The following is a 72,089-nucleotide window of genomic DNA, read 5'->3' as shown; positions in this document are numbered from 1 at the left end:
GTATCCAGAATCCCAGGGGCAACAGGTGCAGGCCATCTCTGGCAAAGCATCGTGGTCTGTCGACCATGTCATCCCAAGCAGATAGATACTGGATCCCCTTAGAATGACACCAGAAGCTTAGCCAATTGTTGAAGTCAATCATTTTGTCCTTGTACTGTGGTATCATTTTGGGTGATGGCAGAATGCTACTCTGGGCTAGTTGTCAAAATGAACATATTACCTAAGATTCTATACCAGCTGAATGCTACTTTTATGAAGATTCCAGCTACCTTTTTTAATAAAATAAAAGTTTGACTAGCAAAATTCATATCGTACCCAAAAATTACAAGAATTAGTTATGATAAACTAATACTTCCAAAAGAAGTGGAGGTCTAAGCCTTCCAGATTTTAAATTGTACCATGAAATTATTAATGCTAGTCGTATTATGCAAATAGCAAACTATGACCCATTATGTAATGAATGGTACCCATTATGGATTAAATTATTTCACCAAAATATTATGACGTCTAAAGTTAACCCAAAAACTATCCCCTTCTTAAATCAAGAAACTCTTAAGACAATAAAAATTCACCCAGTTTTAATCAATGTGTAAAATTTTCAAGAAATTAGTAATATCAATAAATCTAAAGAATATAATTATTCTTCTAAAACCAATACATAACAACCGGGATATAAAACTAGCAAACTCTATATTAAACCTAGATAAATACCCACTAATAAAAACTTATACAGTATGGGACTTCTACAAATTACAGAACCTTTCAATGGAAAATATCAAGAACTTAGAGCAAGCAATAAATATAATGTGATAATTAAACAAATCCTATACTTAGTTAACAATATAACCAAGAATATCAATGTAATAAGATATCAAATTAGCACAACAAATTCAAAAGTTACTTTTGTACAAAAAGAAAATGCTCTCAAATACATACAAATTAGTAGTAAAAGTTAAATTTCAAAATACAATTCTATTCTCAAAGTATTGGTAAGGAAAAGGTAGTAACATGACAGACAACCAGAAGAAATTAGCCATTGGAAATACTATGAAACTGATGCCATTTAAGAAGATAATTTACACCCAGATTATGATCTTTAACAATGCCTACCATACACCTGTACACCCTAAAAAATGTAACCCATCTAAGTCATCATACTGTTATTTTTGTCCTAATAAAGACGCTGATATCCTTCACATCTTTTGGAGCTGTAAAACAGTATATAAACAATGGTGCTCACTGAGATGCCTCTTAGAAAAAACAGGCTACTCAAAATCTACTTTGTCATGGGAGACAGCAATGCTAAATAATTTCAGAAATAATAATAATAGTCTCAACAAACATATTATAATAACATTATGCACCATATTAAAATTTTACATATTCAAATTATCTTGGTCATAATACAAGAACATGGCAGAAAAGTATAGATTGGCTAAGAAACTTTACACAAAAAGTCAAAAGAACCAAACATATTATCAGAACTATTGCAAAGCTTTAATTGATATTCTATCATAAATGGCAAAACAGATGTAAATACATATGGATAGTAAACACACCTTTTAGTTAAAAGTAGTAATTCCATTAAATAAGGTGAAATTTTTTGTAGATATGTATATATGGCATAGTAGTGTAGATTTTTTGTAGTTCATTTAGGTTGGTGTTATGCTTCAAGTTATACTCACATTTGTTACCATAATGTACAAGTGAATTGTTGTCTTAGAACAATATCCTGACTAAGCCATAACATAAGCATAACTTCATGTTAATTCATTATTGTAAGCTTAGCAAATCTGATTTTATTTGTACAGTGTGTTTATACCTAGTTTAATAACTTTCCCATATCAAGCAATGTGTAACATCAACAGTTTCCTATGGTGTGTTCTGTTTATTCTTTCTTTTTGCATTTATGAGTGAAAAACATTCACTAAAAAGATATTTGAGAAAAAAAAAGCAAATAAGGTCCACTTGTATCTGTGGATGTATTTTCTAGTGACTGATCTGTAGTGCACAGTTGATTAGGTGTCTGCCGTATCAGTGTTTGTACTGCTGTTTGTCAACTATGTAGTATGCCCTTCAGGTCAACATTGGTATTGCATCTGCCTATGACACTTTGGGTGTTTTTGTTATAACACAGTTATAGCCTACATTTACTAAAACTTGTGCAGATAGACATTTCTTTACAGCAGTTCATAATCATCACACCCTGCAGAACATTGGTACAGGATCTGCCTAGACACTTTGGGTGTTTTTTTTTTTTTGCTGAAACACAGTTATAGCCTAAGTTTACTTACACTTGTGTAGACAGACATTTCTTTGCAACAGTTCATAACCAGCAAGCATCACCAGGATGTTTCATTCTGCAGGCTACTGATTGGTACAAATTTTAGACAGATAATGCATGCAGATGTACACATACAATACTGTTAGTCCAATATATATTACATTCTCATATGTCACAGGCTGTGGTGATTGAACATACAAAATATTTGTTACTGTTGTATTTATTATATTGATGTGTGTTCAGCCAATTAGCATGCTGCCTGGATCAGATGTTTGTCATACGGCTTGCCTATTGTCCACAGTATTGTCATATCACTATCTCCTATGTTAACAATGACACTTGGTGGCTGTTCATATGAATCATTACATGCAGACAGTAGAATCTCTTGATTTCAACATTCATACATTTTTGCAACGTTAATGATCCATGCGGGTGTCTTTAAGCCTATAGAGGTTTTCACAAAAGAATAATAACATCATGTTTATGAATAAAACATTAAGGGGCAAGCATAAGGTACTTCTGTCCATGATGAACATGTGTGTGTCTGTCCCTGTGTAAATTTCCATAATTTTCATATTAAGTTCTGCTGTGATCTTCATGGGAATGTTCTGCATGATGGAGATTTGCTTTTCATTTCTGTCATGTTTTGCAATTAATCTTGACAGAGCATGGGACCCGTGGACATTCTCCTATCAGACAATGATGACAAGTGCTTGCCAGTCCACTGCTGGAGTCTTCAGATGATGACAGTGATAATGACGACAATGACTATGATGAGGAAGCTGGACCCACCTCTGCCCATGGAGATGATGCCAGGAAAGGAACATAAATTATTATCAGGAGGAGATCTTGGAGGTTGAGGCTGATGTGTTCCAAATAGAGATGAGGGAGATGATGGGGACTTTCTTCCAGGATATGGGATGGACTATGTGTTATTTGTTCAGAGAGGTAGCCTGTGAGGACATTCTTGAATCTCAGCCCATCAGCCTGGTTCCTCCAGTCCGTTAGTATTGTCTGCATGCTCCATTTGTATTATGTTGCCAACATGCTGATTGCCATATAATTGATTGGACTGTATATGCACTCTTGTGCATGCATACCTTGTAGCTGTCATGCTTATGTGTCGTCATCATGTGACACTTACTTCTTTTTCAGTGTGCGCATAACACTCATTAACACATTACATTCTCCTCCTACATTCAGTTATCTACTCATTGTGGCAGTTAACCTGTAGCTGGAACTGCAAGATGTAGCCTGTAACATGTATTTTACTGAGGACAAATGATAAACAACATACATTGCTCATAGTCCAGCACTAACACTGTGGTATGGCTTGGAACTGTGTATTGACCTATCATGTATGCGCAATGGAAGGGTTTGTCATTCCCCATGTGCTTGGGATGACAGTTGTCATAATGTCCCACTGTCTTGATATGGTGTTGGGTGCTGTGCATTGGCAATACTGATGCCATGTGGGATCATATGCTGGTATATCATAGTTATGTGCAGTCTTCCTTTTCCTGACTGTAGCATACAGCAATGCAGCATTAATCTATACCCAGTGGCACTTATAAATTATTCTTTAACTTTACCCTGTGTTTGCTGTATCTTAAAACTCCACATATATTATTTATTCATATATGTTCACAACATCTGCAAACAATTGAACACATTAACTGATTGTACATGTGTCTGCACATAGTCAGATTCATACTGGCTTAAAATTATACCTTTGACATGTAAGCATTCACTGACTTATCAGTGATGTGCTGTAATCATCCTCACAGGATTGTCCTCTGCTCAGTACTGAGCAGGGTGGGTGACATATACCTGCATCTGTTTGTTCAACATTTGCATGATAGTATATGTCTATGTGTTTGAAATTCTTAGCATGCTTACCTATGAATGTTGATGTTACATGATTGTACAATACTCTGTATGTGTGTTTTACACATGGCCAGTTTTGAGGACATCCACAATCTTTCTGCCCATGTGACATACATTTTTCATTTGGTTAAATGTATTTCTATTTGGCTTCTACAACACCCTGTCTGCTGCGCGCATGCATTTGAAGTGTGTCAACTTACCTTGTCCTGCTTTTCCTTGACGAGGACCAAGATTGTCCACCTTCCTTCCACCTTCGTATTTCCCTATTACATTTTTCAGGTATGTTTGCCTTTGTTGCAGCTACTGACCATTGTCGTGTATTAGTTTGTTGACACAGTGAACATGTGCCAAATGTTTGGCCATTTTCTGATGTAGGACATTTGCACAGTGCAATGGGTCCTTTTTCTCATTATACTTGTGTGTTAAACATTGTACTTTTTTGACATCCATGTGCACAACCTTATAAATATTTTAAGCTGTAGTGTTACATTTTGAAGGTTTTCCTACATGTCATTGTGTGCATGTATATTGACTTTGATTTCATGTACATTCCATTTAGACTACTGACAGTCATACATACACATGCACACCTGTGTTTTGCCTTTGACATGGCGTGTGAGTGTAAGATATACATTTCATTATGTGCTTGTTTGGGTTGTGTACACCTACTTGTGTGTATAACAGACATCTTTTAGCTTTTCTGCATTACTTCTGTTTTGCACTGTGCTTGGTTGTTTGCCTTTTATATGCATGGCTTTAGGTTTGGTTCTGTCCTTTATTGGAGTTATCTGGCATTGTTAGACCTACATTTGCTCATCTGTGATGCTTCTTGGTTTACACCTGTACTGCTAACAGTCTACTTGGATATTTATTTATCCATTTTGTACTGTGATCCTAATTTATTACGTTGAGTCTGGCACCTTAGACCACTTACCCATCCTCTAACACACATCTAGCATTGGTGATACACGTTGAGGTATAACTGTCGCACAATTTGCAACACATCATTACATGATAGTGCATTGGTAGATATTTTTCTACATTTTGCCATGTCTGGTATGCATCACCATCCTGTTTGACAACTTTCCGTTGCCTATTTTGTGCAGTGTGCCATCTGTGTATCTTACCTATCCTTAATGCTTTTTCCAACCTCTGTCTGTCATGTGTTATGATATTTGGTCTAAATGTATTCCTGCTGTGATGGCCTTGTCCTCCTCTTTCCTGACCATTTCCCTCTGACTTCCCCTCAGATTTTACTGTTCTAGCATCCCTCATTGTGTCCCAGTTCCTCACCCATGCCTCACATCGTTTTACCTCCCACTTTCCTTGGATGTGCGCAGTACTTATCTCCTCCACACAAGTCCTGAACCCACTGTTAGCGAGTATTAACTAGGATGACATGGCCATGATTGCCCTTTGCTTGTAGAAATTTTAAAGATTCTCTTGGAATCCATAAGTGCAAGCAAGCATATTTTATTAGTATACATCTTACGGAGATATCTGTAGTTGTCTCTGAGCTTACTGCAGATATTGCTGATAATATATATTACAAACACTGTGGAGCTTTGAAGCATGTATATTCTGCTAGTGAATGAATTATGGAAATATCATTAATTGCCTGTAACTTTTCTGGGCAAATTTCTGAAAATATGTATTATGAATGCCATCCAGATTACATTGGGAGAGTTGGCATTTTTTTTGTATTATAATCAAGTTTACATTCCATAATTGTCTTTAACCTTACTGGACAGATGATGCTTGAATTGTGATAATAATTCTGTAACTATGTTAGTGTACAATGCACTTTGACAATGTTTCTTATTGCTTACAGATTACTTGCAGGTTTGTTTAGTGCTCCACTGCTACTGCGATACCCCCTTGTGTGCTGAGCTATTCTGGGTTTATTATGGTACATTTACAACGTTATCTGCAAGCTCAGTGCTGATATTGGCATAATATGCAAAATTCACAAACTTTTGCAGATTCTGGCTCAATGTCAATGACCCTAATTGACCTGTCAGTAAATCAAGGTGTTCTGTACTGGAACTGAAGAAAGCTCCACCTTCAAGTACCTGGGAATGTTTTGTGACAACAATATTTAAATAAGAGCAGATTTAAGCCACTCTTAATATATCCAGTAAGAAATTTGTTAGGCTCAGCTTCATAATAGACAATGTCTGAAACAGCTGTCATCAAAATTACTGTTGCCGTTGCATTCATGTATCCTGTTTTGGGCTGTTACTTCATTAGCTTGCCCAAGTAATTTATTGCCTAAACTAGAAATGACTTACCCATAATTGTAAAACCTACAACTTAAGGAGCAATAGGGGTGGGAAAATCAATGCATATCCTGTAGGAGGAAAAAACAGTTTCACTCAACCTAAACCATTAAGTCAAGTGACCAAACATATTATTTCCTCCTGTTACTTTGTATCTGAGTCTATCCCCCATTATTCTGTGCACTTATGTGTTCTACACATAAATGAGCTTAAAAGTAATATTCTATTATGCCATTTTCAAAGCCAATGACATTATGGTTTAGCATTACTGCTTCTTCTCATTTGTAACCTGCTCTTAACAAAAGAGAGAGGAAGACTTAAATGTTTTGAATAGGGGAAACCTGGTGACTACAGGGAAATTACTAATTTAAGGTCAAGTATGAGCTTTGTTCTCTTCATCTTTATCACCTTAATCTTCTAGAGATTGTTTAAGAAATGTGGACTATAAAACCGGGTCTATATTAGAACACCGAACATTTGAAATGTCGAGTGTTCTAATATCGACCCGTTTTCAGCGAACGCTCAAAATATCGAAGTAACAGGAAACCAAATTCTTTCCTAGGGAAAGAATTTGGTTGTCCATTTCTGTTGCTTTGGTATTTTCAGCAGTCTGGTGGAAAGTTACGGGTTGGGTTCAGGTAAGTGGGCGATTGTGTGGACGTGTGGGTTAGGGCGGGTTAGGTAAGTTAGGGTTAGGGCATGGGTTAGGTAAGTGTGTGATTGTGTGGATGTGTGGGTTAGGGTGGGTTAGGTGAGTTAGGGTCAGGGCACTGGTGAGGTGACTGTGCGATAGTGATGGACCTTATGGTTAGGGTTTTGGTTAAGGTAAGTGGATAGTTAGTGGTGTATGTATAATTTAGTGTAGGGTTAGGTGTAAGAGTTTAGGTGTATGTGTGTGGATTGCGGTTTGTTTGGTGTGCTTGTCTTGTGTGTATGTGTTTTGGAACAGCAAATTTTTTCCCTAGGGAAAAAATTTGCTATTCCGAATGTTCGATTTTTTCTTTTTCGAATGCTAGCATTCGATATTAGAACACTCGATATTTTGAATGTTCGGTGTTCTAATATAGACCCATAAAACCTAACTGCCTAAGCCTCTCCCTGAGTTATGTTTAGCTTTTCTTACATCCTTTATTTACATATTCACCTTTTCCTATTCTTACCTCTCTTATTTACCCCATTTCATTGCTAATATTCTACACCCATATTCCCTTTCATATGTCCTTAATCTGCCTTCGGTACGTATAGCCATATCTTTCATTACTCGATTCTCCTAGTTTTTATTCCTCATTTCTATCTCTATCATTCACTAACCACTCTGTGGAGTTGTGCCTATCAGTTTGTAAATAATACGACTGACATATAAGGCTGTATCTGTTTTTTCCTCTAATGCAGTGAAGTTTTATTATATTTCTTTCATTCCTGGATTTATTTTGGTATAATTTGCAACTACTTTTCAATAATTGCAGAGAAATCAAAGCCCACCTGTTTTGATATTGTTTTCAGTGCTGAAATGTTTACTACTGCACATTAATTATTTGCCATTTTGTAGTAATGGCTTCTTGAATCAACATTATTACTTATATATTGTAAAATATAATGCTGTTATTCACTGTAAGGCTATGTTCTTTAATAGCTTATATGTTGCTTTCTCTAGTAGCTATACAGCTGAGAAGCTATCTGTCAGTATCAGACTAGATTTGCTAAGCTGGTTTACTGTTATCATTTCTTTGCATGATGTGTACAAGTTAAATACATCACTGCAAGATATCCGTGGGTGTCTGACTGTAACCACCTACAAATAAGTTGCTGAATGTTCATCTAGTTACCTACCTCAGCCAACAACTGTTTAGAGCTTTCTTCCCATGTCCAACAACATTCTATTCCATTTGCCTACCCTTTCCCAACTAACCTTTGAGTCTTTCCTACTCATAATGCTACCACTGAAAATAGACTCGACCAAACAACATCCTCATTAAAGAACTTAAAATACATGTCATGAAACGCATCACTTACTCTGCCAGTATGCATTATATATCTGGTTTTCTTTTTAATGTTTTCATAAATTTCATAAAAAGATAAATACATTGACAATTTACATGTAATCTAAGATGGGTTCCTATTACCTTATCGAAATTATAAAACTTCAAATAGCACAGGATTGAACTTGTGTGCTCGAAGTTTTATAATTTTGAACACGCACAAAAAAAAAAAAAAAACTGTTGTAAAAAGGAGGGCGAGTCCCCCTGCACCCCCCACACTCCCACTCTTTAAATATACCAACTCTGAGATCACACTACAGTGTGGAAAGGGAATATTTCCCTTTACTGCACTGTAGTGCGATCTCAGAGTTTGTATATTTAAAGAGCGGTGGGTGTGGGAGGTGCATGGGGGTTTGCCCTCCTGCTTACAACAGTTATACACACAAGTTTTTTTTCTTTTTTTTTTGTATTCGAATTGCTGAAACTTTGAGCATTTCTTTTCGATGTTTTCAGGTTCGAAGTTTCAGAATTCGATAAGGTAATAGGAACCCATATAAGATAGCTCAATACATGGAAATTAGTGTGCTGATACAATGCATTCAAACTACTGTATTTTTATATTGTCATGGTGTTCATAAATACACCTACATTGTGATTTTGTACTTTTTTTCCCACACAGAAAACACCATATCTGCTGCATTCATCAATGTATAGCACAAAAGTACAATTAAGATATTCTAGATTATTAAATGACCCATTATTTTTGATTTACTACCATGCCATCACTAAATATTTTCTTTTTTCCTTTCAGCTTTTATACATTTCATATTGCTGATGGATGAGGGAATGCAAGAGAACTACCTTAATGGTGTACAAGGTCAGACAGGTGACCACATGTACATAGAAGATGGGAACAAGGTATCGGTTATTAAAGTAACTATTTTACCTAACCAGTAACTAGAATCATTTTCTTAGTCCTTTTTAAACAATGCACCCTCACAAAAAGATGCATGACAGTCATGGAAACTATTGTGATATATAAATATACAACACCCAGTGCATTGTATTGATACAATTATGGTTGTAGTACTTTTATTTTTTATGTAATGGAATTTGAAACTGAAAATATTCAAGACAGTGATAAGGTAAACAAACGTAGATAAAAATAAACTTACAAGCAAATTATTTTTCAAGCAGCACATTTATTAGGGTTATTTTTTAGTTTTAATATGTTTGATGTATAAATATTTAAAATGTTTAATGGTATGCTATTTATAAGCATATGATACATTTGCATTTAATAACCATGCCTACCCAAGATTCTTAAAAGAGTTTAATGAACTATATAGGTTGATTGACTCATTATGATGAAAGTGGTACTTACTGTTTCATTAAAAGAGTTTTATGAAAAGGTCTCCATTCCCTTTGTCTTAGAAATACTTTTATTTATTTATTTTGGCAGTTTATTAGTCGAGTTATATTGTTGTATCCATTGTAAAAAAATACTACGAAAAGTGTCTGGTTCTCCTCCAAACTTGAAGCACTTGCATTTGATTACAATCTCCACATGAGATGTTACTTTTTTGTTGAATTGCATCACATCACTGGTTTGTTTAATTTCTTTGGGAATAGGACTACAGAAAGCTTATGCTACATTTTTCAGTAGTAGTTAGTATTTTCAGTAGCAGACAGTACGCATGGGGTATAGAGGTCTATCTAGTGTTAAGATATTGGATAGATTTACCATTTTGGATTGGGACAGTTTGAATCTCCCTCTGCTGAAGATTTTTAAGTTTTTAAGTATGCTTCCCACATGTTGTCATTTGGAACACAGGTCAGCTAAGTCACTTCTTTCTTGCTTGGATATCTTTGGTTAGTTCATCATTAGGACAACTGCAAATACTCCTGTGATGAATGTTGCAATTGTACACCAGATAGGACTGTGTTGACAAATACTGGAATAAGTGCCATGTATCACATGCATGCTACACATTGATGTAAGCTATGACAATTTTTCTGTAACATACCTGGTCAGTCTGTATTTTAACCTGCAGCACTTGGGCTCCCACCAGATGTATTTGTAGTGTAAAATGTTAGGGAAATTATAATATAATAGTAAACAACAGTGCCACGAAATTCAGCTGAGGCACTAGTAAGGTAGTGTTTACATTAACAGTATAGTGACACTCACTTGCCAATCCCTGGTTTAATCCTGAAGTAGATGGACCTGTGAATTTTAATATAGACAACATTTACAAATTTTGTTTGGACCATTCAAACTGTACTTCAGTTGTATCAATACAGTTATCAGACTTAGGTTCATCATCCTCACCCTACGTGGATTTGTGTGCATGGCTCAACTCTGTTGCTTTAAATCAAAAACAATACATGAATATGCATACTACATCAAAATGCAGTTATTGTCACAATACACATCCATGTTCATAGGTTCATAGGAGGTTACTAGGCTAATGGCCCTATGCCCTTTACAAGCATAGCCATGTTATACCCATGTTCCCCACTTGACCTTGTTTAGATGGTCATTATTCTCAGAGTGAGTCTATGATCGGCACCGACTGCCCCTGTGCATGAGGGACATAGGTGCCACCCTGGGGTGAATTTATGGTCTCCTATCCAATTGTCTAGGTTGTGCTTGAAAAGGTCATTGAGGAGCTCTGCTTCACAGGAATTGGGAGTTTATTCCTGAAGAGCAGCAATCTCTGGGAGTTATAGCTGTCTCTCCAGTATGTTCTGTTAATGCCACAGGCTAGATTGAGACTCTTGTCTCATTTGATTTGCAGATGTACAGCAGGGTGAAAGACTGCTCTGTAGGCCAGGCACAAGTCACCTCTCAGCAGATTGTAAGATACAGAGTACAGTCTCGGAGCTTTCAGTCTTTCTATGTAGGTCATGTTTCTGAGGCCCTGTAGTTTCTTGGTGAGAAACCTCTGTGGTCTCTCCAGCTGCTGCAGGTATCTGGTGAAGTGCATGCAAAAGGGAACACTGTACTCTATTAGTGGTCTGAAGATGGTCAAGTACAGAGAAGTTATAACATCCCTTACTTATGAGATGTGCAATGTAGAAGGCTTTCCTCACCACTGTAGGCACATGGTGATCGAAGTTTAGATTGCTATCAACCTGTGTTCCCAAATCTCGGACTTCTGGGTTTGAGCTTAGGGGGTTGCTGTCAATATTGTAATTTGCAGGGACTTTCACATTGCCAAAGTGGATCATAAAGCATTTTTTTGCATTTAGTTCTAGTCCCTGACCTTAGCACCAATCATTTGTGTGTGTTAGCCTCTTTTGTAATATGTTAACATTGTTTGGGAACTCAATGATTGCACCCAGTTTACAATCATCAGCAAACTTGGTAAGCTACAGTCCATCTACTTTCACCTGGTCTTCCAGGAAATAGATTCCAAACAGGAGACGGCCTAGCATAGATCCTTGTGGTATGTCACCTATAACTGGTCTACTGGTAGATGTGGAGCTGCCAACATTAACAGTATGCTTTCTGTTGGTGAGCCAGTTGGCTACCCATCTAATGATGTATGAGTTAATCCCCAGCTGGGAGAGTTTCTCAATAATACCTGAGTGGGAGAGTGCATAAAAAGCCTTGGCTAAGTTGAGAAATGCAGTATCTACTGTTTGCCTTCATCTGGGGTTTTGGTGACATTCTTGAAGAAATCCACCAGGTTCAATAAGTATGATCAACCCTTACTGAAGCCAGACTGGATCTGGTAAAGAGTTTGAAGGTCACCTATGTCCTTGATAAGGTCCATGATGATTCTTTCCATGATCTTGCAGATGAGGATGGTTAGGATTATGGGTCTATAGTTTCTAGGGTCAGTTGATGGACCCCTTTTGTGCGAGGGGATTACTGTCACTGTTCTCCATTCTGCTGGAACTAAGCCACTGTTCAGGCTAAGATTATACAGAGTGCCAAGTGGCTCCAGTAGATCTTGATTAGATTGTTTAGTACACAGTGTGGCATGTAATCTGGTCCCATAGAGGCATATTTTTTGGCCTTGGAGAGCACAGATATGACCTGTTCTTTGGAGATACTAGGTAGAGGATTGGTGTCAGCTATGCTTTGGGGTATGGATGGTGGGGACAGAGAGGTGAGGTTTGCACCATATCTGTCAGCTAGTAGGTTGGTAGCTTCCTCAGGTTCAGTATGAGAGGTACTATCCGCCATAAGTTCAGTACATAGTTGGGTGTTCCCTTTTAGATTTTGGATGTAGCTAAAGAATGCCTTATGATTATCCTTAGCAAGGGGTGCTAATTTAGCTTTATAACTAGCTTTAGAGAACTTTATAAGATATTTGATTTACTTGTTCAAGCAGTGGAGGGTATTCTTTTTCTGCTGAGTAAGTTCACTGTTGTTCCATTCCTTTTGGTATATAACCTGTTCATACTTAAGGTCCACCAGGGTGGCCTGTTTTTTCAGGAAGACCTGATTTTGATCCAGTCAGGTACAGTTGAGTTTAGACAAGTCTATACAGTTGTTTAGATTGTTATGCGAAGCATTTGTGTACTTTTCTGCATAGGAATTATTGTTGGCTGCATTAGCAGGGGGTTAAAACTTTTTGTACCACTGCCTAGTAGGCTGTAGTTTGCTTTGGAGAAATGTTTCACTTTTTTTGCTTCTGTCAGGTGTGATCATTACTTCAAACTAGACAGATCTGTGATCTAACCTTACTAGGGAGGGTAACACACAGTGGGTAGAGCAGTGTAATGGAAAGAAAGATATACATGTTTGGTCAGGAAATTCAGCTTCAGTCCCACCACTGGGGATGCATTACTCCACTCTTGCTGTATGCAGTGAGGCTAGAAATACCGTGATGTCATGGGGGGGGGGGGGCAATGGTGGTACACCAGTGGTTGCATCCCTTGATCTCCCATAATGTCTCACTCTGTTGGCTGCTCAAATGTTTGTGTCAGAGCAGCAGCATCTACAGGCATCACCGTATTGGTTGTGGCCTCCAACTGTATTGATCATGTTGGTGGTTGATCCACATTTCATGTCTCTAAACTGCATTGCCTGAACAGCCTAGGAGTCTCCAACCATGTTGCTGGTGAGCATAAGTTATGATGTCATTTTCCTGGTGGGAGAAGCTGTCATCCCTAGGATGGTCAGCCATCTTGAAGACAGTGACATGCACATGATTATATTCCTGTGTGAGCACACTTATGTATTTGATTTTATGAATAGCATAAACATCATCCAATCCTGTGCAGTGAAAGCTCTGTATAACACTGTCTGTGATAAATATTAACATGACATATAAAAAATAGAAACAATACCTTCATAGATGACATTTTGTAAAATGAACATAACTTGTAATATCTTTACAGTTCATGAGCAGGATTAGAACCCCTGACACTACATATATGTTGTATGGATACTTGAAGAAAACAGCATCATGCCACAGTTATCTGTTTGTGCTTTGCATTAAAACACTACAGAAAGTAACAACTTAACAACTTACGAAAAGTGTCGGAAAACCTCAGGATCCATAGGCAGGCCATAGACAGTATGGATCATTAGTATATTAAGCCAGTAGTTGTACCACCCTTGTTAAGAAGCATAATTGAAGAAATATTCTGTAATATCAACAGCACATGTTTTTAACAGTTTAGTTAGGAAACATGAATTAAAAATATCTGTAATATCAAGATCACATGCTACTGATATGGATAGAGTTGAAATCCATAGGTTTCAGTAGTTAAACCACAGAGTTCAATGAATTACTAGTAGGAATTTGGGACGATCCATAAATCAGCCTTCATATACTGTTAATATTTTCAATATAAGTCTGCATATGGGACTGCAATAACTTATTTAAAATAGCAGCACCTGTATGCATAAAGTTCCAAACGACATCACTCCAGTAACTTATAACAACTTTTGTTAAAGATAACATTTTGATTAATAATTAATGATTAATTTAACCAGGTACATTTGAAAATGACTGACTTGAAGAAATATACTAATCACTAAAACAGAAATGCTGCCAATTGGTCCTAATGTGCTACCACCTTTAAGTATCATGTGTGCCAAAGTAATTAATGAGGTTCATTAAAATTCAAGTTTTTGTAATCCAATTAGCAGTTCTCCACTAAAAATTGGCTTCATGCACCATAAAACCCAGATGTTCTGCGGAAACACCCAATAGGCATTGATAAACTATACCATGTGTGACGTGCCAGTTATTTTCCAATGATCTGACAACATGACATCAGTGCCACTCTCAAATATTGATCTGATGCATTTACAGATGAAAAAACCATTGCTATCTGTGAACTGAGTCTGAGTAGGACCTCAGTGAGTATTTCTCTGTTTTTGCATTCTTCAGGCATTTTCCATTGGAGGATCATAATGGCTACTTTGGAAGGCTGAGATGTGTCTATGTGCCCAATTGGACTGATGAGAAAATAACAATGATGTTGACTGTGTATGCCAGATTGGAGCAGAGATTCAGAGTTAGACCCAGGAACTCCACCATGATAGATGTATGGAACTGGATCACAAGGAAGCACTGAATGAGGCTATGGACCTACTGTACTGGAGTGCAGGTTCACCACCTCTCCGGCATCCTGCACCAGAATGATGCGGAAGATCTAAGATGGATGGTCGCCAAGGTGTGGAGGCTGCCCATATATCCCTACAGTGTCAGTATCCTACACATTCCTGAGCATCTCTATGGATTTTACAGACATTTCTCTGTCTCATATATATCAGAAAGATGTTTCTGTAACCATTTAGTAGCTGCTTTGGGAATTAGCTCATGGGGATAATTAAGTGGACTTGGTAAATAATGTTCTATTAGCTGTGGGTTTGATTCCCATGTTATAAATTTATTTAATAATGTGTATAATATCCATAATTATGACCAGTGTGGGTGTATATATGTTTTACAGCATCTAATAACATAATTTAAATAGCTACTTTCATCAAGCATCAGTGATGCCTATAGCACCTAGGCCGTGGATGACTGCAAACTTCTTAGTTTTCTGTTACAGTACTACAGTATCACCTACTGCACTGTTATACGGTGAAATAAAACCACACGCATAACTTCATTAATTGATTCATTCCTCCTAAGAAAGTACACAGACGTGTTGCCTATCTGACTGCTTACCCGTTATGTTTTCAGTTATGTGTTGATAGCTGTCACTTCTGTGCAGTAAAATGTCCAATGTGTTTTTGCAGTTCCCGTATTTATCCATTCTCCACAGAATTTCTAATAAACACCTGCAGTACCTGTTTTCAAAAATGAATCCCCTAATGAGTATTTGCTCAGCCTGTAAGGCAACCGACCAGCATCTCTAGATCTTGTTATGCTGTGTGTTCCAGTCTACAAAGGGGAAGCATATATCTGTAACTGTTATCTTGGTTTAATTCCCCCAACGCATATTCCAAAACTTGATATTAGTGTTTCTATCGTCATGTCTGCAAACAACTCATTTAGTTGTTGAAATCCTATAACTATGTCAATAATCTGTAATGCTCTGATAACATTAACTTTCTAACAACAAGGTTTGTAGTGCAGTAACTGTTTGTTTGGAAATAACCTGTGCTTACTATTAGCTTGGCTTGAAAGGAACAAAGCCAGCATGCCTACATTTTGACATACTGGGTGCTCTAATCCAGAGATGGGACACATCTGAACTCTTGTCTTGCTTTAATTTACCTGTATCATTTATTTAGAGAAGTATATTCCACTTATTGATATTAACATATTTTGAGCATGGTTATGAAGAACTTGGTTATTCTTCAAATTACTACAAAGATATGGGTGATGCAGTAGTACACTGGCGAACATTGTTGATTAACAGCAAGATGTTTTCTGGTTCAATTCTCAGCTGGTGTGCCTTCTGTGCAGAGTCTGCATGTCCTCCCTGCCTTTGTGTGTGTTTCCTCTGGGTACTCTGGTTTCCTCCCATGTTCCAAAGACATGTGTCTGGAGTATTTCTCCTGGGCCTCCACTGACAATAGGCTCTGTTCTAGTTGGAATTTCCTGGTCAACAAATGTTAAATAAAATAAATATCTGTGATCTATAATGTTCCATTAGCATGGGTTATTTTACAGCAGGATTTGTAAAGGTTGCTAAAGATTGTTATACGTCTGAGCAATTCTTTGGTTAATATTGTATACTTTGTAAAAGCGCTATCAAGGTCTGTTTTATCATAAAATATTACATTCAGTTCATTAACAACATCATCCTTATCTTTTGAGGGAGTGGGTTAGCCAGAATAATAGTCAAAATGTATAACAGGGAAGATGTATGTAGTTTTTTAGTGATGTCTAATTTGGGAAGGAATATCATGATCCTCACACATACCTTACTGTATCCCTTATGTACAGCGACTTGTATGTTTTTGTTCACAGGAACTCTGTGCTGCATGACATTGTCATGCTGTCTGAGGACTGGATGCTCTCCATTACTGTTGTTTCTTTTAAATCCTAAGAAAAAGGCAGGTAGCTTTCACAGATAGAGTCTGGATGTATACTGTGATTGCAGGTTTGAAAATCATGTCCACAAATTTGTATTGAAAGATGTTAACACCTGTATGTAACATTAACAAATGTACATTGTGATTATCTATTGTTCTTCAGAAATAAACATTTAGAAACTGTGCTAAGAAATATTTATCATTGTTATTTGAGGAATACATCATTTAAACGTTCTCTTTTCTGTTTTCAGGCGAGGATGTTCACAGCAGGAACTGAGCCATGTGCATAGAGCAGAAGATGAAGGGAGGTATGTGCATTATTTTTCCTGTTGTATGAAATTAAATGCATCTTACCCATATATAGGACTGTATTTTTTACAATAAAATGTATGTTGATTGGAATGAAGGAATACTCATCATGAATAAGTAAGTTGAAGGAAATCATCACATGACAGCTGTGCTTACAACCATGACTGAAATCTAGAACTGTTGAATGTTCATGTAGCATTTAGCTATTGTTTCAGCATACAGTTTTTGAATTCTGCTCCACAACCTAAATAACAGTTGGACTGGAGTATCTGTTACACATATGTTGAACTGGATATTTTGCAGAGAGCTCTATATGGTTTGACTGCTACTTATGATTTGGTGTACTAATATGTATGGCTGTGTTTCCTAGTGATTGATCTGTTGTGCTTTGTTTATCTTTTCACAGAATGAATGTGTGTCTACTATGTCAAAGTTCCACTGCTGTTTGTAGACTATGTGACATGCCCTTTAGTTAAACATTGGTATTGCACCTGTCTCCAATACCTTGGGGGTTTTAGAACGAAAATGGTTATAGCCTATGTTTACTGACACCTGTGCAGATAGACATTTGATTGCAGTACTTCATATTCAACACAAACTGCAGGTCAACACTTATATTGCTTCTGCCTGCAACACCTTGGGTGTTTTGGTCGAAACACAGTTACAGTCTGGGTTTACTGACACTTGTGCAGATATATATTTGAGGGTAGTATTTCTTACTCATCAAGCATATTCCCAATGCTTTGATTTTCTAGGCTACTGATTGCTAATACATTTTGGTAGATAATGTGCACAGTTGTACACATACAATACTGTAAGTACCAGGTATATTAGATTCTTTCACGTCACCAGTTGTGGTGTTTGAACATATAACATTGTTTTACTTTTGTATTCATTATATTTCACTGTTATTTTTTGCAGATATGTTTGTCTTTATTACAACTACTGATCATTGGTGTGTATTAATCTGACCCATTGGACATCTGCCACATGTATGGCCATTTTACAATGTGGGTGGGACATGGGCACACATGTGCTGGCTAATTCTTGCAGCATGTCCTTGTTCTCATTATACCTGTGTGTTACCCAATGTAGTTTTTCACATCCCTGTGCACAACCTGGTATATTTATTATGCTGTACTGTTAGGGTCTATATTAGAAGACCGAAAGTATAAAATCGCGAACGCTCTAAAGAGCGAAAATACCAGACCTCTAAATCATTATTACAACCCTTGCTAAATATATATTCTAACTCCGAGATCGCACTACAGTGAGGAAAGGGTAAATATTCTGATCTTCACTGTACTGTGATCTCAAAAAAAGCACTTCAATGTGCGGTATTTTCACTCTTTAGAGCATTTGCGATTTTAAACATTCCTTCTTCTAGTATATAACCCGTACTGTTATATTATTGAAGATATTATTACATCTCATTGGTGTGTGTATCTGTATCAACCTCGCTTTATGTACATTCCATTCATACCACTGACATACATACATACATACATACACATCTACATCTGTGTGTTGTCTGTTACATGGCATATGTGTGTGTAACACATACACATTCCATTACATATTTGTTTGGATTGTGTACACCTACTTGTGTATGTAGCAGTCTTTAATGTTGCTCTTCTACAGTACCTCTGTTTGGTGTGGGCTTAGCTGTTTGTCTTTCACATGTATGGTCGTAGGTTTGGATCTGTCCTCTGTTGGAGTTATCTAGCATTGTTAGACATACATTTGCTCATCAGTGATGTTGATTTGCTTACACCTGCACTGCTGACAAACTGATTAGATATGTGTATGTTTATCCAAAATGTACTGTGATCTTGCTTTATTACTGTAGAACACACATCTACTATATGTCATACATATCCAGATATGACTGCCACACAGTTTAGACATGTCCTATGGTGATACCGCATAAGTACATATGTTTTTCTGTATTTCACCATTATTGGTATGCATCTTTACTCTGTCAGCTTTCCATTCTCCGTGTGGTGCAGAGTGCCATCTGTGTAACTTACATGCCCTTATTGTTTTCCCACCTTTTGTCTGTCTTGTGTTGTGCCATTTATTCTACGGATGTATCCATTCTCCATGTTGTGCTGTGTGCCATCTGTGTAACTTACATGCCCTTATTGTTTCCCACCTTTTGTCTGTCTTGTGTTGTGCCATTTATTCTACGGATGCACCTGCTGTGATATTCTTCTCCTCCTCTTTCCCCACATTTACCTTTATTTCTATTCTTTACAAAGTAAAAGGGGGCTGCTCCTGCTCAAAATAATTTGCCATGCCCCTCTGACTTTCCCTCAGATTTTCCTATTCAGACATCCATCTTGTGTGTCCTTCATCTTCACTCATACCCCGCATCTTCTTTTCTATCTCCCATTTTCCTTATGTGTGTACATTTCTTATGGTCCCCACACCAGTCCCAAACCCATTGAATGCAAATATTAGCTATGGTGATGTGGCCATGAATGCCCTTCACCTTTAGTTTTTTATTATAAAATGTATAGATTCCATTGGAATTCATAAGTCCAAGCCACCATCATTTATTAATACATGTGTTACAGAGATATCTCCACTTGCCTCTGAGCTTACTGGAAAGAGAAGTGTCAATATATATCTATATTACAAATGGCATTGCAGCTTTGAAATACGTATGTTATGTTATTGGATAAATTATGGAAATAAGGTCTATTCCTGAAAATGTATGTCACAAATACCATGCAGGTTACATTGGAATAGTTGGCATTTTGTTTTTTTTTTGGGGGGAGTTACTATCATATAAGAGTCAGTTATATTCCATAGTTGTCTTTAATCTTACTGGACAAATTCTTATATATATATATATATATATATATATATATATATATATATATATATATATGTGTGTGTGTGTGTGTGTGTGTGTGTGTGTGTGTGTGTGTGTGTGTGTGTGTGTGTGTGTGTGTGTGTGCGTGTGTGTGCATGTGTGTGTGCGTGTGTGTGCGTGTGTGTGTGTGTGTGTGTGTGTGTCTGTCTTTATAATTATTCAGGATGCTTGAATTGTGATCTTCTTTACGTACTTTGTTACTGTACAATGTGACTGACAACCATTTTTCATTACTCATGGATTGCTTACATTTTTCTTTAATGCGCCATTCATACTGCAGTACTCCATTGTGCTTTGAACTATTCTGAGTTTCCCATCATACATTTACATATTATAACATTATCCACAAGTTTTGCGCTGATATCAGAGTAATGCACTGGGTTCTGCAAGTTTTACAGAATCTGGCATATAGTCTGCAGTCACCAGCAGTTATCTAGCTTTTCCAAAACCTACTTTTTTATCCACAGTCATATCATTAATGCTGTATTCTGCCTTGGTAAATGTCTCTCTCCCATCCCTTATAGTTAACTATCACTGTGACTTATTTTCAGGATGGTGGAATCTCTCTGACTGCATTCACTTTTTTAATTTGTTTACATATATCATTAATTGGTTGCACCCTAACTTTTCATACATTTTTTTCAGGAAAGCTGTCTGGACTTCATATTTAAGCAATTTGAATCCTCCAGGAATGGTAATAGTTTTTGCACTACCTAGTTCTCTGTCCAACATTCCCAGTTGCCATGTTGTCCTAAGTTCTGATTGCCTGCCATAAAATATGACAATAGTCCAAAATTCATCTCTCACTTTCATGCATTGTGAACAAGACATTCAGTATGTTTCTTATTATAATCTCCATAATCTCATCTATTCTTTTTTCTCCATTCCAGCTTTTATCTTACTTATGTTATCCATCTTTCCTGTTACTCCTGTTCTATAATCCGTTGTCTGTGATTTAGCTTCATAAGGTATCTTAACCAAACATATTGGCGTGCTTCTTCTTAACTGTGTCCCTAACCAAACATATTGGCATGCTTCTTCTTAACTCTGCCTCTCCATGAAAAGTCCCCTTATCCTCATCTGGACTTTTATTCTTTCTAATTTTATATCCCACATTCCATACCCAACAGCTGATAAGATTCCTCTTTTTCATTCTCTGTTAAAGCTGTCTGCCTATGCCTGTTCCTGTAATGTGTTTCTGTTTTTTCCTGATTCCTGTTATCTTCCTGTTTTTCATTTCACTTCCATTCTGGACAGCTCTCATCACATCCCACCTTACCTGCATGGATCCAAGCCCCAGTTCTCATCTGCAACATTGCAGCCAGTATAAATAAATGCTCAGCTTTTCTTCACTTCAGTAGGTTTACATTTCATATTTCTTGACTATTCTTTCCTCTCTCCATGTGAAATTCTATGTGAGCATAGTCTGAATGGCAACTCTCTTTTACTTTTGCCTACATCTTCCAAGTTGTACTATCCATCTCCATTATAAAGCCATTTGATAAACTGGTTTGATCTCTCTTTTCTCTAAGGAAATGCATATTTCTGTGTAGCAGTCCATTGTTACCCACATATCTATTAAACCTATACCTCGTACATTCTTCCCTTAAGGACCATCTCTCGTTCTCTCTCTCTCTCTCTTTCTCTCTCTCTCTCTCTCATTTTTTCTCTGTGAAATTCCACCATTCCAAATAACTAAGACTTCTCAGTTTCTAATACAGTCCCAAAATCCCACTAGTATCATCTTTTTGCTTATTTTTCGATTTTTTTCAGGATTTCCGGAATGCACCACACAATCTTTCATTTTTCATGCTTGACCCAACAAATGATAATTAAATCATAGTTTTTCTCTACCTCCTTTTTACATTAAAACTCAAATCTTGTTTTGAGAGCACAGCCTCATTTTGCTTCTATATTACGACTTCAAAACATCATATTATCAAACAACTAAAGATTGACAAGTATTCATTGAAATGCATTTTCACAAATCGATGAATACTTAATAGGGCAAACAAACAATTGCCCTGCAATACAACAGAACAAACTAAGCCTAAAACAAACCCACCCATGTGGCGGGCTGCACCCCACACAGCCCCAAACTAAATATACCAACTCCGAGATTGCACTACGGTAGAGGAAAGGGCAACATTGTTGTAGTTGGCCAACTACATCTTTGCCCTGTAAGTATTCATTGAATCACACAAATGCATTTCGATTAATACTTGTCGATCATTAGGTGTTCGATATTATGAGATTTCAACATCATGATATAGACCCCTTGTTATTTTCTAACTTTTGACTTCGCCCAACCTATATCATGCCTGGAAAATTCTCTTTAACATTGTAATATCCCTCAGAGATTCCTTTACCTCAGATATGCTTATGCGCTGAGTATCTGCCCACTTCCTTCTTAATTCTTCTTTGCTGAATTGTTAAGATCACTTGTATTCCAGTTCACTAAGGTCAAATCATTCTTTGCTTACTCATATTGTATTAACAACATGGGCCACTCATAATGAGCTGGGCCATACAGAGACTTGCAAGTTCCAGTGGCAACAATACTTCACGATGGTCATATGATGGCTTTGGCTCTTGCCAGCACCAGCAACTGAGTGAGTCACTTCTATTCCCCAACCTGGAATTTTTCATTCCTTCGCTCCCTGCATAGAGTATCTTCCTTTCCTGTCTTTACTGCTATAACTATTTCTGCTTCAACTCCCTCTTGGCATTTGAATCCCGTCTGAACCCTCTTTTAGGATATCATTTCATGCCCTAATAACCATGTCTTCTTTTATTTCCTATCCATTATACTATTCTCGTTTTCAGTCCTAACTCATCTGATAAAACACAACTTTCCTTTTTCTTAACCACTTTTGTCTTCATCCAGCTTCTCCTTGAAACCCCTCTTCAGATATTCAAACCAACATTCTCCAGACCTCTTATCATTGTAGCCTTTCTCTCTTATTGATGCAATATATGTCGTCACAATACTCTACCCCAACCTCACCTTCTTACACCAGCATGCAATGTAAGTCGTCACAGTACACAACCCCAACCTCACCTTCTTACACCAACATGCAATGTAAGTCGTCACAGTACACAAACCCAACCTCACCTTCTTACACCAACATGCAATGTAAGTCATCACAGTACACAACCCCAACCTCACCTTCTTACTCCAGCATGCAATGTAAGTCATCACAGCACACAACCCCAACCTCACCTTCTTACACCAACATGCAATGTAAGTCGTCACAGTACACAACCCCAACCTCACCTTCTTACACCAACATGCAATGTAAGTCATCACAGTACACAAACCCAACCTCACCTTCTTACTCCAGCATGCAATGTAAGTCATCACAGTACACAACCCCAACCTCACCTTCTTACTCCAGCATGCAATGTAAGTCATCACAGCACACAACCCCAACCTCACCTTCTTACACCAACATGCAATGTAAGTCATCACAGCACACAACCCCAACCTCACCTTCTTACACCAACATGCAATGTAAGTCATCACAGCACACAACCCCAACCTCACCTTCTTACACCAACATGCAATGTAAGTCATCACAGCACACAACCCCAACCTCACCTTCTTACACCAACATGCAATGTAAGTCATCACAGCACACAACCCCAACCTCACCTTCTTACACCAACATGCAATGTAAGTCATCACAGCACACAACCCCAACCTCACCTTCTTACACCAACATGCAATGTAAGTCATCACAGCACACAACCCCAACCTCACCTTCTTACACCAGCATGCAATGTAAGTCATCACAGCACACAACCCCAACCTCACCTTCTTACTCCAGCATGCAATGTAAGTCATCACAGTACACAACCCCAACCTCACCTTCTTACTCCAGCATGCAATGTAAGTCATCACAGTACACAACCCCGACCTCACCTTCTTACTCCAGCATGCAATGTAAGTCATCACAGTACACAACCCCAACCTCACCTTCTTACTCCAGCATGCAATGTAAGTCGTCACAGTACACAACCCCAACCTCACCTTCTTACTCCAGCATGCAATGTAAGTCGTCACAGTACACAACCCCAACCTCACCTTCTTACTCCAGCATGCAATGTAAGTCGTCACAGTACACAACCCCAACCTCACCTTCTTACTCCAGCATGCAATGTAAGTCATCACAGTACACAACCCCAACCTCACCTTCTTACTCCAGCATGCAATGTAAGTCATCACAGTACACAACCCCAACCTCACCTTCTTACTCCAGCATGCAATGTAAGTCGTCACAGTACACAAACCCAACCTCACCTTCTTACACCAACATGCAATGTAAGTCATCACAGTACACAAACCCAACCTCACCTTCTTACACCAACATGCAATGTAAGTCATCACAGTACACAAACCCAACCTCACCTTCTTACACCAGCATGCAATGTAAGTCATCACAGTACACAAACCCAACCTCACCTTCTTACTCCAACATGCAATGTAAGTCATCACAGTACACAACCCCGACCTCACCTTCTTACACCAGCATGCAATGTAAGTCATCACAGTACACAACCCCGACCTCACCTTCTTACACCAGCATGCAATGTAAGTCGTCACAGTACACAAACCCAACCTCACCTTCTTACACCAACATGCAATGTAAGTCATCACAGTACACAAACCCAACCTCACCTTCTTACACCAGCATGCAATGTATGTCATCACAGTACACAACCCCAACCTCACCTTCTTACTCCAGCATGCAATGTAAGTCATCACAGTACACAACCCCAACCTCACCTTCTTACTCCAACATGCAATGTAAGTCGTCACAGTACACAAACCCAACCTCACCTTCTTACACCAGCATGCAATGTAAGTCATCACAGTACACAAACCCAACCTCACCTTCTTACACCAGCATGCAATGTATGTCATCACAGTACACAACCCCGACCTCACCTTCTTACTCCAGCATGCAATGTAAGTCATCACAGTACACAAACCCAACCTCACCTTCTTACACCAACATGCAATGTAAGTCATCACAGTACACAAACCCAACCTCACCTTCTTACACCAGCATGCAATGTAAGTCATCACAGTACACAACCCCAACCTCACCTTCTTACTCCAGCATGCAATGTAAGTCATCACAGTACACAAACCCAACCTCACCTTCTTACACCAACATGCAGTGTAAGTCATCACAGTACACAAACCCAACCTCACCTTCTTACTCTAGCATGCAATGTAAGTCATCACAGTACACAAACCCAACCTCACCTTCTTACACCAGCATGCAATGTATGTCATCACAGTACACAACCCCGACCTCACCTTCTTACTCCAGCATGCAATGTAAGTCATCACAGTACACAAACCCAACCTCACCTTCTTACTCCAGCATGCAATGTAAGTCGTCACAGTACACAAACCCAACCTCACCTTCTTACACCAGCATGCAATGTAAGTCATCACAGTACACAAACCCAACCTCACCTTCTTACACCAGCATGCAATGTATGTCATCACAGTACACAACCCCGACCTCACCTTCTTACTCCAGCATGCAATGTAAGTCATCACAGTACACAAACCCAACCTCACCTTCTTACACCAACATGCAATGTAAGTCATCACAGTACACAAACCCAACCTCACCTTCTTACACCAGCATGCAATGTAAGTCATCACAGTACACAACCCCAACCTCACCTTCTTACTCCAGCATGCAATGTAAGTCATCACAGTACACAAACCCAACCTCACCTTCTTACACCAACATGCAGTGTAAGTCATCACAGTACACAAACCCAACCTCACCTTCTTACTCTAGCATGCAATGTAAGTCATCACAGTACACAAACCCAACCTCACCTTCTTACTCCAACATGCAATGTAAGTCATCACAGTACACAACCCCGACCTCACCTTCTTACTCCAGCATGCAATGTAAGTCATCACAGTACACAACCCCAACCTCACCTTCTTACTCTAGCATGCAATGTAAGTCATCACAGTACACAAACCCAACCTTACCTTCTTACACCAACATGCAATGTAAGTCATCACAGTACACAACCCCGACCTCACCTTCTTACTCCAGCATGCAATGTAAGTCATCACAGTACACAAACCCAACCTCACGTTCTTACACCAGCATGCAATGTAAGTCATCACAGTACACAAACCCAACCTCACGTTCTTACACCAGCATGCAATGTAAGTCATCACAGTACACAACCCCAACCTCACCTTCTTACTCCAGCATGCAATGTAAGTCATCACAGTACACAAACCCAACCTCACCTTCTTACACCAACATGCAATGTAAGTCATCACAGTACACAAACCCAACCTCACCTTCTTACTCCAGCATGCAATGTAAGTCATCACAGTACACAAACCCAACCTCACCTTCTTACTCCAACATGCAATGTAAGTCATCACAGTACACAACCCCGACCTCACCTTCTTACTCCAGCATGCAATGTAAGTCATCACAGTACACAACCCCAACCTCACCTTCTTACTCCAGCATGCAATGTAAGTCATCACAGTACACAAACCCAACCTTACATTCTTACACCAACATGCAATGTAAGTCATCACAGTACATAACCCCGACCTCACCTTCTTACTCCAGCATGCAATGTCTGTCATCACAATACATAACCCCAGCCTCATCTTCCTACACCAGCATGCAATGTATTTCATCACAATACATAACCCCAACCTCACCTTCTTAATCCAGCATGCAATGTATGTCATCACAGTACACATCCCCAACCTCACCTTCTTACTCCAGCATGCAATGTATGTCATCACAATACACAAGGCCGACCTCACCTTCTTACTCCAGCATCCAATGTATGTCATCACAATACACAAGGCTGACCTCACCTTCTTACTCCAGCATGCAATGTATATCATCACAGTACACAACCCCGACCTCACCTTCTTACTCCAGCATGCAAATATGTTATCACAATACACAACCCTGACCTCACCTTCTTACTACAACTCCATACACATTCTCCACTTCCAATTCTCCAACTACTCTTTTATTTCTTGGCCTCAGCCCACCCAAGCAGTCTAGCTTTTAATGTCAACCTGTTCTTCAGCAAAGTGTTTCCTCACAACTTACTTCCATGCTAGCCATGAATACACTTTCCTTCCTTCCCCTGTCAGCTGCATGAAACCTCCACCTTCGGTCTTTTAGAATAAGTTAAGTCTATCTCCCATTTAGTCCTCTAAACTACTTTTAACTACATTTGCAGATAAATGCCAGAATTAATACTGTCGTAACACCATCATCTGACTCTCATTTAATTTCTTCATTAGTAAGAGCCAGAAAATTATTTGTTTCTACACCATAAGTGTTACTATCTACATGAAAGGAATAAATGAGTACCCAAACATTGGTGATTTTTAGACAAACATGGAAATATAAATAATTATTTCTGTGGTTAACCTGCAACTATAATACCCAGATATAAAGTATTATTATGTATTAGTAATCCTAGCATAGAAACAGCAGAATATATCAACAACTTACTCTTCCCCTATCTCACTCAAGCTTAATTTATATTTATAAATGTACCTGAAAATCATAGCAATTCCAATCAAGATGCGGAAGCAATATCTTGTAACAGTCAAATATGGAAGTGGTAAGCAACCAACTGAAGTACATCCCCTCGTAGTGTAGACAAAACTGGTAGCAGTAATTTAAGCATGGGATAGAGACAAAAATCTAACATTTTACAACTTGTGAACTTGATTAATTAGTTTGTAAAAAAAGAGCATACTTATATATTCCTTTTGCGGGACAATCCATTCAGAATGATATATCTGTATCTCTTTCCCTCCATCTATCTTTGTATATATGCGTTAGTTAAAATGTAAATTTATCTATATGTATGTAAGCATATAGATATATATACATATATATATATATATATATATATGTATAAAGATGTATGAGCGAGTGTGTGCATGTGTGTTTCTGTGTGTGTATATGTACATGTACATGCATGTATTAAAATCAAAACTATCAATGAGCCCGAAGCAAATGCATGATCTAAGTCCCCTAAATGGTATCCAATCAAAGCACCCACTCTCTCACTTCCTCTATTTTCTCTGCAACTGTGTGGTATCAATACATAAATGAGCTAATCAAATACAGTGCTATTTTGGATGGCTGGTTGAGGACAATGCACATGTGGCTCTTTCCTTCCTAAAAGACAAATAAATGAAAGAGGACAAGAGGTGTGACAATGCATAAATATCGATGCTAAATGCATGCATAAGAAGAGAGGATCCATCTACAACCCCTTTTTCCCATTTTTGCACATGGTGTCAGGGTGTTTCTTCAACAGTGACAATCATTTAGAGTCAATGTTTTACACCACCCGGTGGTTAACCCTACCACTGTAGTTCTTCCACACCACACAGTGTACCTATGGCCATTTTAAAGCATCCAGGCCACCTACTACATGTTTTTGGAATGTGAGAGGAAACCAGACCACCTGGAGGGAACCCACAAAAACACAGGATGACATGCAGACTCCACACAAAATGCTCCCCAGCTGAGAATCAAACCAGGAAACCTCTTGCTGTAAGGTGACAGCACTATCCACTGCACCACTATTATGTCCCTAGAAAATAAAATCATTATGGAATAAATTGGAAAAACAATGTGAGGAAATACATAGGTTGAAAATACCTGCAAAATTATTGTTTTTTATTATAATGGAAAGGATGGTTACAAGTGAAAGAATAGAAATCTTGTTATGAAGAGATTCATTGACAATCACTGGTTGAGGACAATGCACATGTGGCTCTTTCCTTCCTAAAAGACAAATAAATGAAAGAGGACAAGAGGTGTGACAATGCATAAATATCGATGCTAAATGCATGCATAAGAAGAGAGGATCCATCTACAACCCCTTTTTCCCATTTTTGCACATGGTGTCAGGGTGTTACTTCAACAGTGACAATCATTTAGAGTCAATGTTTTACACCACCCGGTGGTTAACCCTACCACTGTAGTTCTTCCACACCACACAGTGTACCTATGGCCATTTTAAAGCATCCAGGCCACCTACTACATGTTTTTGGAATGTGAGAGGAAACCAGACCACCTGGAGGGAACCCACAAAAACACAGGATGACATGCAGACTCCACACAAAATGCTCCCCAGCTGAGAATCAAACCAGGAAACCTCTTGCTGTAAGGTGACAGCACTATCCACTGCACCACTATTATGTCCCTAGAAAATAAAATCATTATGGAATAAATTGGAAAAACAATGTGAGGAAATACATAGGTTGAAAATACCTGCAAAATGATTGTTTTTTATTATAATGGAAAGGATGGTTACAAGTAAAAGAATAGAAATCTTGTTATGAAGAGATTCATTGACAATCACTGGAACATGACCTTGCCTGTGAGAGATGCTATGGATAAATGTGGCAAAAAAGTATTTAATGTAAAAAGGAGAACAACACTCAGAAAAGAGAAGGCAGATGAAGGCTTTGGCTCTTGCCAGCACCAGTAACTGAATGAGTCAGACTGGGTGGAAATAGAAGGCGGTAGAAGGAATGTTGAGGAATATTGAAGTAAGGCATGTAGCACAGTGCAGATTATAAAGTAGATCTGAAAATGAAGATATGATGGGTTTGTTATATGTTTCAAGTATAGCAGAGTAAATAAAGGAGTCTGACCATTTATTGTGGGGTATAAAGCAGGTAGTTGTAATCTAACTGTGTGAAGGTATGCGGTATATATACCAGGAGATCACTCCATTTAATCGGACATATGTAATCAGAAGCCACTTAATTGCTTCTGCTGATGTTAAGTTTGTGGAAGATTGTGCACAGTGAGGATTGGGGAATTTGCCTTTTTCCCAATGTAGGATGATCCTGGAGTTGATATATGTAATTAGCAGGGGTGTGTGTGGGGGGGCTCCTATTTCTTTTCTGCTTGATGGACAATAATGTTTCAATCTGCTTAACAGGGAGAGCTCATTCCAAAAACAGAATGGATACATTTCTCCAGCATGTTCCATAAGTGGTTTGTTGTTTCATTGTTTTTGCTTTCAGTGTTTCAGGATCAATCATTAGCCAGATGACATTTATGTACTTCAGTGTTTTGAAGTACACTCATATACCACAGTAACTAAACAAGTGTAGTAATAAGATGGACGATGAAAGCCCTTTAACTTTTTTCCTCACTAAATACTCAAGAGTTATAAGGAAAGTGATTTTGTCGAGAGTACACATAGACTAAATAATCTTGTCAGATTATGTGATTTTGATAGTAAAACACAACTCATCATTGTCATGCAAAGTTATACAATGTTATAAATACATTAGCAGTCTAGTCTGTGCTGATCTGCCATCGACAAATGACTGCAAGTCATCCATTCTTCAAAGTTTGTTCAGTGACCTAGCTGCTGCTGAATCATTAGTACCCTCTGAATCCTCTTATCCGTTTTACATGTTTCCCTTATCATCTGGAGGAAATCAGTTAGAGTATTTATAGGATTCATATGAGATTCAAGACAATGTAGTCTCCTGACCATCAACACTCTGATAATACCCACACTCAGGCCATACTCCCTTTCTCAAGGAGGGCAAGGTCAGGTAGTGCTGGAGTATACTTCAAGGAACCTATCCAGTCATCCAGGTTCTGTCTGAAGGACGATAATGTTTCTATCTGCTTAACTAACAGGCAGACCTTAGTCCACAGATAGACAGGATCCACTACTCCAGCATGTTCCATTTGTCTGCTGTTGAGAATACGTATTTAGGTCCCTGGTTCTTGTATTTGCTAAGCTATTAGACTTGTGGACATATCACAGCTCAAAGACACCAGGGTCTCTAATGGTGTACTAGGCCAAGCACAATTATCCCCTAAGAGTATGTAATACTGTGTAAAGGTATAATGTTTCTAGCCTCTCTTGGTGACTCAAGGTCTTTAAGCCTGAAATCTTCTTATTTAGGAATCTATGTGGATTGTTTAGCTGTATATCTAAAGAAGAACATCCCAATGGGGATATTGTACTTGTCTAGTTAGTGATGAAGCTAAGGGAATTATGTCATCTTTAGATATGGATGACATAATAGTTGTGTTAAGTATGTTGATTTTCTGACCACAGATGTCACACAATGATCACAGGAGTAAAAGCTGGAAAAGTACTCAGGTCTTCGACTACATTTTTGTTTTATAATAAAGCATTAGGGTCTATATTACCAGATGGAAATTTTAGTTAGTTGAATAACTAAAGACGATCTGGTAATATTGAAAGCCAAAAACCGCAAATGGACGATTTCACGCAGAGAAAGAATTCCCTTGGCCATTATGCGGATTATTCCCTTTTCTCCAATGTAAAGTGATCTCGGAGTTGGTATATTTAGTTGGGGGGCACAGCTCTCCACATCAGCGTTTAAAAGTTTTTTTTTTTCATGTGGCCAAGGGAATTCTTTCCCTGCGAGAAATCAGCCTTTTACGGTTTTTAGCTTTCGATATTACCAGATCGATCTTTAGTTGTTCAACTAAATAAAGTTTCTATCTGGTAATACAGACCCAAGCATTATTTATGCTATATGTTAGGGGGTGTTTGCCAAATGAAATAATGCTGCACTTTTTGTGTTTAGTTTGACCCCATTTTCAGTACACAAGGCATTAACTAGAATACATGTGTCAAAGCTGGTATTGACAATAACATTCAGTTTGCAGTCATGTCTAAACTTGTTTAACCAGAGATCCTGACTCTCAGTTTAGAGCTCAGGGAACTGAATATCAAAAATGATTGTTCTCAATACAGAGCCCAAACAAACTTGGTCAACATCAAATAAATGAAACAAAATAAAACTGTGGAGTACTCCACTGGTCATCTTTGTACTTTCAGATGAGGGCTATCACATGAACTATATGGGTTCTATCTTTTAGCTAGTGTTTTATTCATCTTATCACATAAGGATCTATATTTCTGATATGTAACTTACAATGCCTGAATGGGATATGATGTCAAAAGATTTGCTTAGGTCAAAATATCCTGTTCGAGCAGCATGTCCACTGTCAGCATCCTGTGAGACTCTTAAGTCATGTGGACTTAACAGGCAAGATTTGCCTTAAATGAAGGCAGACTATTGAGTGGTTGTGTGTCTAGCCTAGTGAGATTTTTTGATATCATAATCAATGTGATCAGTTATGATATTCCCCATAGCTTTTAATATCAGACCTATAAGACTGAGGGGCATATAATTACTAGGGTGTATAGTAAGGTCCCCCTTGTGGAGGGGCATGAGTGCTGTACTATATCATAATTCAAAAACAGGTCTTGTGTCTCAGCTTAGGTAAATCAATCAGAGATGGTAGCAAAGGCATGCTTAGGATTATGTATCTTACATCCAGGTGCATCATCAGGTTCCATGAAAGAAATGTTTTTGGTCTTTGATAGCACCTTCAGAACATATTCTCTGGTGCTAATAGGGGGTATAAATGATTAAGGCATATGTTTTGTTTAACAGACATTTGAGAGAGTTGAGGCTTGCACTAAGCTCATTTGATAGTATATTAGCAATGTCTATTGGGTCAAAGTGTGTGGTTCCATTTAGGATAAGTTTGGAGCATTGTTGCATATTGTTCCTTAGTTTTCTAATGTAAGTAAAGAAGGGCCCACACTTATTCTTAGCTTTTGAAACTACCACAAGTTTAAGGGTTGCTTTGCTAGAACTAAGTAGTTTGTATTTCCCTGAATTGTTTTATATTATCCTTATAATGAAGGGGTTAGGATTTACTGCATAATTTAAGCAGATATGTTTCTCTTTTTATAAAGTTTATTTATCATTGTCAATCACAAGCATCTTTTTTTATTTTCCATTGCATTTTGCTCTGGTTGAGACTGCTAATTCAATGCATTTGTCTAAATTTGAGGCTGACTGCTGTGTCAGTATCCTAGTTGGTGCTGTCTTGTGTGAATTTTGAGATTTCTGTCATGTAATCTCATGAGGTTTGCCCACTTGAAATGCTTAAACTCAAGTGGTGCAAATGCTACGTGTTTATGACCCAGCTTAATTGGGGAAGGAGATTCCATGGAAATAGCACATGCAGAGGTTATATTTGTGAGGATTGCATCTAGGACATTCCACCCTCTGTTAGGTTTATAAACTATCTTTTTTAATTAGGTTTTGATAATTAATCCTAGAACATCTGGGCATACCCTGTGTTGAACTGCAGGTTAGTCAAAGTCTCCCAAATACAGGAGTTCTTGTTAATATGGAGTTATTTAAATGCTTTCAAAGATTTAGCATGATCATCTGAGGAAATGTGTCCTGAACACATCAATATTTTATATATTTCTAGCAAGTCCAGATTCTCTCTTAGTACTTCTGAAATTTATAGCTACTCATCTAGCTTGGTCTGTTGTAAAGATACATTCTTCATAAGCCAATATATCACCCTTTGGTGTCTGTGGACTTCCAGTATCATGTTTTGATCTGTCTGAGTCTACATAACTTCAGCAACCTTCTGATTCACATCACTGAAAACATCTTTCATATTCGCGTTCTTAATGGATAGAGAGCATGTCTGTTTTAGTTTCTTAGACAACTGCCATTCAATTTTTCAGTTTTCATCTGCAACAAAGGGAAATATTAACATTTTCTTATTTATGGAGCTCATGTACCCTGCAAATAACAACATTCATTTTATGATAAAAATGAGGGCTCCCTTTACTCAGCACAAAACAAAAGAGACAGGTTGCCATATTTAATTGGTGTAATAAGGCCCCACTCTTGCTCCCTGATTAATTTTCAGCATCCATTTCTCCATGACCCTTTTCATTCACAGTCCTTGGCTGTTTTGATCTCCATACTCTTATGTAAAAGTACCTTCATTTCCAAATGTTAAGTGAACATTAATATTCATACCAGAATGTCCTTATCTTGATAAAGGGGATCATTTTTATTGTAACAGTTGCCTGTACTCATTGTACAGCTTGACATACAACGTATTATAATTTTTGTGTTATCTGTACTTCTACATATGGGCTCCCACTGTGTTTCTCCAAGGGAAGATCAAACATATTTGCTTAGGCTTTTGCACGGGGAGTCTCAGACATGAAAAAGTCCATACCCACCCCTGGATAAAGGACAGCTATATAATGTTTCTCAGTCCTCTGCTCTCCCAGCCATCCCTCCAGGGTTAAGCTTGCTAGCAAAGGTATCTGGTAATGCCTACAGGAATGTTCCACCTGCAGAAATAGTGCAACTATCACATTGTACCATAGATATAAAATATAAAAAAATGGCTTCTAAAAGTACCAAAACAGTCAGGTTATCAAAACAGATTATTCTGACAAAAAGGAATTGCATCACTTATTTAGCAGATGTCTTACGATAGAATAAAACACTTCAGTAAAATACCTAAATACAAATAGCAAAAAAGAAACTGGGTGATCAAATGCAAATTTCGAAAGAGACGATGCTGCTAAGCTGTAGTAGGAGAACTTGAATGTCAGGACAGAAAATGCCTTATTAAATTTAATTCTATTAACAGCAAAAAAAACAGTGATAACCAGAAAATGACCTTGAAAATGTATTTGGTGTTATAAAGGAAACAAATAAGATGGGGATAGACTTATTAGACAGAAGAAAGAACAAAATCCGTACCTTTTAAAGGAATGTGTGGGCCATTACATTCACAGTGGGGACTGAAGTGATGGGTAAGAAAGGAATAGTGGAGGGAAGTGAAAATGACATAAGAATAATAGAGTATTGAATAGCATGCAAGCTTATTGGTTTATTGGTAAAATGCCTACAGTTTAAAACATTAAAAAGGTTTATGAAAAATGAATGATGATTATATAAATTCAGTAAGCATATCATTGTAGTAAGATGCTGATGATAATTTTGAATGCGTGTTGTCTAATAAACTTGGAGTTTAATAAAGCTGTGTTGGAAAAAAAATGCTTGTAGGAATTGTAAGGGGGTTTTATAAAAAAAATAAGGTGCAATTATTATATAACAGCTTGGATGTCCTGCCTAAGGTACTCTTTTGGGGAAAAAAACTTGCCAGTTATTTCATTTTTATTATTTGTCCATTAGGCATAAGTCTAACTTTTGATCCTTGCGCTGTTAGAGCCTTTAAGGTCTGTTTTTCTTTTCTTTGGTTCCATTCAAGTTCCAGTACTCACTTGTAATATTCTTACAAGTTTTACAAAGTGGGAAGTGCTCTAATGTTAGAATGTCTTGCTTCCTTTGTTAATGCCATTGTTCTATGGTCTTACATTAATTGACTACAATATGCACTATCACCACTCTTATTTCTACAGGTTCATGTTACAAAAGAGTACACATTTGAAAACACCAAGATAAAACCATAATTTATGAAAAGTGTGACCTCTGATCATTTCAACCATGACACACATATATAGATATACAGAATGCCACACCCTGGTAAAAATGTTAATTTCCTGCTATTTGGGTTCCGGATTCCAAATGCTTTGAATGATATATACATAAACTAATTCAAGCAAATAAATCAAAGGTGTCACCTTAAACGTAAACACAAACACATTGTTTAGTTTAAGACACCTCAGGCAGATATCAATAACTGATGCATATGATTTAGGTTTGACAATAGTCATAACACTTTCAAAGCAAATTTTCAGCAAGACAACCATGAAGTAGTAATGGCTGTTATTTACGTACTTGTCAGAAGTAAGTTTTTCTACAAAGCTATAACGTTTTCTGGAATATCTGTGAACATGTGGTAGTAATCATTGCAGGCAAACTTCCATAAAAAGAAAATTAATATTTTTTTATCTTTTTATCTGTGTACTAGGCACAAGCTCTATGTCACTATATGGATTTTTATTGAAAAGTTCAACTGCAAGAATGTCTTCCTGCTGCGAAACCTGAAATAAAACAGTTAAAACAGCTTCAAATGCAAACCTGTATGTGATGCATTAACTTTGTACTACAGCAGTACCTGGTGGAAGACTGCGAGTCAATTCTTCAGCTGTAGAATTTAATTCTTTGAAAGATTAGGGGGCAATAATCAGTATGAACCTGCTATGATATTCAGTCATGAAACATTGACTCATGCTGCATACTGTTTTAGAGCATAGCTTAAAATTATAGAATGCAATTTAAATTTAAATATGTTTGTGCATCTTCATTTGGAATAAAATGTATCTGTATCATCCATGAAACAAGTAATCATAACAAGTATTTCTTTTTTTTTTTTTCACTTTTTTGTCTATTACACAACTAATATAGAACAATTGCTCTGAAAAATGACTACTTCTCAAGCTGGCAATGTCTCTTAGCCACTGATGAATTATGCTGAATATCATTTTGCTTATTTTGTTCTTTTGGCATGCATTCATTCAATTCTAAGGGTTCTACAGACTTGAAGTACAATGCAAATGATTGAGTGATGTTTTGATGAAAACAACATATTAAAGCTAATATTGCCACAACTTAGAAGCACTTTTTATTCCCTGAGATATAAGCTGGCATTTATAGAAATGCTTTGAGGGTGTTGCTATGAAAAGTTAAAGAAAGCTTGAGAGAAACGTAGTAGGCAGGAGATAGCATCTGCGTGCTAAACAGTTGACCACAAAAGGAAACAGAGCCAAAGTGGAGACAAGATGAAAAGTGCTGTGTTACTATACGGAAGGTAAAGTGTTACAGCTGTGCAGATGGCTGCCAAGAAGGACATCAGAACTAAGGGTTGTTAGTGCATCTAAGCCAGTAACAAATGCCTGCACTTAATGGTTGGTCAGCATAAGCAGGGCAACAAAGCTAAGCAGAGTAGCCAGCAAGCAGGCCAAGTGGGTATACAGAGCAAAGTGGCAATCCTGATTGACATATGAATGGGGAGGAAATGGGGTAGACAGAAAAGTAGGAAGGGGAAATAGACAGGTGAGAAGGCAGTGAGGGATGACAATAAAGTAAAAAGATGACGGACAGACAAACATGGAACACAGAGATTGACAGTCATGGGTGGTATGCATACAAAAAGTGGGGGAATGGGCAGTGCATAGGTAATGACACATAAGGGATGATCACACAAGGCAGGGAATAAAGTGGCATGCTTGGATGTTAGTGTTAATCACATCCAGGCATCCTTCACCATGGTGGCTGGTTTTATGGGCCAATTCTGCCGCTAGACAGCTGCAAAACCCCACCACTCCTGACATGACAGAAGTCTTATCATACTGCAGTGGCAATCATCCATTTACTGGCACCATAACAACTTTGCAATGGATTCAGTGATACCACTGGGGACCTCTCATGCCCATCATAAGGTGGTGGACCTTTACTCTCCTCCTGAGACAGATACTATTGGAACCAGTGGCCCCTCTACCTCAACTTCTGTGGGGAGACCATCATACCCCTCTTGAGAGTCAGACCAAGTGGGCACTTGCATTTCAGTAACAGAAGCCTGGATAGAAAAGACTGTTGTGAGCACAGCTTCTCCTCTTCCATCACTAGTAGACCCACAAAAGGATACTGCAGTGGGGAAAATTAGGAGACACACATATGATGCAAACACAAATGCTCATCATATTGCTCACTGTTGCAGTAGCCTTAGCTATATGAGTTATCTCCTACAATGGATCTAACACTTAGCCAGTTTCTAAAGCATCAGGACCCCTTCCATGTGCACCTCAAGCTGAGCTGACTAAAAGACAAGTTTAGGAACCAGGTCCTTCAAATCTTTGCTGCCATCAAAGAGTACGCTCCCCTGAGGCTTTTGAGGATCAACAGTGAGCTTGTGCTGTTCCTTTCCTGGCCTGATAAGCTCCCTTTGGGGGAAAAACATCCATTTAATTATTTTTGGTGATTATTAATACTTTCTTCTTCGTATTCCACGGTAGTACAGCAGTAACATTGTTAGCTCAGAGCAAGAGGGTCTCCCGTTCGATTCTCTGCTTGGCTTGGGAGTGCCTTCTGTGTGGAGTCTGCATGTCCTCCCTGCGGTTGGTTAGCATTCGAAAGACATGCGTGCGTAAATGGGCGTGCCTTCGTTAAAGTTGGGCGTCGAGCTGGCACCTCAGCGTTTCGTAAAAAATCTACTGCCAATCATTAGCAGACCGGAGTTCTGCTGCGGTGACCCCTTACCGGGAAAAAACGAAAGACAAAACATTAATACTTTCTTCTTCAAGAAAGCTATTTTAAAGCTAGGAGTTTGTGTTTTAATGCACTCTAATGAGACAGTATTGTACTTGCAAGTAAGAGTGCTCTTTTCAGTTTAAAAATAGTTTAAAGCATTTAAAAAACATTTTTACAGGCTAGCAATTTGCCTCAGCTGCAGACAGATTACTCTCCTGTGGATTTTTTTGTAACTCAAACTATTCAACTTTTACCCTGGACCCCTTTGATGTTATGCTTACAGCCACTATTGAGTGGGTCTAGCTATGTCCTCTGTGGCTGTCAGGGTCACCTCAGTGGGCAAGGGTTAGCCCTTTTGGTGGTCCTGGGAGATGAAACAGTGGAGGCTTCCCTGTTTTTCCCATCCCTGTGGAATTTATTGCTGTCATTTATGACACTAATTTGCCCCATTTTATTTTCTGCCAAAAAGGCATAAAGAAAATTTAATATGTATATACTCCTTCTCAAATGTCCTTATATAGGAGTACCCTAGTGGGTCTGGCTCAGGGCTTTTTCAGGTTTTTGATCTTTCCTATTTATTTCTTTCTTGCAAGAGAAAGAAGGATACCTCCTTTCCTTAAAAGATTCAAGATTGTGTATCTAGACAGGAAGATCTAGTAACAGATGTAGGCTTTTTGCCGTGTTTTCTGATTCATCCTTAGCGAAGAGCTCAGTTTCTGATTCTCCCTTTGGGATTTCTCTCCCTTTGGCTTTATTTCAAGGAATTTCCTGAAGGTTCACCATTTGATTTCATTCTGTCAGCTTTAATAGATGTGTGTCTTTGCCTGTATTTTTCATGATAGCCAGCTTGCTGCCCAAAAATGACAGATGTAATGTATAAAGTTCCTCCTTCTTTTTAAGTTTGTATACACTCTTCACAGCCCTGATTCAGCAGCTACACCTTTAGTTATTCCTTGTGCTGCTGAACAGTTAGTTCCTTCCTGTCCTACTCTTTCTGACAAGAATGGGAAGGTTATTGATGTGTACAGGAAAACAATGGATACTTCTGCAGCTTTGATTTTCAGAATTTTTAAATTACTAGGCTCACATTTTTATGATTATTCTGAGTAATTGTCAAAGTATGTGGAATGTTTGGTCTGAAGTTTTAATCTTTCTTATTTAATTTATTCTATTGTACTAGTTACCGCTCTCTGTTTGCAATGTATGTACAACAAGGTTGAAAATTCTTCCAGGGCTATGGCCTCTGGTACTGTTTTGAAGTGGTTTGCTTGACTCCATTCTCAGAACCACCCAATAGGATATGAATAATGAGATTTTATTTTCTCTAATGGATAGATTCATTTTTAGTTCCTTTGTTGCAGAGGTGATGAAAAAGTGTGATGGTAGGGGTAAGTTAAATCATGGAATCTGTAAGATTTTCTGCCATCCTTTTTTTTAATTTTCTATGGGATTTTCTAACCCCTCATCCAATATTTGAATAATGGCAAGGGAGTTCCAAAATTTATGTACGACCTCCCAAAACCAACAACAATCCAACTAGTCAATTTGACTATTTAAGGGCCTTTCTTTCCCCCTCCAACCCTGGAAGTCCCTTTTCCTTCCATAAAGTATAAATATCCATTTTCCATTTTGCAACAGATAGTTTCAGAAAAACGGGTTTCAAAAATCATTCATCAAGTTTATAGATGGCAGTGGGAAGATATGTTTCCTTGCCAGAAGATCATTCCCCATCCAGCAGACCAGACCTTTATTTCCACCTGTCCTTCATTATATGTTATTGTAGGCAGTGATAGAACCAGTTCCTCCTTCCTAAGTTGGGAAAGGTTTTTGTTCAAGGATGTTTTTAGTGCCACAGAAAGAAAATGCTTGAAGACCAGTTCTGGGTCTTTCTTCTTACACCTGTTTGTGATAGTGCCTAACTTTAAAATGAGAAGTAACAGACACCAGTAAGGCAGCCACGATAAAAAAGCACTTTAATAAAAGGAATAAATAAAATAAAATAACAAATGGATGAGCGCTTTTGTGTTGTGCATGCTTCTTCAGATCCTGACATAGTGCTACTACAGCATCCTTTTGTAAAACAAGTCATCCTATCACAAGACAGTGTTTAAAACAGAGGCTGTCTCACCTTATTTTGTTAAGTTTAATCTCACTCAAAACAGGTGTTATACTCACATTGGCATTATTGTCTGGATATCTATGGGCTTGTGGTTTCGAAATCCAATGTATCTCAGCTTGCTCTAAACAATTGTTGGTATCACCCCCCTCCCCTCCCCCCAATGGTGCTATGGACACATTGCAATAGCCTAAAACTTAAACTATGAGCAGGTTGCTCAATAATGTGCTTGTCAGAGCATTCTTGACATTCTTGGTTCTGATGTCATATAGGTACCTAGTTACCCTGTTCCTTAACCTTTTGATGGTTTTACCCACACAGAAACAAGGGCAGAAATTACAGGTAGCTAAATAAGCCACCTGTGTAGTGGTACAATTAGCATAAAACCTTGGTGTAAACCTAAATACCCATGTCCATAAGGGGCATACACACTACCCTACGTGTAAATTTGTGATTCCCCATCCATTGATCCAAATTGTATTTGAAGAGAGCCAGGGAAGGGCTCTGCTTATTGTAAACTGGATGCCTGTTCCAAAGAAAGGCAATCTCTGAGAGACATTTCTGTCTATCCAGCATTTTCTGTTTGAGTCGCTGACTAAGTTTTGATCCCTAGATCAGATAACCCTCATGTTCTTTGACTTGCAGATGTGTAGCAGCTCGAACAGGTCCGGATTTGTGAGTGGCTTGTAAGTCAGGCATAGGCCACTCCTTAATAGTCAGTAGGAGACAGAGTAAAGGGATAGGGCTACCTATGTAGATCATGTTGTTTACACCCTGTATTTTGTTTGTGAGGAATCTCTGAGATCACACCAGCTGCTGTAAGTGCCTAGTCAAGTACTCCTTTGCTAACTATCTTACATTAGTGATATAAAGTACTACTGTCATCCTGTGTAACACTGTTTGCAATCTTTCTTTTACTATACAAGAAATTTGAATAAAATGCTGTACATACAGGATATTATACAGTTAAGAATTGAACCCTGTCTGGTATAGTATTTGGTCCACAATTACAAACCCTGTGATAGCTGTCAGGGTGAATGAGGCATATGTCTTGTTGTATGCATAAGTGGGAACTCAAAACACTGGCATAGCACAGTACTGTCTGGCTATCTGTATATGCTGAGGATCAGGCTGTGAACATATGATATTGTGGATTTTATATATTATAATTTGATAGGATATCAGAGTAGTACATACAGCCATGGAAACAGTAACACATAGAAGGCTGTGGATAGCAGTAAGTACAACTACTTCCAACATCTATAAATGATATGGGGAAAGGCTGTGACTATACTGATCTGCAAGCCCAAGCAGGGCATGTACATCACTTGAATGACATGGTTTGCACTCTGTTTAATTTTCCCAAGTCTTTTGGGTTTCTAATACCATAACGGGAATGGATACTATTCCTAAGTCAAAGTACGATTAAAGTTCATGAAATTGGTATTGTTTCAATCTTTGATGTTAGCCAGAAGTGCTCTTCACAGCACCCACAATATGCCCAGTAATAACTCCTTCTGCAGTTCTTATGGGGTGACATGGATTGGTAACATATCTAAATATGATTGTAAATTCTTTTTTATAAGACCTGTTTCTCCTACTACTATTGGAACTGTCTGGGTATCTTTCTTCCACATTGCTCTCATTTCTGCCTACAGATCCTAGTATTTTATGACTTTATGTCTCTCTGTACGCAAGACACTATAGTCACTGGGTGTGGCAATTTCGATGATCAATGCTACTTTTGTCATCTTTTCATGGACCACTATATCCAGTTTTCTAGCATCTGTCTTTTGAACTGTTAGTAATGGGCGATCCCATGTGGTATAAACTTCATAATTTTATATGATGCTTTGTGGCTCGTGTTTCCAGTGTTTTTCAGCGACTTTGATACCATAATGATGCACAATCCCAGTGCAACAGTCTTGCCACATTGTTATGCCCTTTATTAGATAGTCCTTCTGCCATTAGTATGTTAAAACCAGCAACAAGGTGTGCAACTGTTTCCAATTTGGTTTTACAAAACCTGCATTTGTCTGTTTCTCCCACATGTTCAATGGAGTTTATAAAAAAATTGTGTGTGCAGCCCACTCTCTTGGGCTGCCAGTATTAACATTTCATTTCTTGGATTCAATTTGCCTCACGTTAATCATTCCTGTATTCATTCCTGATCAACATGAGGTTCTTCCAGAAGTTTTCTACACTTGCAACTATATTTATGCTTTTTCCACATTTCTTGCCTTCTCATCTATTCTTTCACCTTATATTCTTTCTTTTGTTTTTTGGCACATTCAGTTTCTGCCTGACTTTTAGCTACTTCTGGTTTGATTTCCATTCCTGATTGACGATGATATGCTTCTGCTAAATTAAGCAGAGAAGTCATCTTAGATTTATTCTCCTCATGTTTAAAAACTTTCACTACATTTGGGTCTTGTGAAGTCAGCAGATATGTGTGGAGTCCCACAATTGCAGATCTATACATGTAATCAGTTTCAAGGAGGCCCATCCCTCCTTTGGAACGTGAAATATATAATCTTGGTATACACTGATTTTTGTAAATCGTTTGGTGAGTATGAAGCATCCTTTTTGTTTTCCTATCTAATCTATCTGACATATTTTGGGGCTAGTCAATACCTCAAAAACTGTAAGTTAGGACAGGAAGAGAAAATTGGTTTATGGCTTGGATTTTGTTCCTAGATGTCACATTCTTGTCCCAAACTGATGTTTTCCTGGTGCTGCAGTTTTCCTGATTTTAAATGTTGATTTTCCACACTTATCCAGACCAAATGACATTCTTATATCATCTGAAAAAGTTTTGACAACCTGTAGCTGTGCTTTCAGTTCCTCATCTGATGAGCTATACAGTTTCAAATCATCGACAAAATGAAGATAAGTCTTTGTACTTTGTTGTTTTCTAGGAGCCAAATTGTAGCCATGGTCTAAGCTGTTAAGTAAACAGCTTAATGGGTTAATGGCAAGGCAGAATAGCAACAGTGACAGAGAGTTACCCTGAAATATCCACCTTTGAATTTTTATCCCTGAGATAATAATCTGTCCTTTATCAAGGCTTAATTGCAAAGTGGTCTGCCACCGTTTTATGGTCACTGTAATGTAGTCGATCAGTGTAGGGTATATCTTATACATTTTAAGCACTCTTTTATCCATAAATGTGGGATAATATCAAATGCTTTTTTACAGTCAGTCCATGCAATACTTAAAGTCTTCCCCTTTTTACAGTTCTCCAGTATGACTAAATGATCCTTTGTTCTGTGTGACTTTCTTTTATTCCCCTTTCGTTCTACTGCCATAATTGAATTTTCTTCTAAATAACTATAAACTCTGTCAGCGTCATTTCCCGTGTATAGTTTATACATCATCGGAAGGCAAGTTATTGGTCTCTAATTTTAAGGGTAGCTTACAGGTTCACTCTTAAGTAGGAGCATTGTTTTGCCTGTTGTTAGCCAGGTAGGTATCTGTTCAAGGTGTGCATATAAATAGTTCTTGCTCATGACTAAATCTTCATGCAAAGATGTCAATACTTTTAGCTAAACGTTAGGTACTGCATCTGGTCCTGGGGTTTTCCAATTAGGGGCTTTTCTTAACTTTGTTTCAATCTCTCTGGCTGTTACTTCATCCCATTTCATATCCTGTACATTTGACCTTCTTATTCTTTCTTTTACTTCTTCTGTCCATTTAGCATCCTTGTTATGTTCCACATGATTTTGATAGATACTTCCCCAAAATGTATCTATTTCCTCTTATTTGGGTGGTCTTTCAATTCCTTTTACTTTATTTCCCAGTTCTCTATAAAACCTTGTTGGGTCATCAATAAATGGCTTATTTTGTACTTCTCCTTGTTATTTATCTGTGTATCTTCTAAGTTTTTCTGCCTGTGCTCAAATTTTTAGTGTGTTATTTGCGATATTGCACGATAGATCCTCGTCTGTAGTAATACTGCACATTGCTTTCATTACATTTATCTTTCTTTGTATTTTTGTTGATTTATTCCCTCTTCTGTAGTCTTCTAACAGTGACACCTCTTGCCTTAATTGCTTTATAGTTTTCAGTATTCGATACTTCCATGATGGTATTCGATTTCTCCCCTTCCTTTCCTTCGCTACCCTGTGTTCTTGTGGTAGAACTTTTATCAGTTATTAATCAGTTAATCAATTATTAATTAATTTAGCAGCACAGTAATATATCTTATTTACTTCTATTATATTGCATGGATCTCTATGGACAGTCCTAATTACTGCATTCATTTGATTTATCAGACTTCTGACTTTTTTGGGTTTTATTGACCATCTGCAATCTCTTTCTGTCATTGATCTTAATATATCTATCTGATTCCCCTTTATAATCTCGTAATACTGAAATCACGAATTTCAGTATCCTAAGACCATAAAGGCAAATTTTTAAAACAACAAAAGTGCACAATCATGAATTCAAATATCTCGAATTAGCGGTTATGGCTTTACGCTTCGTTACGTCCAGTGTTTTCTGTGGATGGTGTACGGTGTCGTGCATGGATTTAGGTGCGATTTAAGGTAAGTGAATGTTTTGTAAGGGTTTTGGGTGGGAGTTTGAATGTATGTGAGTGTGTTTGTAAGTTGTACGTGTGGGTTAGGGTAGGCAGGTGAAAGTATGAGTGTGTAAGTGTTGGATGTGTTGGTGTTTGTATATGTGTGATGTGTGTGTCTGTGTGCGAGGGACTGTGGAATGTCTGGGTGTGAGTTTGTTGTCTTTCCCTGTTTGTGCAATCTATAAGTCGGGGAGTGTGGGGGGCGCAGCCTGACAAATAGGGGGTGCAGGGGGGGTGCAGCCCCCTGCTTATATATAGTGTAGGTGTGTTGACTTGTGTTTTTGTGTTTGTGTTGTGTGGTGTGTGGTGTATATATGTTTGTGATTTTGTATTTTTTGGTTTTGGGGTTTCGGGATTTTGAACATTCACCTTTATGGTCTCAGGATACTGAAATTTGAGATTTCAGTATTTTGAGATTATAAAGGGGACCCATCTATCCATGTCTATTAAATCAAGCAACACTTCTCTTAGGTCATTTTCTTCCAAACTGGGGGACATCCCTTGTTTTCCATTTCCTGCAGGCATTCTATAGAAAGTTCTATAGCTTCTTCCTGTGAGACCTTCTCTTCAATTTCATCCTGTGCCATCTGTTGTGCTGTCATATGGGAAATCACTGGCCTATCACTCCTCAGCATTGAGAGCGTCAGAGTTTCCACAGTTTCCTGTTTCTTTCCTTGCTGTCTAGCTTCAAGTCAAAGTTTATATTGGTTTCCTTTAGAAAGCTCCAAAATATCTTGCTCTGGCATCTGACAAACTGCTTCCTGTTCCACTGGTTTCCCCTTAATTTGGATATCTATTGCTCTATCCTGTTGTGGTGCTTTTTGCATTCGATTTTCTACACTGAATCCTTCACTTTGCAGGTACTCCATAACCTCAGTTTCTATTTCTTTAACTTCTCCATTACTAATCTCCTTTTCTGCTTTTCTTCTTTGACTTCTTATTTTTTGTATTGTAAAGTTTTCTATGTCCGGATTCCTTTACTTGTATTTCTCTTCAAATATCTTTGGTGCTGCTATTTTTGTACTGGCTAGTTTTGGTTTCTCCTTTGCATAAATATTCCACCATATTACATCTCTTTTTCTTTCAGATGTCCATATTTCTTCTGCAGATGTCTCCTGATATTCCTGTTTCTCCTTATTTTTCCATCATGCTGTGATGTATCCTGTGTTAGACCTTCAACACCAAATCCTTCACTTTGCCGGCACTCCATAACTTCAACTTCTTCTGGTCATCATAACTGCAGCCATGCATTATCAGGACCAGATCTGTGCAGGAACTGATACAGGATGTGAATGCTGTGATCTGCTTTAATAGGTCACAACAACGTGTGCGACTAAGTGCCAATATTATGTTTCAGGTAACAAATAAGGCACTGGCTATTCCTGCAGACAAGTCCAGCTCATGGTGGTGGACCACCACCACAGAAGTTGCTGATAGATACTGAGAACTCTTTAGTTTTGGTCACCAACCATGGGTATTGGCCACTCATATCAGACTGGCTTGGATGTTGAACCAGGTCTGGCATTAACCATGCTAATGCCAGTGGGGGGGGGGGGTGCACACAAATTTAGTTAGGTCAGTTACAGTTCACTACAACACACACCACTGCATGAGTGAAGATAGGGGGTGATCAAGGCACATATGCATGTTTACTCTTCCAGGCACCTCTAGTAAGTAAATACAACATCCTACATGACACAATACATTATCTGATATATTGCTTGGCACTGTTTCCATGTGTACCAGTATCCATGCCACAGAAGAAATTTAGAAGCATATTTCTTAGGGTTGATAGTGATGTCATGTATTTACATGCTTTCACAAGATCCGCTGGTGGATGGGCCAGCACAACAGTACCACATACGTCTAACTGTTTCCATGTGTACCAGTACACATACCAGGGAAGTGGATATAAAAAGATATGTGTTGCCTGACAATGGTGTCATGTGCATTCATGTTTTCACAGATTCCTTCAGTGGAGAGTTAACACATCAGGAAGTGGGTGAAAGCGCTCAACCATTTGTGTGTTTTTATTATTTGTGAGTTTTTTTGTCAGTGGAATAAATCTCCTTTCTCAACCAGAGGTGGTCGTGCACTTATTGGCGAGTCCATGACAGGGAGACTCTCGGTTATCATTTCGTGTTTACATCAGGAAGATATAAGCCTATTATTAGCAGGGTATTTATGTCTAATTATGTCTGCATGCAAGGCATGTGATCCAATGATGCAGTAGCATTGTCTGCAACACCACAGAAGGAGAGGTCCCCTACAGTTCATAAAAGAGCAGCTTCCATAAACGTAGTGACTGACCTGATGACATTACCAGAGCATGACAGACATCCTGAATCTGAGAGGCTTTACTTTTGTCCCCAGCCAACAAAACTTCTTAAATGGACATTACCTCTAAGGTGAGCATTGCTATCTCAGGGTAAAAACAAACGGAGCTGCGCTACTAACATGAATACATGACTGGACTGCCTCTGATATGTCTATGAGACTCATAATCAGTCATATTATGTGCAGGACAGTGGTCATTGTACTGATAGCTTCTGTGTGCAGCACTGTAGAGATGGCGAATGTGCTCTGTGGCTGGTAAGAAGACAAGCAGCAATTACCAGTAAGCTGTAGTACAGCTGAAAGCAGCACGCAATCTGCTACAGAAGTTACTGGTGGTAAATGCTGCTTTCAGTTGGTTATTCCTGAGACACATGGTGTTTGTTCTCTCTGCTACTGCAGTGGGAAGCAGACATACGTCTTCACATTTTGTAGCATAATATCAAGGAACGGGTGTAGTATTCAACACTTCTATCTACTATAACACTATGCCACTTAGACATACTTTCATACCCCTCACACTCCTGTTACCTTTAACCTTCCTACTACAACTTACTACTCCAAATTATAGACATCTACCAAAAACCCACTTCCACAACCTCTACCCATAGTTTACCCTTCAGTACCTACCATGACATCTCACCTAACCTATACCTAACAGACAGCATTCTTTACTTTAAACCAAAACTACTCCCCCTAAACTGTAAACTCAACTCACACCCTCCTACCCACCCATACCACAACCTAAGAAAAAAGCTAGAACTCTCTACTCTCCTACATAAGCTCTCTAAACTAACCTTATGTGGAGATATCCATCCCAATTCTGGCCTCCAACTTCACCCACAGACCCACACAGCTCCCTCAAATCATTAAATATAATAACAATCAACCTTCAACATATTCAAAATAAAGTCTCTCAATTCCATGCCTGGATAGCACATAACAAACTTGACATTATCGCTGCCATAGAAACCTGGTTCAAACCTTACATCAAAAACTCTGAATTCCTTCACCATGGTTTTGCATGCCTATGCTTAGATAGGCCCCGCACAAAAGGTGGTGGAGTAGCTCTGATCTATCCAAATAGCTTCAATATAGTTCCATACAATTCACCTATACAAAACTTCTCTACTGCCGAACTCTTAATAACCTTCCTAAAAATAAATGATACAAAAATCTCTGTATCATTGCCCTGTACATTCCCTCTGGCAATAACATTCTCATAGTAGAGGATTTCCTACCTTGGACTTCCAGCAATATAAACACAGAAGCTTTGGGATGTTAATATTACTTGGTTAGACTTATCACAACATCACTCCCCCTCTAGCATAAACCTATTTAACTACAGCCAGCTGCAGCTAATCACTGATGTTACTAGACCCAATAAAAATTGTAACCATGGAACAGTCTTAGACTGGATCATGGTCTCTGAGCCCAACAAAATCTCCACCACAGGAACTCTCCCAAACAGTATCAGTGACCACTTACCGGCCAATATTATACATAGCACCTTAACACCATTAAACAGGCATCTAGACAAACATGTTAGAAATCCATCCAACTTCTGCCCTTCACCCTTTAACAACACTCTAAACAGCTATAATTGGGCTCCCCTAAAATCTCTTCCCCTAGACGAAGCAGTTGAATTTTTTAACTCTACATACCTAAGTATCCTAAACAGGCTAGCACCCCCCCCCCCCGACAAAAAAAGAGTAAAACCTAAACATGCCCCAAGGCTTTCTAGAACTACTAAACAGAATATGGTCACCAGAGTCAAAGCTTGGAAGCACTGGAAAAAACACAAAAGTAACTCTAATCTTATATATATTATAAACAACTTCACAACCAAATAAAGCACCTAATTATTAAGGACAAAAAAGAATACTACCACACTCTATAAAACCAATACAAACTAAACCCAAAGCAGTTCTGGAGCTCAATAAACAACCTTCTCCACCCAGGATCCAACAGTAATCCCTGTCCCAGTCCAGAAAAAACTCCCAATGAAATAGCCACCCTCTTCAACTCATATTTTATAAACACCATATCTAACCTCACCACCAATTTCCCTCATAATCATCCTACCCCATCTGACCAGACTAATAATGCTCCCCCACTTACATAACTTCTCACTTGCACCTAATCTCCACTACCACAGTAAAGAAACTGCTTCTGAAATTAAAGCCATGCACCAATGACCCTGATGGCCTGCTCCCAGAATTCTTTCAAATAGCAGCAAACTCCATAGCATGCCCTGTTAGCCTACTTCTTAATCGGTCCATTCAAGAGTCCTACGTTCCCACCATTTGGAAAAAAGTACATAAAGGCGAAAACAACACTGATATCTCCAACTTCCGATCCATTTCAATTCTATCCCCTGTTTCAAAGATCTTCGAAAAATGCATCCACACCCAATTCCTTAAATATCTTCTAGACAATAACCTACTATCAGTAACTTAGCATGACTTCAGACCCAGCCATAGCACCACTACAGCTCTAATATCCTTCTGTGAATCTGTAAATCAAGCCCGGGATGTCAGGAAGCTAGTCTCCTCTCTATTTCTAGACCTTTCCAAAGCCTCTGATACTATATCTCACCCACTTCTTTTTAATAAACTCACCAACTTAGGAATGTTCCCTTCCACCTTTCTCTGGTTTTCCAACTACCTCACAGGCAGACAGCAAGCTACAAAATGGCTACTCTCTCTCTCTCTCTCTCTCTCCATTCCACAATACTACTACTGGTGTTCCCCAGCGGTCCATCCTAGGGTCTCGGTTATTCAGCATTTTCATCAACAATTTTCACTCTACTCTCTCTCAAGGCACAGTCATTCAGTATGCAGATGACTCTACGATCATCTGCAGTGCCAGCTCTCCTCCTGAGCTACTAAAATTCACCCAGTCAACACTCATCTCCACTGAAGTATGGATGACTAACAATCATCTTGCCCTAAACCCTAAAAAAAAACTTATGCTATTCACTCACAAGAAAACCACTACAATAATTAAAGACTCTTTCCCATATTCTCCCAGGATAACACTATTAGTGCGGTTGTCACACATACCAAGCTATTAGGAGTCACTATAGATGAACATCTATCCTTCGACTTTCATATTCATAACAATATAAAAAAAGCTCACCAAAAATTGGGCATGCTATACAGCCATAAAACAGTCCTCACCTTCCCCTCAAAACTGTCACTTGCCTCCTCCTTCCTGCTCCCATCTCTACTCTATGGTGCTCCACTCTTTAATAACATACACATCAGTCTAAAATCTAAGCTAAATACTTGCTATAACAACATTGCGAAATTTGTCACAAACAAAAAAAAAAAATCATCCCACCACTGTGCCTCACTCCACATACTAAACTGGCTATAACTTCCCCATCATCTCACATACATACAACTAACAACAGCCCATAAACTAATATTCAGCCCTACCAGCTGCCCTGCCCTTTCATCTCTATTTAAACCCTATCACCCTAACAGACCCCTTCACTCAGAGAATCAAATGCTTTTGCAAATTAGCAAACCAACCCTCTCTGTTGGCCAAATGCTCTACTCCTTCTCCACTTCCAAATTATGGAACTCTCTCCCACAAACTCTAAGATCCATCAACAGCACACCTCTCTTCAAAAAATCCTTAAAACAACACCTATCCTCACAGTGGCTATGCTCATGTGCCAGTTCTTCACACTCCATAACTTGAACTCTTTCTTTCTCCCACTCCTCAACTTGACCTCTTCTTCTTCTCCCACTACCACCTCCACTTCACTCCTTCTCCATCCTACATACCTCCTTAATCCTTCCTATTTCCTGAGTAATAATCTTTTGCTAGTATTACTTATACTGGTAGTATAAGTAGGGAGTCTTATTTGTGGCTGTATTGCCTCATTGCCTATGTTTATATTGTCAGTAACCTATTTTATTGTCATCTCTTGTTGTACATGATATATTTGTTGTTGTTTGTATAAATCACTGTGGAATTAAATTGGATTTTATTTAGGACAAACAAAGAGCTTCAGACAATTATGGGTACCAATCCTAGTTTTGTGTTTAAGACCAATGCAAATCTAAATTTTTTTTTGAACATTGCATTATGATGAAAAGTATGTTGGACAAAGTTACAACTTATTGTGGACATTGTAACTACTGTAAATACATATTAAAAGAACCAATATTATATATTGGTGAATTTGGTATAAAAGTGAGGACAATATTGTGCAATTGTGGAACAAAAGGTTGTGTTTACATGGCAGTATGTCAGAATTGTTTTAATTTTTGTATAGGGAAAACAGAAAGGACTCTCCGCAGGAGAATTTATGAACATATATATGCCATTAGACAAAAAAATACCAACAATGCCCTATTTAGACATCTAGATAGTAATGAGGGTTGTTAACGGTTCTTATTTGGGATTTTAGATATTGTTGAAATGAATTCTGGGGAGGTTGGGCTAACACACTTGAGAGAGCAGAAATGAAATGGCAAATAAGGTTAAATGCTACCCATACCCCTGGGATGAATGAATACATTTCAATTATGCCATTTTTAAAGCATAGAGCCCTTGTATTATAATCTTATAAAGTGTTAAAATGTTTATGTATGTATACATTGTTTTTATGTGTTTTTAAATAGTTAATTAATAAGTATTTTATATGCAATGTCTTCATTGGTTGTTTTAGTGTATTTAAACGGTATGTTTTAATTGTTTAATTGATTCTGATGAAGTCCAGATTCTGATGAAGTCCAGGGTTTCCTGGACGAAAGCGCTTGACTATGTTTTACATTTTATTTTAATAAACTGACTTTTGGATATTTCAAGTCTACAATTCCCAAATATTTCTACACTACCTCTTGCTCAAGTTCTTTTATATCACATTCTTGTCCCAAACTGATGTTTTACTGGTGCTACAGTTTTTTTTTTCTTTAAAGGCTGCTTAGGCACATTTATCAAGACCAAATTGCATTCTTATATCATCTGAACAGTTTTCACAACTTCCAGCTGTGCTTTCAGATCCTCATCTGATGAGCTGTACAGTTTTAAATCATCGACAAAGAGAAGATGAGAAGTCTTTACACTTTCTTGTGTTATAGGAGCCAAATTATAGCCATGACCTAAGCTGTTAAGTAGACAAGTTAATGGGATAAGGGCAATCCAGAATAGCAGTGGTGACAGATAGTTACCCTGGAATATCCCCCTTTGAATTTTTATCCATGGAATAATAATGTGTCCTTTATCATGGCTTAATTGCAAAGAGGTCTGCCATTTCTTCTTGGTCACTGTAATGTAGTTGATCAGTGTAGGGTGTATCTTATAAATTTTAAAGCACTCTTTAATCCATGAATGCGGGATACTATAAAATGCTTTTTTGTAGTCAGTCCATGTGAACCCTTTTTACAGTTCTCCACTATGACTTTATTTAACAACAAATGATCCTTTGTTCCATATAATTTTCTTTTTTTGTCCTTTTGATCTACTGCTAGAATTGAGTTTTCTTCTAAATGACTATAAACTCTGTCGGCATTAATTACCACATATAGTTTATAAATCATTGGAAGGCAAGTTATTGGTCTATAATTTTTAGTGTAGCTTGCAAGTTCACTCTTAAGTAGGAGCATTGTTTTTCCTGTTTTTAGCCAGGTCGATGTCTGTTCAGGGTGTGCATATAAATAGTTCTTACTCATGGCTAAATCTTTGTGCAAAGATTTTAATACTCTTAGCCAAAAGTTAGGTACTGCATCCAAGCCTGGGATTTGCTAATTAGAGGCTTTTCTTAATTTTATTTCAGTCTCTCTGGCTGTTACTTTATCCCATTTCATATCTTGTACTTTTAAACTTCTTATTCTTTCTTTTATTTCTTCTATCCATTTAGCGTCTATGTTATGTTCCACAGGATCATCATAGATACTTCTCCAATATGTTTCTATTTCTTCTTTATTTGGCAGGTTTTCAGTTGCTTTTACCTTGTTTCCCAATTCTTTATAAAACTTTTTTGGGTCATCAATGAATTTCTTATTTTGTAATTTTCCTTTATATTTTTCTGCATACCTTCTAAGTTTTATTTGCGATAATAGATCCTAATCTATTCTAATACTGCACACTGCTTTTATTGCATCTTTCTTATTATTTTTCTTGACCTGTTCCCTCTTTTATATTCCTCTAACAGTGCACTTCTTGTCTTAATTGCTTTATAGTTTTCTCTATTAGATATTTCCATGATGGTATTCGATTTCTCCCCTTCCTTTCCCTCACTATCCTGTGTTCGTTATCAGTTAATAATTTAACAGCACAGTAATATATCCTGTTCACTTCTGTTATATCACATGGATATCTATGGTCAGCTCTAATTACTGTGTTTATTTGTTTTATCAAACTTCTGACTTTTTGAGTTTTATTGACCTTCTGCAGTCATTTCTTCTATTGTTCTTAATATGTCTATCTATGTCTATTAAATCAAGCAACGCTTCTCTTAACTCATTTTCTTCTAAACTGAGGACACATTTTTTTGTTTTCCATTTCCTACAAGCATTCTATAGAAAGTTCTGTAGCATCTTCCTGTGGCATATTCTCTTCAATTTCATCCTGGGCCATCTGTTTCTCTGGCATATGGGAACTAACTGACCTATCACTACTCAACATTCACTGCATCAGAGTTTCCACAGATACCTGTTCCTTCCCTTGCTGTCCAGCTTCAAGTGAACATTTATACTGGTTTCACGCGGATGGCTTGAAAAATATTTTCATATGGAACCTGACCAATTGCTTCCTGTTTAACTGATTTCTCCTTAATTTGGATATCCATTGCTCTATACTGTTATGGTGCTTTCTGAATTAGATTTTCTACACTGAATCCTTCACTTCACAGGTACTCCATAACCTCAGTTTCTCTTTCTTTATCTTCTCTAGTACTAATCTCCTTTTCTACTTTTCCTCTTTGTCTTCTAATTTTTTTGTACTGGAAATTTTCCATGTCTGGATTCTTTTGCCTGTATTTCTCTTCAAATATCGTTGATGCTGTTCTTTATGTATTGGTTACATTTGCTTTTTCATTTGCATAAATATTACACCATGCTAAAATCTATTTCTCTTTCCCATGTCCATATTTCTTCTGCAGATGTCTCAAGATCTTCATGCTTCTCCTTAATTTGGGGACTCACTCCATCATTCTGTGATGTAACCTGTGTTAGACATTCTACACCAAATCCTTTACTTCACAGGCACTCCATAACTTCAACTTCTATTTTTTTAACTTCTACTTCACTAATCTTTTCTACATTCCCTCTTTGTGATATTATTTTTATTGTGAAATTTTCCATATCTGGATGCCTTTGCCTGTATTTCTTTTCGACTATCTTTGGGACTGCCTTCTTTATATTGATTAATTTGACTTTCTCCTTTGTAAAAATGTTGCACCACATCAAATGTCTCTTTCTTTCCCCTGTCCAAATTTCTGTTTTATACCTTTTCAAAAAATCTCCAGGTTTTGTTGTTTATATTTTGCACTTCTTCAGATGCCTCTTTTTCCAAACAGATCAATGTTTCTTGATCTATATACTGTTTTTTTCACTAATCTGTTGTATTAATGAATACTAATTTTTATTTGAAGCTTCTGACAGTTTTTTCTTCTGGAAGTATTTTTCTTTCCTCTAATTCTTTCTCAGTCATTTTGTATATCTTGTGTCAAGAAATTCTGTTTTTTTTTTGCATAATAGTAACATTACATCATTTCTTTTGTATCATCAATAGTCTACTTTATCGTCTTTATGGCTCTTCTTTGGCCTATCACTTTTTGTGATTTTTGTGGACTACTACTTATTTCTGCAACAGGGTGGATATCCTCACCTGGCTGAGCCTGGCCCTGTTGTAGTAATGTTTCAGTATTTTGAGGATTCTACACTGTCATCTTTTCCATTCCTGGCACCAGTGTGCCTACCAGGATTGGGCACTTTTTTTATCCTGGGTCTTGTGCACCCAGATATCTTTTTTTTAATTTTTAACCTACTTCTGTCCATGATATATGCTATAAATGCAGTCTATATTTCAGCTTCATTATAGTGAGATTTTGTGATAACAAGGTCCACCTTGTGCAGGTACTCACCAAGACTTGAGGATGAATTCAGTTTCAGCAATACTACCCCTTGCTTGCTGACTTATCACCTCTCTATTCAGACCATTCTCACTTATTTTTTTTAATTTTTCCAAATCTTCTGGGTTTCTAATACTATGACTAGAATGAACCCCATTCCTAAGTCAAAGTATGATTAAAGTTCATGAAATTAGTATTGTTTCAATCTTTGATTTCAGCCAAAAGTGCCCTTCGCAGCACTCGCAGTGTCTCAGTAATGACTCCATCTGCAAATCGTATGGGGTTACATGGATTGGTAACATATCTAAATATGATTGTAAATTTTTTTTTATAAGACCCGTTGCACTAATTACTATTGGAACTGCCTGGGAAATTTTCTTCCACATTGCTCTCATTTCTGCCTGCAGATCCTGATATTTTATGAATTTGTGTCTCTCTGTACGCAAAACCCTATAGTCACTGGGTGTAGCAATTTCAACTATCAATGCTACGTTTATCTTCTTTTCTTGGACCACTATATCTGTTTTTCTAGACCACTTTATCTGGTTTTCTAGCGTCTATCTTTTAAACTGTTGATAATGGGTGATCTCATGTGATATAGACTTCATCATTTTCTATGATGCCTTGTGGCTCATTTTTCCAGTGTTTGTCAGCCACTTCAATACCATAATGCTTGCACAATCCCCAGTGCAACATTCTTGCCAATTTATTATGCCTTTCAGTATACAGTCATTCTGCCATTATTATGTCACACCCAGCAATGAGGTGTGCGACTGTTTCCAATTCGGTTTTACAAAACCTACATTTGTCTGTTTTACCCACAAGTTCAATGGACTTTGTATACCAGCATGCACATAGCCCACTATCTTGGGCTGCAAATATTAACCTTTCATCTCATGGTTTGAATTCACCTCTCCTTAACTATTCCTGTATTTGTTCCTGATCAACATGAGGTTCTTCCAGAAGTTTTCTATATTGCAACTATATTTATGCTTTTTCCACATTTCTTGTCTTGTCATCTGGTCCTTCACCTTACATTCTTGCTTTTGTTTTGTTTTGTTTTTTGGCACATTTAGTTGCTGCCAGATTTTTATCTACTTCTGGTTTGATTTCCATTCCTGATTGACACTGATATTCTTCTGCTAAATTAAGCAGAGAAGCCATATTCGATTTATTCTCCTCATGTTTCAAGACATTCACTACATTTGGGTCTTGTGAGGTCAGCAGATATGTGTGGAGTCCCACGATTACAGATCTATACATGTAATCAATTTCAAGGAGGCCCATCCCTCCTTTGGAATTTGGAATATATAATCTTGGTATACACTGATTTTTATAAATTATTTGGTGAGCATGAAGCATCCTTCTTTTTTTCCTATCTAATCTATCCAACATATTTTGGGGCTAGTCAATACCTCAAAAACTGTAAGTTAGTACAGGAAGAGTAAATTGGTTTATAGCCTGGATTTTGTTCCTATATGTTAACACTGTTCCTTCTTTGATGCCAGCGCTGTTTGTTCCTAGATATCAATGCTGCATTTCTCTTCAAATATCATTGATGCTACTCTTTTTGTATTGGTTAGTTTTCCTTTCTCCTTTGCATAAATATTACACCATATTAAATCTATTTTTCTTTCCCATGTCCATATTTCTTCTTCAGATGTCTCCTGATCTTCCTGCTTCTCCTTACTTTGGGGACTCACTCCATCATGCTATGATGTAACCTGTGTTAGACCTTTTACACCAAATCCTTCACATCGGCAGCACTCCATAACTTCAACTTCTATTTTTTAACTTCTACTTTACTAATCTTCTTTTCCACATTCCCTCGGTGTGATATTATTTTTTATTGTGAAATGTTCCATATCTTGATGCCTTTGCCTGTATTTCTCTTTAAATATCTTTGGGGCTGCCTTCTTTATATCGATTAATGTGGCTGTCTCATTTGCATAAATGTTGCACCATATCAAATCTCTCTTTCTTTCACATGTCTACATTTCTGTTTTATACTTTTCAAAAATCTCTAGGTTTTGTTGTTAATATTTTTGCACTTCTTCAGATGCTTCCTTTTCCAAACAGATCAAAGTTTCTTGATCTATATACTGTTTTGTCACAAATCGGTTGTATTAATGAATACAAATTTTTATTTGAAGCTTTTGACAGTTATTCTTGTGGAAGTATTTTTCTTTCCTTAATTTCTGCCAGTATTAACCTTTCATCTCTTGTTTTGAATTTGCCTCTCCTTAACCATTCCTGCTCTCGATCCTGATCAACATGAGGTTCTTCCAGTAGTTTTCTATACTTGCAACTATATTTATATATTTTTCACATTTCTTGCCTTCTCAGGTCAGCAGATATGTGTGCAGTCCCACAATTGCAGATCTATACATGTAATCAATTTCAAGGAGGTCCATACTTCCTTCAGAATGGGGAATATATAATCTTGGTATGCACTGATTTTTATAAATAAGTTAACAATATTATAGAACTCATTGACGGTATCCTGGACAGACTTGTTTGGAACATTGAGAATATCATCCTAATTTGTCTATTGGATTGTAGTTCCCATTGGTAATATCTAGGAAGGATGACTTTACAAATTAATTTGATTTAACTCTAGGGCTTTTTATTTATTTATTTAGTTAGTTATTTATTTACATTTGTTTACCAGGATAGTCCACTGGGCCAAGATGAATGCATTTTCAGTGGAGGCCCAAGTAGAAAAGTTCCATAAACAAAGTATAAGTATTACACAGTACATATATAGTATATAATGTGATAAACAATAAACATAAACATTACAAACATGCAGCATAGTACAGATTCAATACAGCACCATACAGTGGAAAACTAAAAGACAGTACAATCTGATCAATATACAGCAGTACCCTCTCAGACCACGTACATGTACAGCATAGAACAAGGTACCATATGTGGAGAACCAGAAGGTGGTACCTTCTGAGAATGATTTGTGGATTTATGCAAAAGCAATACAGACTAATGTGCAATACATGAAACATTCAGTAGTTCACTACAAAAAAGACAGTATATTTAGAAGTGGTCAGTTTATAAGAGTAGTTAAAGGATAAATGTTAGTATTGTGTGAGAGAATGAAGAAGAACCTCAATCAAGGCTGATAACATACATGTGTGTGTTGGGAAATATAGAGCAAGATAGAAATGAGACAGGCAAAGAAGGAGGCAGGTGGAGAGGGGGTTCAGGTTATAGGAACTACAGCCCTGGTGCAGTTGCATTTCCATACTTAGGCAAGATGTTGATTCAGTGACTTCTTAAAGAGAGGAGTACTGCTGGCATACGTACCTGAATATTGGAGACTATTCCATAATTTAGCTACAGTGAAGAAGCAGCACATTCATTGAACTGTGAGGTAGGTCTCACTACATTCAGGAACAGTTGGTTATGGCATCTGAGAGGTCTACTTGAATGATATTGTGTGAGTAGAGAGGACAAGGAAGGACACTTGGTAGGTTTGTAAATAAACTTGTGTACAGTGGTTAGCTGAATGAATGTCAGGTGATGTGGTAGTTCCGGACAGTTTACTAGGAGTAGTTAAGGGCAGTGGTGAAAAGAATAGTTAGCATTTGTTACAAATTCTGTGACTTTATTGTAGTAAGAGGCTAGTCTGTGTTTAGAGAGGCCTGAATATAAGTCAAGAGAGGAGAGACGCACCATAAAGAAGCAATGGCAGAAGAAAGGAAGAAGAAAGAGACAGTTTAGCAGAGTAGTTGAGCAATTACTTATGTGTATAAAAAGAGCCCAGTTTTTTTTTTTTTTTTAATATTGGTCTGAATGTGCATGTCAAATGTCAAATTTTCATCTATGATGACAACTAATAGTTTAGTATATGGTACTACTTCAATTATAGTTCTGCTTTCAGATTGGATGGTGAAATTTTCCCTCTTTAATGTAGTGGATTTCCTGGTTTGAAAAAGAACAACCCCTGGATTCATGAAGCTTCCGCCAGGCACAGGCGTAGCGTAGGTGGTATAATGCCAAATATGGCCGCCGAGCGATTCAGGTACTATCCAATTCCACGTGCACTACCAGCGTACACCAGATCTGTGCAGCTCTCGGCTCATGTATGCTAATTACCCCATGCACAGTAGTGCAGCATGCAAATAAAGGTACATAGCGATTCATGAAATGGTGCAGGCTTAGCATAAGTATACAGAAATGTAAACCAAAAAAAAATGGTTTACATTTTTCCAAACAGAACATCGGAGCCATGAAAGTGGACCAAACTTACGTATTACAAAGTTAACATATGCCAATTGCTAAATATACAGCCAATGGCATAAAAAACATGCACAACACATAAAAAAATAACATTTAATGTCATGGCCACACTAATGCAAAGTACAACCACAGGGCATGTGTGCGCAAATGGAAACACAAGGAAAATATATGCAGATGTCATAAAATTGCAATGTAACACAAATCATGATTTCACCATAATAGTCAATGGTATGCATGCTACACCACAACCAAGCTGCAAGGGTTGCTAAGGGTCTGTGACAGTGTTCTGCGTGGTAACTATGAATTAGTAGTCAATGTCATGCAAATGAGGCAAGTAATACTGATTCGCAATCGTCCCGCTGGCCTAAGGATGTACCATATGGTGCAGCAGTACAACACCGAGGAGTGACCTGGAGGTATACATGACATCAGCAGTGGGGTGTGCCGCCGTAGCTGTAAGCACATTGGAGCATTGCAAATCCAGGTTGCCCATTGCTAAGCAAAGCCGCAGGATAGGAGTGTGGCTGTAGCCATAGCTTTGCTTAGCTGAGAGCACACATGGTGCCCGAAAGCACATGTGTATGTGGATGACAACGTTCTCGAAACCCGGTAAATGGCCACATGCGGCACGCACCACAGCTGAAACAGGAAGGTTACGGGAAGACAATAAGGAAATGCTGCAGTAGGGTAATTGGAGTACAACTGAGTAATTAACACCTATTAACTCACAGTGGGCCATTGACGGCAGCTAACAAGGCTGCTAATAGCAACCTGCAGAACAGGATAGGGGAGGTGTCGGATTGCAAAGAAAAGAGACCTGTCACCGCAGAGCAAATCAAACCTGCAGTAGATCGGCTATAGAACACATTTCGCAACACAATCCTGGTTTGGGAAAGTACAAAACAAGAAAGCAGGCTGCTGGATGCATGCCTGACAATGGGAGGGGAATTGTTAAGAAAAGTGAAGGCAAGGGCAAGAGGTGATCCACGGCAGCTAAATGTAATTCAACACCAAAGGCACTACAATAGCCGTACCTGTGGTAAAACACATAAGTAAGATACCCTGCAGCTCTAATTGTACATACACACCCTATGACATCATCAGTGTTCAAAGCACAATAGTATAAAGTGTGAAGGCACTTCACACACACTTGTGTATTCCCAAACACTGCACCATCAGTGTAAACAGATGGGGAACTTTTGCAATGTACTTGGGAGCTGCCATAGCTGTGATTCATCACCAAGTGTTGGAGACTGAAGGTGGTGTGGAGGATGATGCTGACAACCACCTCAGGCCCTGGAGGAGGAGAAGAGTGTTCACACCAAGGGTAATCTACCAGGGTCTACATGATCTGGAGATAGTAGAGTATTACAGGGTGGACAGGGACATCATACTGCAAATTGTTGAGCTGTGCTGGCCATGCCTTAAATCCAGAAAAACAGAGGGGAACCCATCCCAGTGGACACGAAGGTATGTGTAAGCTTGAGAATACTAGCCACAGGTACCTTTCAAAGGCCAGCTGGAGATATCATGGGGATCTCACAGGCATCAGCATCCAGAGTACTCCAACAGTTCCTGGATGCCATGTTACCACATGCCAATGAGCATATATACTTTCCCCGAACTCAGGAGGAGTTCCCCAGCAATATGTGTCTCTTCCACCATGTGGCAGACTACCCAGAGGTACTGGGTGCAATAGACTGTACGCACATACATATCAACTCTCCACCCGGTGAGCATGGTAGGTGCTACATAAACCGCAAGGGATACCACTCCATCAACTGCCAGGTCGTGTGCAATGCCCAGGGCTGGCAGCCCTGGAAGCTAATATGACTCCCACATCTGGCATGCCTCACTCCTGTATCAGGTATTTGTCAGGGGGGGGCATCCCATATGGCCATCTTGTGGGGGATGCTGGCTATGCACTGGAGCCATGGAGGATGTCTTCCATCAGAAATGCACACACACCCATGCAAGAATGCCATAATGAGGCACACACACAAACCAGAATCATCATAGAGCGTGTGTTTGGGATGCTGAAATCATGGTTCCATTGCTTGGACATATCTGATGGAGCCTTGCAGTACTCTCCTGGCACATGTGCCCACATCTTCATAGTATGTGCCATGCTACATAATATGATCCTGCGGAAACAGCTGCAGCAGGGACATAATGGTGAAGGCCCTCACAGCCCACCGCAATTGCCAAGGGCATCACAGGCACAGAGGGATTCAGACCAGGAGCACCCTGTGCCAGCCCCAGTAGGCAGATGGAGGCATGCCCAATATGCCCATGCCATGGCAAAGAGGGAACATATAGCACATACACTGACAGTGTAGGCCCCTACGGACTGACACACTTCTCCATCTGCACACACAGTAAAATGGATGGCACACACACACACGACCACCTGTAAATTGTTATGTATAGGTGGTCTACTGTGTGAATCCTACATAGGCAGCCCTCAACTATTGCACACACAACAGCTATTGGTACAAGGTAAGTCAACACCTGAACAGTAAATGAAGCTAACAGCATGTGTTGATACTGTATGTATAGGTTCCTAGGTACATCGGTAGGTACATGCCTGATTGTCAGAGGCCATTCATCAGCCTAGGCAAAATGTGTCTGCTGTTGCCACCCCATCGATTAACTAACTATCCATCTGTGGACCAGAGCCAATTGTGGGATCCCTGGGGTGTAACCACTGTTCCCCACCCACTCTGCAAGGATTCCCTGGTGTTTTAATGAGGGGCTCCTTATAATGTAATCAGGGATGTAGTTCCAAAGCATGGGGAGTACCCATGACAGGTATCTGTCACCCCAGCATTCTCCAGTTATGGTTGTGGCAAGGTGTAGCACATTACAGAGTGTGGCTCACTGTGACATGGATTCCCATAGCTGGAGCACATCCATTAAACATCACTTGGACATACCATTAATAGGTATCATCCATATGTAAACTAACTGAGGTACACATTTGTTTGCAGTATGGAGAAACAGCCATAGTACAGTCCACATACAAAACACCATAACACTTGTACATATCCCAGATGCCCCAGTGGTAAAGCCACTGACTGTGTCGTGCATGTTCCCGGTTCCACGACCTGCAAGGACTGTTACGTAATTCTGATGGCACGAATAATGGATGTTGGATGCAGGTCATTTGAGCATGTTTAAGCACATGTTAGCGGGTTTATACGCCGGCAAGTGACGCTAAGCGTCATTTAAACATGACTACATGGATATGTGCAAAACAGGTCTAAGCTATGCTGAATATCATGCAGATCATGGTCAAAGCTGGCCAGAACAGTTGAAATCTATGTTATTTACCCTTGTACTAATAGTGCCTGCTCTGAGAGGTAAAACGACCACTGCCAGGAATAGAACACGCAACCATGTACACAATCACCTACCACTAAGATACCTGAGATGTACCAACGGCAGGTGTGTATTGTGACTGGTTAAAACACAAAAGAGCGGAGTTCAGGAAATAGTGTACACCGAGATGTACCCAATGAAAGGTGTGTTTTCTCTCCCTCTCTTGCTCTCTCTGTCTATATATATATATCTATCTATATATATATATATATATATATATATATATATATATATATATATATATATCTATATATATATTATAGAGATAGAAAGGGTGATAGAGAGATATATGTCGATATATACAGATATACATATATCTGCAAATATATAGATAGGTTAACTACATGTACACAACCATGGAGGTATAAATAAATAGGATACTACCAAATACCGAATGCTTTACATACCGACATGCGTAATCACGAGGCTTAAAGACCGAAAGACCACAGTACCAGAACACTAGAACCGCGAGTACTATTATAACGATGTTAAGGGACATTTAGCTATTGCTGCTGGTGCTGCAGTCTAGGTCGGTACTGTGTTTAAGTATGTTTATGATTGCTATAGTGTGTGTAAGTGTGCATTCTAAGTGCGGTGTGTCTTTCCGTGGGACTGTAATGTGTGTGTGTGTGTGTGTGTGTGTGTGTGTGTGTGTGTTTGTGTTTGCTTCATGTGTCTGTTCGTGCTAACTCGGAGGTAGATTATTTAGTAGGTGTGGTCATAGCCGGCCTTAGGCATAGGCCAACTAAGCAGCTGCCTTGGGCGCCGATTTAGTGGTGGCACTTTACCAGTATTTATTTGGTGTAGGTAGACCAGGATGGGGGCACTGGGTGGTGTTGTGGGGGGGGTGCCATTGTGCCCTTTGCCTAGGGCAACAGTTGACCTAAGGCCACTCCTGGGTGTGGTGTGGGGGGTGAAGCTACCCACATGGGGTGTGTATGGGGCATGGCCACCTGGCCATATGTAGTGTTGGATGGTTTGTTTGGATGTGATAGTTAGCAGTGTGTCTGTGTGTGTGTGTGTGTGTGTGTGTGTGTGTGTGTGTGTGTGTGTGTGTGTGTGTGTGTGTGTGTGTGTGTGTGTGTGTGTGTGTGTGTGTGTTCTGTGCTTGTGTTAGTTCTGGAAGTTTGACTGTTGTGAGTTCGAGTGTTCGGTATTGTGGGGTTTGGGAGTCTGTGAACGGTAATGTGGTTGTTGGACGTGTGTGCGTTCCTGAATCCATGGGTATGCCGTATACAGCAGTTGAAGTCTTCAAATATGTACACAACATGGACCATAGCAATCAGAAATTCTGCCACAACCTAACGTTATGAACAAAGGATATGGAGACTATATTATAGCAACAACCCATGGCTGGGTGTGGGTAATGCTGGATTTACCCACGGTTGTCTTTGTTTGGCCACTCAGGCTTCGTCCTCATGAAGAAACCACACCAATCCCGGGTAAATTCACCATTACCCACACTCAAGCATGGGTTATTTCTATATTATACCATGACCCCCCCAAAACGTGCACGCTGATTGGCCAGCGTGCCTGTTGTAAATCGAGTTATACTAATGGAAAAAGGTCCGGTCACCCGGACTTTTTTCCATTAGTATAACTCGTTTTAAACATTGTTCGCTATGTTAAATGGGTTTAACATAGCGAGACAGCTTTAAATAAGCAATGGAGATCTCCGCTGCTTATTTTAAAAGTCTCGCCATGTTAAACCCATTTAACATAGCGAGACAGTTTGTGTAGCAACGGAGAAAGCAAGATCTCCGTTGCTTTTTCTTAGTGTTTCGCTATGTTAAATGAGTTTAACATAGTGAGACAGTTTAAAATAAGCAACGGAGATGTCCGTTGCTTATTTTAAACTGTCTCGCATGTTAAACTCATTTAACATAGCGAACACTAAAAAAGCAATGGAGATCTTGCTTTCTCCGCTTTTTGTTTCAACTCTGATGTACCGCGCAGGCCGCAGTACATCAGAACTGCCGATGCCAGACATCTGCGAAGGGCAGTAAACAGGCATTATATTATGCCATTATTTAAGAAAAGTAACAGTTTCTTTTCTTAAATAATGTCATATAATAGCAATAACTCACTTCTGGGTGTGGTAATGCTAAATTTACCCACGGTTGGCTTTGTTATCCTGGGCCTCGGGACCAAACCACGCCAACCGTGGGTAAATTTAGCATTACCCACACCCAGGCGTGGGTTATTGCTATAATACACTATTACAAATATGTGCTATGGACATGAGCTAAACATGGGGTTAACACCTGTCCCACCTTGCGAGGGGCAGTCCCTCTATGTGCGGTAGTGTCCTGACCAAAATCAGTAAAAATACCAATGTCCTACAATCTCGAGACGTTCTACATATTCCATAGTTAATATAATGGTTGCATAAAATAGTCATCTGTATCTAACATACCTACATGTAACAAGAAACAGATAAGCAAGTAAACCGCTACAAGAATATAAGCTTTTATATAGGCATATATGTAAAGTTCTATACTTTCTACTGACCATGGGTATGTGTCGGCCTCTAAAGTCCGATGTGTGTCCTGCAAATGTCCCACTATGACCATTTGAAAAGGTGGCAACCCAAGCCAAAGAGGTTCAGTCACCAACACAACTCCAATGAGTGCAAATATCTGTGACAGAAATACACGAGACAGCTTTCATGTAGCAACATTTCATTACATACTGATGTATTTCAGGAGGGATTGAAGGATCAACATCATCTGCATGCTATATAGGAACCAATTAACAATGGCTTACTGAATAAGCCTGCAATAACCATAGTATTAGTCTACTAAATGATAGGTCTTCAATTAGGGAAGAAGTCCTCACACACATATGGAATATGTATAAATGCAGTCCCCACAAACCTTTATCTGCTATGTACACCCACCTACATCTCCCCCACACCCAAAACAATTGCAATACAGACTGTAACATCACAAACATCCACTTACTCAATGACATCTGCAGACACCTTAACATACCTTGTGAGAGACACACTATAATGACGCTATGTGAAATCATTGCTTTTGTACAATGGAAAAGATGCTGATGTTACAGGTTTTGTTTGCAATAGTCCCGTATCAGACGGTTGATATAACAGCTACACTCACATGTAGAACTACATTCTCTAGCCATTACACACAATCCATGGGGGACATGAAGTCAAAATATCTCTGTGTCTCTCCATATAGCAGTTGCAATTCATCACAAACAACACATCCAGGCCGTCTTCCTCGAAGGTAGGACAAAGGGACAACGCCCAAGTGGAATATTCAATTATACCCCACTGTTGCCATGTAATTGGCTAATGGAGTAGCTGCACAGCTGATGTGCATGTAATCATCTACTCCGGAACACCAGTTGGTGGCAGGATACTGCATGTTACTGGTATCTACGTATAAAAGGATGACTTGTCATACATTCAAACCATCTGTATATACGAGAAAAACGTTAAAACAGAAAAGGAATAAGACTGATATTTTCGTAAACTCGGACTACTAAGAAGGTATATAGAACACTCAGTATGTTAGTGTATGTAGTGCCTGTTCTGTATTAATGAAAGTGCATGCAATGCATATAGTGGGGAAAGGTATTATGTAGTGATGTATTGTTAAGCATAGTAATGATTGTAGAAATTGTGTGTACTGCTGTGGGCCAGAAGGTAAACACCTCATACACCACAAGGGGTGCTACATAAGGGCTTTAACCACAACAATTCCACTACAGCCACTGTCAGTGGCAGGGTTTTCCAACAAGTACGTGCCATAACAGGGGATAGTATATGTTGATATACTGTAACAGTAGGCATATGTATGGGCGTATAACTGAGAACAACATGTCCAAGGTGGTCCTGCTGTGCAATTATGATTTGCATTATGGGATACTGTTACAAAAAATGTGAAATGTACAGTATTGTAGGTAGATATGTCTAACATTTTACATAGCATTACTGTTATATTATGCAAACAGCAGGTATGTCTATTGGCATGTACAATACACAATAACAGGATACATATGACTTGTAGTCACCAGACAGTGTAACAGCATGATAGCTAATTGAAATGGAAGAGCTACTCAATTATCCATGCACAGAGGACATGTAATAGCTTCATAGGTTCATAGTTAGGTACTATGCTGTCTGGCCAAGTCCATTCATAAGCCCAACTACAGTATTTTCACTTGCGGCACCTCCCTAGGTTAGTGTCCTGTGCCTGTAAAAAGAAGAGCCATTTGTTTCCTGCACCTGTGCACAGTAGAGCCACTGCAGTGATTCCTGGTGTACATGTCTGTCTCCCATCCACCCATCGAGGTATCTCTTGAAGAATGCTAGTGAGGGTCCCTGCCTGATGTACATAGGAATCATGTTCCAAAGCATGGTGAGTGTCCAGTTCAGGAATGTATCCCTCCAGCACGTCCTAGTCATTGTTGCGTTTAGGTACATATCCTAGAGCATGTGGCTCTCAGTGGCTTTTGCTTATGTGGAGCATATCCATCAATATTGTTTAGGACATGGGCCTGGTATGTTCAGCAGAGATCACCTCTGGGTATGCAGTATGCAAATGAGTACAGTTGGGGTTTCTGAAATTGGGATGCTTACGTCATCCTTCTGAGGTCAGTAATCCTCTTGGTGTGTTAATGTTGTGGTATTTAAAGCCATTACTGTTGTCTCATAAGGTATATCCCAAATGGAGTGTTGTACCCTTTAACGTGTTTCATAAGTCAGGAGTAGAGAGGTACAATGGCTGCCTTTGTTCCAGCTACAAATCCATTACAGATTAGGGTGGCCATGTAGAAGGACATCCACGCCACCTTGGCAATATGGTTATCAAAGGAGTGGGTGCTATCTACTTGTGTTTTAAGATCCCTTATAATGTCTTATGTATGTAGGGGACTACCACCTATGTGATAGTCACTGGGTGATTGGTGTAATCCAAAGGGGATGTCTATGCACCTTGTGGCATGCAGCTTGAGGCCATGTTATTGACACAAGGTATCCATCACAGTGACACCCTTATAGAGGGTGTCTGTATCAGCTAGTGAATCAATCATGGCCCCTAGTTTGCAGTCATCTGCAAACCTATTCAGGGTAAGTCCTTCTGTGCTAGCCTGTACCTCAGAGAAACATATACCGAACATGAGGGGCCCTATGACCGAGGACTGGGGTATGCCATTTGCAACTGATTTACAGTAGGAACTAGGGTATGCTACCCTCACTGTGTTTGTCCTGTCTGTGAGCCACTTTGCATAACATCTCATGACGTAGGGGTTGATGTGTAGGTGGATGTGTATGTTGACAATACCAGAATGGGTAACGGTGTTGAAAGCCATTGAGAGGACAAGGCAGGCTGTGTGGACCTCCTTACCCTCATCTACTACCTTGGTAACTGTCTCAAAGGACTCCACAAGGTTTAGGAGTCATGGTCTGGCCCTAACAAATCCAAACTGGGTGGTATCAAAGGTTTTGAGGCCACCGATGTCTCTGTGAATGAGATCCATGATGATGTGCTCCATAGCCTTGCAGAACAGTCTAGTCAGGCGTATAGGGCAATTGCTCCTCTGGTCCATTGTGGCACCACCGTTGTGGAGTGTGATAACTGTCGCTGTGCGCCATTCAGGGGCCACAATGCCTGATACAAGGGTATTAGTGAATTTGGTGCCCAAGTGGGGAGCCATTTCGTTCTGAAGTTTATGTAAATGACAGCCTGGGATGTTGTATGCTCACATGGATTCAGTTTTCCTGGCTTTAGAGAGTGCAGCTTGGAACTGCGTAGTTGGGCCCTTTAGGGTGGGAGAGGGGTGTAAAGTTAGCACTGAACCTATCTGCCAGAATGTTGCCAATATCAGTCGGTTCTGTAATGTTCGTGCCTAACCACTGTATGTCAGAGCAGATGTGGGTATTGCCATCGAGAGTAGTGACATACCTCCAGAACGCTTTGTGGTAGTCCTTGGAATGAGTCACAGTAATGTTTACGTAACTAGCTTTGGAGGATGTGATAAGGGATCTCAGATTTCTACTGAGGCTGACCAGGGAGCTACTACACCCATGGGATTGTACTCAACTTTGCAACAGTCTCCTCCTTCTGTTGTATATTATGTCCATGGCAGTGGACCCCCAGAGTGGCATTCATTTTCTGGTGGGTACCATCATGGCTCTGTTTGAGATAGCATGATCCATGCAGTTGTGTAAGTGCTAATTAAGTGCAGTTGTGTATGATTCAGCATTTGTAACTATATTGTCCATCTGCACGGGTGTCATGACGTTTACTACTGTTGTCATAAGAAGCCTGAAGTTGGCTTTGTAAAAATATTGTACTGTGTTTTCCATGAAGGGTGTGGTGCCGGGATGTGGATAACAAGGGTGATTAGCATACGTTCAGATCTGACCAACGAGGGGATAACCCCAGGTGTGGAACACCAGTCACACATGTTGGTAATGTCCATGTCTAGGATATTGTTGGCCCTGGTGGTGGTGTGGATAGGCTGATCCAGCCGATTGGAGGTTATGAATCCCAGAAAGCATTGGCCTAATGTGTCGGTACATGAGAAGGTATCCCAGTTAAGTGTGGGGTAGTGTCAGTTGCACATCAGTAGTTCCTGTTTGATCCCTACTTTCCAGTACACCAAGAAGTGAGGGCCGTTAACCGTGGGGTATGGTGTGGAATCCGTAGCAAGCTACAATTTGTATAGCAGTTATGGCATTGTTAGTTGCACTTGAATTACCTCTGATGCACTGTGCTAAGCAACCAGCCTTGAGGTGTGTACATCCATGGGAAATATGGACACACCTCCGCCGTGGGTGTTCCGGTCCTGGTTACATGACTGAAAGGTGTGGTCTGAGTAATAGCCTGTTAGTGCAGGGGTGCACTCAGGAGCCTAGAAGCAGGTCCCAGTCACTGCAGAGATATCAAAGTGATCCATTAAAAGGAGTGCCTCGGGTGAGTGCGTTTGAGATGAAGATGTCAAGCATTGAGTAAGATTACCCTCAGGTTTTGCTTGCCTGTTCCTGTTATGGTGGTGAATATGTTATTTGAACCATGCCTAAAACAGGCACTATAGGAGCAGCAAGAGCTTTAGATGTTATCCATAATCCCAGGGCTGACAGGTGCAGCTCATCTGTGCCAAAGCATTGCGTTCTGTCAACCATGATGTCATTCAAAGCAGACAGATACTGGATACCCTTTGAATGACAACAGAAGCATAGCCAACTGTTGAAGTGAATAATTCAGTTGTTGTACTCCATTATCAGTCTGGACAAATGCAGAATGCTTCTCAGGGCTAGGGCGATACCTGCCTGGGCTACAAGATCAAAGAGCTATTGCATGTCTCTCTACATGTAGTCCAGGAAGTTACATCTCAGGGCATTCACTCTAACATGGAGAATGACAGTCATATTGTACCTGTTGAGGAGTGACCTGAGTGCATAGGTTATGTTACGGATCCTGTTACCTGACAGCCAGCTGAAAGTGACTATCACCTTGTGTAGCCTGCTGAGTGGGGCATCAGTGTAACCATCTATATAGTCACCTATGACTACTGTGTTGGGTATGTTATATCACGCTATTGGTTATAGTTGATGGGCACATTTGAGTCTGTGGGTTATAAGTAATTGGTGTTGTGTTGAGTGATGGGGGCTGCCTGCATTTCTGCTTCGGAGTCCTCTGTTGCCTACACAGAGTAGTATTGAGAGGCTCTGCAAATGTTGTAGTCTTACTATGTGTGGCCTGTGGTGGTGGAGATCTAGTGAGACTATGTGATGAGTATGGTGTGGTGCAAACGTTTAGCATCCCCACATGATTGTCAGGTTCAGTCTGGGTTGGAGAGAGCATCACCTCCAGCATGGCTACATATGTGCATCTCCCACAGGTTGTAGTGTTGTATGTTAGGAGGGGAGCATTGACTATGTACACGAGACAATTTCTATATTGCCTCATGATGCCCATATTCATCATATAGACAGGCGATAACACTGGGAATTGACACTTGGACATGCCTGAATATTTAACTATTTCTCACTAGATATGTGAGGTAAGTTTATACAACAGCTGTTTTACACTAAGCAAGCTGGAAATGTAAGTACAAACAGTGTTTACTTATAGGAAATGAGTAGGATTGAGTGCTATAGTAATTAGTAGCTCATGAAGTGCTTACATGTTCTGAACAAGTGCTGAGCATGAATAAGCAATACAGATAGGGTGTCCGATAACATAAACTCACTGCCCCCCAACAGGTACACAATCACATATCCATGAACACTACAGAGCCCCTGTAATCATAACTATGATGGTTCAAGGTGCACTCAGGCTGCATGTGACCTGTCCACATCCGTGGTTGTACCATACACATATGGCAAAACAGTTTGCTATACACATACACATCATGTAAAATATAGCTTCATGTCAGTCTGTGAAAACACTGAATGGTGCACACCAACAGTTATCACAACCCACAAAGTGGAAACACCACTCATGATGGGAGGCACTGCACTATTACCCTGCTGAGTCTGGTCTGAAAGTCCATGAACCTTAATCAACGTATATGTTGTTAACAGTACAGATGTAGATGACAGTATGGATGATTTCCCACTGCATATCATACCTGTGACAGGTCATAGGACATCACACCCATACGGTGTTCCACCTTCACTCAGTATACTAGATGTACCTTTGTATGTCACAGGAGTGTTCTGCCAGTGGCCTGTTGACAGAACCAACACTACAAAAGGTGTCTGAGTGATATGTGCATATCACACCAGTGGCAGCTACAGTAAAAAAGGGTTAATGTTTTGTGCTCCCCCCTCATTGTAGCCCATACCACACAGACAAATGAGAGGCATCTGTGTATGTAAGTATGTGAATGGCTATGACCTAGGAGCAATAGCTGACTCAGTGTTGTGGACAACATACAGAATTGGCTTTGCGGATGAGGTGCATGACATATGTGCACAATCTGACAGCTGCATATTGTATTGTCACCGCTAGGTTAATAATCCTGTACCCATGAACTACCACCTACACAGCGGTCAACATAATAGACACTGTGTATAAGGGATGGTGATGTGCAGTTTACCTCCATGAGCTAGTGACATCGCCAAGCCTATTAGGTAGTCATAAG

The sequence above is a fragment of the Protopterus annectens genome, chromosome 2.part0 (genome assembly GCF_019279795.1).
Source record: "Protopterus annectens isolate FY-2018-M chromosome 2.part0, PAN1.0, whole genome shotgun sequence".
NCBI classification, from domain to species: domain Eukaryota; kingdom Metazoa; phylum Chordata; order Ceratodontiformes; family Protopteridae; genus Protopterus; species Protopterus annectens.
The sequence above is the reverse complement of the archived record's forward strand: the minus strand, read 5'-3'. Positions refer to the sequence as shown.